General features: G+C 42.9%; 2 protein-coding genes and 1 pseudogene across 3 annotated transcripts; 1 reads left to right on the top strand and 2 right to left on the bottom strand.

Moving 5' to 3' along the window:
• Positions 1-20,701: 20,701 nt before the first annotated feature.
• LOC103128309 (saoe class I histocompatibility antigen, A alpha chain-like) lies at positions 20,702-23,836 on the bottom strand. The gene is made up of 6 exons (XM_016195240.2): positions 23,692-23,836; positions 22,734-23,003; positions 22,232-22,507; positions 21,569-21,844; positions 21,317-21,446; positions 20,702-20,927 (listed from the first exon to the last, which is right to left on the bottom strand). Coding segments are annotated over exons 1-6 (1,020 nt in total). The 5' UTR covers positions 23,759-23,836; the 3' UTR covers positions 20,702-20,926.
• A 6,613-nt stretch (positions 23,837-30,449) lies between these two features.
• LOC103126274 (large ribosomal subunit protein eL18-like) lies at positions 30,450-33,870 on the bottom strand (annotated as a pseudogene).
• Positions 33,871-47,538: 13,668 nt separating this feature from the next.
• Positions 47,539-53,671, top strand: LOC103126273 (HLA class I histocompatibility antigen, alpha chain G). 2 transcript variants are annotated; one of them, XM_060189439.1, is made up of 6 exons: positions 47,539-47,680; positions 51,222-51,566; positions 51,919-52,194; positions 52,479-52,754; positions 52,879-52,981; positions 53,408-53,671. In XM_060189439.1, exons 1-6 carry the CDS (start codon positions 47,569-47,571, stop codon positions 53,412-53,414), a joined length of 1,119 nt encoding a protein of 372 aa, XP_060045422.1. In that variant the 5' UTR covers positions 47,539-47,568; the 3' UTR covers positions 53,415-53,671. The 2 variants fall into 2 exon arrangements, with proteins under 2 accessions (XP_060045422.1, XP_016049800.2); XM_016194314.2 differs by lacking the exon at positions 52,879-52,981.
• Positions 53,672-71,152: the final 17,481 nt, after the last annotated feature.

The raw sequence follows: 71,152 nt of genomic DNA, 5'->3' as shown, positions 1-71,152 counted from the left end.
AGATGGTCACTGTACACATGTGAATTTAGACTTTGGTAATTAACTTTTCTCATGGGCCTGTCCTATTCTTAGCATCTTCTCCTCAAGCACTTTCTACTCAAATGGATCTTGGCTGAGGCTTCTCAGGACTTGCCATGATGTCCCAATAAGAGGAACTGAACATGTGGAACTCAGCTAGTTGGTAAACTCTCTAAGACTCTCTTCCACAACCACAGTGAATTACCTACATCTCTGCCGATAATTGCTTGTTTTTGTCGTGTCTAAAATCCCATACTACTATACCTCCATTCTTCTTCTAACATTTGCCCTTCTTCCGTAGCCAGTCAACAGCGTCAGGTTGCTGCTTGTTGCTGGCTTTGAAAGTGACTGGGATCCATGTCGATTCAGTCGGCTAGGAAGGATTGTCAGTTTCCCCAATGAATGGGTACTCACGGGATGCACCACAGGAAGGTCGATCCAATGCATCCCTATACCTCCATAATAAAGCTTTGATTGTTTAAATCTGCTCCCAGCTGCCCCACAGCCAAGACCTTTAGCCACACCTAAGCCAAATAAGCCATTTTTTCTCTTTCTATTTGTGTTTGATAGGTCAGAGAGAAATTGAGAGGGGAGGGGGAAGTAGAGAAGGAGAGGGAAAGATAGATACCTGCAGACCTGCTTCAACACTCTTAAAGTAGCCTCCTTGCAGGTTGAGCTCAAATTCACTTCCTCACCCATGGTAATGTGTGCAGTCGACCAGGTATGCCACTGCTTGGCTCCTGAAGCTGGTTGTTTTAAAGTGATTTCAAGGGCCTAAGAGGCAGCATAATGGTTGCTAAAGACTTTCATGAAGACAACTACTGGATGGTTTCACTCTTCTGCAGAATGTAGAGAAATGTAACATATGATCTTGCAAAAGAAAGGAAAGGAAAAGCAAAGAAATCAGTACAGTTCTGAGACCCTGGGGGAAGTATGGGTATTATCCTTGGGGGCACGGGGGGCCACACAAAACCTTGGTAACACCTGTTATCTTATAATCTTTTTAAAAAATATTTTATTTATTTATTAATGAGAAAACAGGAGAAGAGAAAAAGAACCAGATATTACTCTGGTACATGTGCTGCCAGGGATTGAACTCAGGACCTCATACTTGAGAGTCAAATGCTTTATCCACTGCACCACCTTCTGAGCCACTTATCTTATAATCTTGTAAATCACTATTAAAAAAAATATTTTAAGACTTTTATGTCTGAGGCAACAAAATCCCAGGCCAATCCTTGGCAGCACCAGGAGCCAGAGCTGATCAATGTTCTGGTTTCTCTCTTGTATTATTTTCTCTGTATCACTTTCATCCAAATAAAATAAAAGAAACAAGTGAAAATAACCTTTAAAATCTAGGTTCTTTAAAAAAATTTTTTTTTTTCTGAGAGTATAGATCAGTAAATGTTTGGCTCAAGAGTGTAGGCACTGGACCCCTGGAATGGGCTGACACGCGATGCCCTGCTCTCATGCAGGCCTCAGGGATGACTGACAAAGTTAGAGTTCAGATGCATACTCTGGGTAGTGTGCCAGTCACTTTCTTAAAATAAGAAACATAAACAAACACAATATGCCTCTTGGGTCCTGAGTAGCTTCTGAGCAGCTGCCTTCCATATCTATCTGTCTGTCTGTCTGCAGTCTGTCTGTCTGCAGTCTATCTATCTATCTATCTATCTATCTATCTATCTATCTATCTATCTATCTATCTATCTATCTACCTATCTATCTATCTATCTATCTATCTATCTATCTATCTATCTATCTATCTATCTATCTTTCTGTCCTCTGTTTACTCTCCCTCAGGAGACAGTGAAAGAGTTGCACAAGAGCTAGAGACAGAAGCTAGAACACCATGCAACAGTGCCAGCCAGGGGCAGGAGGGAACCCAGAGTCCCAGTTATGAAAATCCTATGTTGTACAGGTTGATTTATTTTGACTGCTACTTTCTGGCGCTTGAAATGAAGGGAAACTTCAAAAAGATGGATACTTCAAGGAAGAATGAGTAAGAGAAAAGCACTAGTGCCTGTGCATTGGGAGGAAAGGCTTACACACAAAGTGCATTGTGTTGTTATGTTGCCTTCCTATGGACACACAGCGGAATGTGCTTCAAGGGAAAGCACTGGAAACTCATGAGTCCCTATGGTGATCCCTGGCACTGTATATGTGCATATGTCAGGTTGAAGTTCTGATACCATCCTTTCTTCTCTAATATGAAAAGAAAAATAATCTTTCTCTTATACTTTATAGGACAGAGAGGTATTGAGAGGGGAGGGGCAATAGAGAGGGAGAAAGACAGACACCTGCAGACTTGTTTTAGCGCTCATGAAGGTGATAGACTTGCTTCAGCACCTCCTGCAGGTGATAGTGGGGACTTGAACCTGCATCCTTGCACACAGTAATATATGTGCTTTTCTGGGTTCGCCACTGCCTGGCCCCAAGAAAAATGATCTTTAAAAAATGAATAAAGGGAATCGGGCGGTGGTGCACATGGCAGAAAGTACACAGACCGGCATCAGGATCCTGGTTCAAGCTCCCGGCTCCCCACCTGCAGGGGGGTCGCTTCACAGGCGGTGAAGCAGGTCTGCAGGTGTCTGTCTTTCTCTCCCCTCTCTGTCTTCCCCTCCTCTCTCTATTTCTCTCTGTCCTATCCAACAACAACAGCAACAACAACAATAATAATAACAATGACAATAAAACAAGGGCAACAAAAGGGAAAAATAATAAAAAAATGAATAGAGAGAATGAAGATGGGCAACAGTATAGCTCAATTCCAAATACATGACCTGCAGTCCAGAGGCCCAGACTGTGATCCATATCAAAGCACACTCCTGAGCTGGTCTTTCCTCTTCTCTCTCTGAGTCACTCTCTCCCTACATAAATACATAAATCAACCATCTACTTCAAGAGAATCTGAGAAAATAACTTGAAGCAACTGTGCTATCTGAGTAAAGTCAAAGTAGTGGGATTTATATACGTAAGACTAACTTTTGCGAGTCGGATGGTAGCACAGCGGGTAAAGCACAAAGCTCAAGGACTGGTGTCCTGGTTCGAGACCCCGGCTCCCCACCTACAGGGGAGTTGCTCCACAGGCGGTGAAGCAGGTCTGCAGTTGTCTGTCTTTCTCTCCCCCTCTCTGTCTTCCCTATCTCTCTCCATTTCTCTCTGTCTTATACAACAACAAAGACAGCAATAACAAAAATTAATAACTACAACAAGGGCAACAAAAGGGAAAATAAATAAATATTAAAAAGACTAGCTTGAGGTTGAGATATGTGTACACAGATCTTTTTGGATGGATGTGTTGGGTTCCTTAGGATATATCCCCAGGAGAAGAATTGCAGGGTCATAGGGTAGGTCCATTTCTAGCCTTCTGAGAGTTCTCCAGACTGTTCTCCGTAGAGGTTGGACCAATTGACATTCCCACCAGCAGTGCAGGAGGGTTCCTTTGACCCCACACCCTCTCCAGCATTTGCTGCTGTTACCTTTTCTGATGTATGACATTCTCACAGGAGTGAAGTGGTATCTCATTGTTGTCTTGATTTGCATTTCTCTGACAATCAGAGACTTGGAGCATCTTTTCATGTGTTTCTTGGCCTTTTAGATCTCTTCTGTGGTGAATATTCTGTCCATGTCCTCCCCCCATTTTTGGATGGGGTTATTTGTTGTCTTGTTGTTGAGTCTGGCAAGCTCTTTATATATGTTGGTTATTAACCTCTTGTCTTATACATGGCATGTAAAGATCTTCTCCCATTCTGTGAGGGGTCTCTTGGTTTGGGTAGTGGTTTCTTTTGCTGTGAAGAAGTTTTTTTAATTTGATGTAGTCCCATAGGTTTATACTTGCCTTAGTCTTCTTTGTAATTGGATTCGATTCATTGAAAATGTCTTTAAAATTTATGTGGAAAAGAGTTCTGCCAATATTTTCTTCTAAGTATCTGATAGTTTCTGGTCTAACATCCAAGTCCTTAATCCACTTGGAATTTACTTTTGTATTTGGTGAAATACAGTGGTTCAGTTTCATTCTTCTGCATGTTTCAACCCATTGTTTCCAACACCATTTGTTGAAGAGACTCTGGTTTCCCCATTGAATAGTCTTAGCCCCTTTGTCAAAGATTAGATGTTCATAGGTGTGGGGGTTTACTTCTGGGCTCTCAATTCTATTCCACTGGTCAGTGTGTCTATTCATGTTCCAGTACTAAGCAGTTTTGATGACAATGGCCCTATAATACAATTTGAGATCTGGAAGTGTGATGCCTCCAGTTCTGTTCTTTTTTCTCAAGATTGTTTTGGCAATTCTAGGTCTTTTCTGGTTCCAGATAAACATTTGTAGCATTTGTTCTATTCTCCTAAAAAATGTGCTTGGGATCTTGATGGGGATAGCATTAAATTTGTAGATGGCTCTGGGTAGTATATTATTTTTGATGATGTTAATTCTTCCAACCCATGAATGTGGAATATCTTTCCACTTCTTTGTGTCATTTTCAATTTCTTTGAGTAGTGACTCATAATTTTCAGTATACAAGTCTTTTACTTCTTTGGTTAGGTTTACTCCTAGATATTTTATTATTTTTGTTGCTATAGTAAAAGGAATTGATTTCTGGATTTCAATTTCTTCTAGCTTAGTGTTTGCATAGAGGAATGCCACTGACTTTTGAATGTTAATTTTGTAGCCTGACACCTTACTGTATTGCCTGATGATTTCCAAAAGCTTCTTGCTGGATTCCTTAGGTTTTTCTGTGTATACCATCATGTCATCTGCAAATAGGGAGAGTTTGGCTTCTTCTCTTCCAATCTGTATCCCTTTAATTCCTTGCTCCTGCCTGATTGCTATGGCAAGAACTTCCAACACTATGTTGAATAGTAATGGTGATAGTGGGCAGCCCTGTCTAGTACCTGATCTGAGGGGAAATGCTTCCAGTTTTTCACCATTGAGTATGATGTTGGCTGTAGGTTTGCTATATATAGACTCTACTGTCTTCAGGAATTTTCCATCTATTCCCAGTTTTTGTAATGTTTTGATCATTAAAGGATGTTGTATTTTGTCAAAGGCTTTCTCTGCATCTATTGATATGACCATGTGGTTTTTGGTCTTGCTTTTGTTGATGTGGTGGATCACATTGATTGATTTACGTATATTAAACCAACCTCGCATGCCTGGGATAAACCCCACTTGGTCATGATGAACAATCTTTTGAATATACTGCTGTATCTGGTTGGCTAGAATTTTGTTCAATATTTTAGCCTCTATGTTCATCAGAGATATTGGTATGTAGTTTTTAATTTTGGTTGTGTCCCTGTCTGCTTTTGGTATCAGAATGATGTTAGCTTCATAGAAGCTGGCAGGGAGTATTCCAGTGTCTTCAATCTTCTGGAAGACTTTTAAAAGTAGAGGTATTAGTTCTTCTTTGAAGGTTTTGTAGAATTCATTTGTAAAACCATCTGGTCCAGGACTTTTATTTCTGGGGAAATTTTTGATAACTGTTTCAATTTCATTAGCTGTGATGGGCCTGTTCATGGTATCCACTTCCTCTTTACTTAGTTTTGGAAGTTGGTAGGTATCTAGGAAATCATCCATTTCTTCCAGGTTCTCTAGCTTGGTAGCATATAGTTATTCATAGAAGCCTCGCATGATATGTTGAATTTCTGTGGTGTCTGTTGTGATATCTCCTCTTTCATTCACTATCTGATTTATTTGGGTCTTCTCCCTTTTTTGTTTTGTGAGTCTGGCTAAAAGTTTGTCGATTTTGTTCACTCTTTTGAAGAACCAACATTTACTTTTGTTCATCTTTTGTATGGTTTTTCTATTCTCAATGTTATTTATTTCTGTTCTAACTTTAGTGATTTCTGTCCTTCTGGTTGCTTTAGGGTTCCCTTCTTCTTCTTCTTCTTCTTCTTTTTCTTCTTCTTCTTCTTCTTCTTCTTCTTCTTCTTCTTCTTCTTCTTCTTCTTCTTCTTCTTCTTTTCTTCTTCTTCTTTTTCTTCTTCTCCTCCTCCTCCTCCTCCTCCTTTTTCTTCTTCTTCGTCTTTAAGTTGTGTAATCAGGCTATTTATTTGTGCTTTTTCTTGTTTCCTAATGTGTGCTTGTATAGCTATGAACTTCCCTCTCAGTACTGCCTTAGCTGTGTCCCAAATATTTTGATAGCTTGTGTCTTCATTTTCATTGAAGTCTTGAAACATTGATTTCTTCTTTGATTTCCTCTTTGACCCAGAGGTTGTTAAGAAGTGTACTGTTGAGCTTCCACATTTTGGGACTGTTACTAATCTTTTGTTGATTGTTAAGTGTTAGTTTAATTCCACTGTGGTCTGAGAAGATGCTTGGGATGATTTCAATGCTCTTAAATTTGCTGATGCTGTCTTTGTGGCCTAACATATGGTCTATCCTTGAGAATGACCCATGTGGATTTGAGTAAAATGTGTATTCCAGTTTCTTGGGATGAATGACTCTGAAAATGTCCAATAGTTCTAGTTTATCTATCTCTTCATTTAGCTCCCTTATGTCTTTATTGATTTTCTGCCTGGTTGATCTGTCAAGTTGAGAGAGTGGGGTGTTGAAGTCCCCTACTATGACTGTGTTGCTATTAATATATTGCTGTAGCTCTTTCAGTAGACGTTTGATGTATTTAGATGGCTTCTAATTGGCTGCATAGTTGTTAATGATTGTTAAATCCTCTGAGCATTAAGTAGTGTCCATTCCTATCTTTTAAAATCTTATCTATTTTAAAGTCCATTGTGTCAGATATGAGAATAGCTGTTCCTGCCCTTTTTTGTGGGCCATTGGCTTGTATGATAGCTTTCCATCCTTTCACTTTAAGTCTGTGTTTGTCTTGTTGAGTTAGGTGGGTTTCCTGTAGACAGCATATTGTTGGGTTGTGTTTTCTGATCCATCTTCCGACTCTGTGTCTTTTAATAGGTGAATTCAGGCCATTGACATTTATTGATATCAAAGATTGAAGATATTTTAACGCTATTCTTGTAGAGTTTTAGAGTGTTCTGATATATGTCCTATTTATGATGGTCTGACTGTTTATAGAAGACCTTTCAGAACTTCTTTCAGGGCAGGCTTGGTGATAGTTGATTCCTTCAACTGTTGCTTGTCTGAGAAGGTTTTGATGCCTCCCTCTAGTCTGAATGACAGTCTAGCAGGATATAGTATTCTTGGTTGAAAGCCTTTCTCATTGAGCACTCGATAGATATCTTGCCATTCTCTTCTGGCCTGTAGTGTTTGTGTGGAGAAGTCTGCTGCTAATCTTATGGGTTTTCCTCTGTAGGTGACTCTTTGTTTTTCTCTTGCAGCCTTCAGGATCCTTTCTTTATCCTTATTCCTTTCCATTCTAAAAATGATGTGTCTTGGTGTCTTTAAGTCTGGGTTAATTCTGTTAGGGACCCTCTGGGCTTCTTGAATCTTTATGTCTTTGATGTTGTCTAGACTAGAGAAGTTTTCAGCTATTACGGCCTGAAGAATGCTTTCTTCCTCTCCCTCTCTTTCTTCCTCTCGTAAGCCAATAATGTGTATATTGTTTCTTTTGAAGTCATCCCATAGGTCTCTGTTGTTGTTTTCAGCATCTCTTAATCTCTTTTTGAGATCTCTTACTTCTTTTTTAGTTGTCTCTAATTCATCCTCGATCTTGCTAATTCTGTCTTCAGCCTCATTGATTCTATTCTCTCTGCCCTCTACTGTTTTCTGAGTTCATCTATTTTGTTTCCCTGTTGTGATACTGTTTTAGCTTGTTCAGCTAGTTGTGTTCTTAGCTCAGCTATTTCAGCTTTCAGCTCTCTAATGACCTTGAGATAGTTTGTTTTTTCTTCCATATTCCCTTTTTTTGTTCCTGTATTTCTGACTACAATTCTTTCAAACTCTTTACTCACTCCTGTCATTATTTCCTTAGCTAGTGTTTGGATGTTGAACTCCTGATTTTGTGCTTCACCCTTTGGGGGGCTTTTAGCTCGACTGTTGCCCTGGTTCATTTCTCCAATATTTCTTCTTGTTGGTTTACCCATTTTATATATTATGAGTTCCCTCTCTTAGTACTTTTCAAATTACTGATCACTATTTCCTGGATTGACTTGTGTCTAAGTAAGGTAATTAAAGGGTTTACAGTGATGGAAGTTAACAGTTGTTTCAATAGTCTTTTAATCCCTGAGTTGGAGCTCAGTGATTTAAAGGCCTCTTTTTTTTTTTTTCTTCCCTGTAGGCTATGGGAGCCTGAGGGCTTCTAAACTATAAGTAGGCTTCTTAGCTTAATCACTGAACCCTGACCAAGAGATAAGGCAGGGTGTGGCAGAGATAGTCCAGTGGTTATGCAAAAAAAACATTCACAGCCCCACAACAATGCCACCAAGGTATAGGTCTTCTCCTGAGTTTCCTGGTTAGATCTGTCCCCAGGTGTCCCTCCCTGCTGCTGCTCCAGATTCTGAGGGCAGTAGCAATGGGGACTCAGAGTTGCACTTGGTGACTCCAGGGAGTCTTCTACTCCCTTCAGATGTCCCCTTGTTGGTGGAACAGACTGGAGGTGGTGTCTCAACTGGTAAACTGCTGGACTGTTACCAGCCACTTAATCTTTCCCTACGCTCCTCTCTGTCACCAGCCACGTGTGTTTGCACTCACTGGTGATTTGGTGGGTTCCTGTAGTTGTTCTAGTCCTATCTTGTTTCAGTCCCAGGTGGTCTCCTTTGGTATTCCTAATTATAACAGTTACTTCTTAGAGACTGTTACACTAAAACCAACTGTTACTTGTTAGAGACTTTTACACTGAAAGCAACAGTTCCTTGTTACAGCCTTTAAACTGAAACCAACTGCTCTTGTTCTGTGTACTATAAAAAGCCAAGAGAAACAATGTTTCGGGGTCTTCCGCAGAAGCAGACTCTCCTCTTGTGTGGAAGGGTGTCGGAGGCCCAAGTTTAAGCTTGCTAATAAAGGCTTTTACTATTGCATATGATGCTGGTCTTCCTTGTGTGAGATTGGGACTTGAACTTCTGGGCACAACATTTGGGGGCCTCATCTGGGATCCCCATCTCACTAAAGGAACGCCAGCCTCACTGAGCCTTCTGGACCGGTCTATCTGTAGCGAGAGACCCTTGGAGTCGAAGGCGGATGCACTGGGCGGCTCTGGGTCCAGGATCTTGGGAGATGTCTCAGGCCCTGCTGTAGAGGATTAGATCCCCCTTGCAAATTTGGAAGGGGAGAGTGGGTCACTCCCACTAAGCAGCGAAAGGCTGTTCTCCCATCTGTAGGGAAGTGGCGGCGTGAGAGGCCATCCTCCCATCTGTAGGGAAGCAGCAAGAGCTGACCTCCCATCTGTTGGATCAGTGTTGGTGGCTGGGCCTCTAGAGTTTTCTTTTAAAATGTTGTTGTCTCTGTATTCTCTTTGTGTGTGTTGCCTCTGTATTTTCCTTGTGTGTGTTGTCTTTGTATTCATTATCAGTATTGTCTTTCTTAAGTCCAAAGTCAGGAGTCAGGCTACTTCGACTCCTCTGACTATGATCCTAGATCATTTCAAAGAATTCAAACAGAGAGCTTACAATTTAAGTCTAGGAGTAAAACAAGACCAGATGATCACTTATTGTGAAGATAAGTGGCCAACCTTCTCTACCGGTTGGCCCCCAGAAGGAACATGGAACCTGCCTGCTATCTATGCTACCAGAGACATCATCTTTGGACACCCAGGACACCCAGACAAGATTTCTCATATCCTTACTTGGCAGGATCTGGTAGAGAACGCCCCCTCTTGGCTAAAACCTTTTCTTCCTCCACAGGGTTCGAGACCCACTGTTCTTGCTTTAAAGGGTTCTTGTCAGCCTACTGCCCCCTCCATGCCCCCTCCAACTTCCCCCTCTTACCCTATTTTCCAAGGTGATGGTCCCGAAGTAGACCTCCTAGAGTACCCTCCTCCCTACCAACCTCAACTTCCCCCAGCCCCACAGGAACCCCCAGCAGCAGGCCAGGACTTACGGAACCCTCCTCATACAAGAGCCTGTACATCCAGAGTACCCCTGATTCAGTGGCCCTGCCCCTCCGAGCCCTAGGACCCCCGAACGAGAATGGCGAACAGTTGATGCAGTATTGGCCATTTTTCACTAGTGACCTTTATAATTGGAAAATGCAGATCCCTAAGTTTTCAGAAAAACCAGCAGCACTCATTGACCTGTTAGGTTCTGTTATTTTTACCCATCAGCCAACCTGGGATGACTGCCAGCAGCTTTTACAGATTCTTTTTACTACGGAAGAAAGAGAAAAGATCCTCTCGGAAGCCCGAAAATTCATGCCTGGGGCGGATGGGAACCCCACCTTAAACCCAGCCCTGATAGATGCCGGTTTCCCTCTGATAAAACCCACCTGGGATTTTAACTCACTTGAAGGTAAGGAGAAGCCCCGGGTCTATCGCCAGACTCTAATGGGAGGTCTCCAGGTAGCTGCATGCCGACCCATCAATTTGGTTAGTAGTGTGCAACAGGAAAAGACAGAAACCCCAGCTGCCTTCTTAGAAAGAATTATGGAGGTATATCGAATGTTCACTCCCCTAGATCCAGAAGCGCCAGAGAATAAGTTAGCAGTAATTATGGCCTTTGTAAACCAGGCTGCCCCTGATATCAAAAAAATCTCCAGAAAATAGATAGATTAGAACTACAGGTAGTAGTAGAGAAAGTCTTTAACAACTGAGAGACCCTTGAAGAATGCCAATTATGCACAATGACAGCAGCTAGCAAGCGACAGACTCGCAATGTCACTAAGGTGTTGTTGGCACCTACCACAGAAGGCCCTCAGTGGAAAGGCTGAGAGGCCCATCCTCCCCTAGGGTTTGAAAAGAGCAGAAGTATACTTAAGATATCTACTCCCACAACCCGACAGGCGGTAAGAGAATTCTTGGGGTTGGTGGGATTTTGCCAGCTGAGGACCCCCAGTTTTGCTGAAATAGCAAAACCCCTTTATGAGGTGACCCAAGAAGGGAAGCCTTTTAAATGGACTGAGGCTCACGAGAGTGACTTTAAACAACTAAAGCATGCCCTGTTGTCGGCTCCGGCCTTGGGACTGCCTGATGTGACTAAACCCTTTCACCTTTTCATAGATGAAAAGCAAGGGATAGCAAAAGGGGTCCTAACACAAACAGTAGGGCCCTGGATGCAGCCAGTAGCTTATTTCTCAAAAAAGCTAGACTTGGTGGCAGCCAATGGCCACCGTGCCTCCGCATCATAGCTGCTATAGCTATGTTGACAAAGGATGCTCAGAAGTTGACTCTCGGTCAGAAATTGACCTTGACTACTCCTTATGCTGTAGATGGAATCCTTCGACTTCCTGACAGATGAATTAGCAATGCCCGATTAACTCATTATCAAAGCTTGTTGCTAAACCCACCTGTCATTCAGTTCTCATCTAGATCATCCTTAAACCCAGCTACCTTGCTCCCTGACCCTGAATTAGATGCTCCCTTACATGACTGCTCTGAGATTCTGAGCTGCACACCCAGCCTCCAGGAAGACCTGAAAGACCAGCCTTTAAAAGGAACTGAAGTGAACTGGTATACGGGTGGGAGCAGCTTCATCAGAGATGGTGTAAGGTATGCTGGGGCCACAGTAACTACTGTGTGGGCAGTAACGACTGTGTGGGCAGCCGCCCTGCCCGCAGGAACTTCATCCCCAAAAGCTGAATTAATTGCCCTCACAAAAGCCCTCAACCTAGGAAAAAGGAAAAGACTTAACATCTACACTGATAGCTGCTATGCCTTTGCCACAGCCCACATCCAAGGGGCTATATATTGAGAAAGGGGACTGCTCACAGTTGAAAGTAAAGCTATCAAAAGCTAACAAGAAATATTAGACCTATTAGAGGCTATCTGGATGCCAGAGGTGGCCATAATACACTGCCCTGGACACCAAAAGGGAGATAGTCCTGTGGCATGGGGCAACCACCTAGCAGATACCACAGCCAGACAAGTAGCATTAGAAAGAACTGACGAATTAGCTCTTTGTCTGCCGAACCCTGGAGAGCCCACCCTGCCTGATAAGCCGGAATATACACCAGATGATGAGCTCCAGATAAAGTTACCTCTTGCTGACAAGTGCGGTAACTGGTGGGTAACAGCTGATGGTAAACTCATCTTACCCCAAGCCATGGCCAAACACCTGCTACAGAATATACACAGAACCAACCACCTGGGGCAAAGAAAAATTGCAAAACTTTTGCAAGAAGCCAGCCTGAGAATCTACAACAAGAGCCAACTGATTAAGGAAATAGTTGCAGAATGCAAAGCCTGCAGACTTGCAAATGCTAGAAACCAGCCTAGAACTTCTGGGGTGCGTGAAAAAGTAACCAGACCAGGTGCCTACTGGGAGATAGACTTCACTGAGGTAACACTGGGAAAATACAGGTATAAATATATGTTAGTGTTAGTAGATACCTTTTCAGGATGGACTGAAGCATTCCCGACTAAGAGAGAGATGGCCCAGACAGTGGCAAAGAAACTACCTGAAGAGATTTTTCCCAGGTTGGGTATACTCCTTCAGTTAAACTCAGATAATGGTTCAGCCTTTGCTTCCCAGGTAACCCAGAACTTGGTAGGTGTCCTTGGGGCAAAATGGAAATTACATTGCACCTATAGCCCCCAAAGCTCAGGACAGGTAGAAAGGATGAATAGAACTCTAAAAGAGACCTTAACAAAATTAACTATGGAGACTGGTGTAGACTGGGTAACTCTCCTTCCCTTTTCCCTTTACAGAGTAAGAAATAACCCCTATGCTGTGAGGCTGACCCCATTTGAGATCATGTTCGGTCGTCCCCCTCCCATAATCCCAGCCTTGAGATCAGACTTGCTCACTGATATTAATGATGAGGACATGCTTGCCTCTTTACAGACAATAGCTCAAGTCCAAAGGCATGTGTGGCCAAGACTGAGAACAATATATGAAGCTGCACCTCCTCCAGACCCTCATCCCTTCCAGCCCGGAGACTCGGTCTTGGTGAGACACCACCAAAAAGAGACACTCGAGCCAGGTGGAAAGGACCTTATACTGTCATCCTAGCCACCCCCACGGCTCTTAAGGTGGACGGTGGACGGTATCGGCCGTGGATCCAGCACTCCCACGTCCGTGCAGCAGAGACAGAAGAGTTCAAGACCAGATGGTGACTTAAGTCTGTCCCTAAACACCCGCTCAAGCTCCAGTTGCTCCGTTCGTGACTCTGTCAACTCTTTCTCTCCTGGTGACTCTAATCTTCATTCCTGCTACTACTACTACTCACACCCCATTGAACCTCACCTAGATACCGGGACAGTAGTCAGAAACAGAGATTGGCCCAAGATTGGGCCCTAGAAGTTACAAAAGACAAGGGGGGAATGTAGAGATTAGAAAATGTTACTTCTTAGAGACTGTTATACTGAAACCAACTGTTACTTGTTAGAGACTTTTACATTGAAAGCAACAGTTCCTTGTTACAGCCGTTACTGCTCCTGTTCTGTGTACTATAAAAAGCCGAGAGCAACAATGTTGCGGGGTCCTCTGCAGCAGACTCTCCCCTCCTATGGAAGGGTGTTGGCGGCCCAAGTTTAAGCTTGCTAATAAAGGCTCTTGCAATTGCATGTGATGTTGGTCTTCCTTGCTAATAAAGGCTCTTGCAATTGCATGTGATGTTGGTCTTCCTTGTGTGAGATGGGGACTTGAACTTCTGGGCACAACATTAACCAATGAGCTAGTGAAGAGAATCTGAGAAAAATGCCTTGAGGCAACCATACCATCTGAGTAGAGCCTAAATGCCAGGATTTGTATAATTAAAGCTAGATGAGTTTGCAATAGAGTGCACCTACCAACCAAAATAACCATTTCACACAGATCTTCCTAAGGATAAACATCTGGTCCTTTTATCCAAGTTAAGGCAGAGATGAAATCAGCACTCTGGGAAGGAGGCAAGGACTTCTTAGACACTAAATCACCCTCTATCTTAATTTATGCTTCCCAGGGCCCTAAGCTCTGAGAAACAAAAATTGTCCATTTAAAGCAAAAAGTAGGCTGTTTTAATTATCGCTCAAGAGACTGGAAGACAGCATAATAGCTACACAAAATATTTTTATGCCTGGGCATCAAATCCCAGTTTTAATCCTGGACACAACCAGAAGCCAGACATGAACAGTGCTCTTATCTATCTATCTATCTATCTATCTATCTATCTATCTATCTATCTATCTATCTATCTATCATCTATCACCTCTCATTGTATGATGAACTCTCTCATTCAATAATTAATTAAAAAATCTAGGAGATTTCTAAAATAAATTAATAATACAATCATTCCAGTTACTCAGTTAAGGATGACATTGAAGGTTAGGGTAGACACTGTAATGGGTTTGCAAATAGTTTCCATGTCTGAGGCTCTGAGCTCCCAGGTTCAATGCCCTCACACTCTCAACCTCACCACCAACCTATTCAGAGCTGAGCATTGCTCTAGTTAAAAAATGTGTGTGTAAAAAAAGTTTAGGTCCTGGAAGAGGATAGGAGAGGACCTACTGGGGGTTGTATTGTGTGGAAAGCTGAAAAATGTTATGCATGTACAAACTATTATATTTACTGTTGACTATAAAACATTAATCCCCCAATAAAGAAATTCTAAAGTATGTGACATTGCCAAGAATTAACTTTATAAAGATATATAGGTTCCAGGTGTGGTCTTTGCAAAGCAGTCAAAATCCTCTCCTAGAAGCAGAAAGGCTCCTGAGAGAAGAGGAGGCCCCCTGGTCAGTGCACTTCTCATTATACTGCCCAGAATCTGAATTCTGAGATCCTGGCAAAGTGAGGTGTGCCAAAGTCCACTTTCTTTCTGCATTTCCAGGGAGACTACATTTTCCACACGGGGCCTGTGCTCTTTATTTTGAAAAGGCATATCTGCATGGAGTGAAAGTCACAACAGCAGGGGACACAGGAGAACTTGGATGAAGCCTAGGACCTCACACATGCAAGTTTTGCTCTCAGCTACAGAGATAGCTGTTTTTTTTAAAAAAATAATTTATTTCTTTATTGGGGAATTAATGTTGTCTGGATGCTTGAGTTTTTGAGTTTTGATGTTTTCAGTTCTGACTTGTGATGGTGCCGGGGATTGAACCTGGGACCTCTGAGCCTCGGGGAAATAAGTCACTTTGGGTAACTATCGTGCCATCTCTCCAGACCAAGACTAATAATTTTTTAAAAAAATATTTGTTTACTTAGTTTCCCTTTTGTTGCCCTTGCTTTTTTTTTTATTGTTGTTGTAGTTATTATTGTTGTTGTTATTGATGTCATCGCTGTTGGATAGGACAGAGAGAAATGGAGAGAGGAGGGGAAGACAGAGAGGGGGAGAGAAAGATAGACACCTGCAGACCTGCTTCACTGCCTGTGAAGCGACTTCCCTGCAGGTGGGGAGCCAGTGGCTTGAACCAGGATCCTTACGCTGGTCCTTATGCTTTGCACCATGTGCACTTAACCTGTTGGGCTATCGCCTGACTCCCAACAATTTATTCTTCTTTTTTAAAAAAATATTTTATTAACTTATTATTGGATAGAGACAAAGAAATTGAGCAGGGAGGGGAGATAGAAAGGGAGACAGGGAGATACCTGCAGACCTGCTTCACCTCCTGTGAAGCTTTCCCCCTGCAGATGGGGACCAGGGGCTTGAGCCTGGGTCCTTGCTCATTGTGATGTGAGCACTCAACTAGGTGTGCCACCACCTGCCACCTCAAGACTAATAATTTCTATGTTCCCCATGAGGATGGACAAGAGACAGTGTCTGGAGGGGGTGGGTGGATACTACACAGCCAGCCCAGGACAGTTCATCTCCAGCTTGCAAAGTGGGATCCACCAGGTCTGACACAGGGGTCTGCTCCCAGCTGTGCTCACCCAGGAAAGCCCAGGTGCCTCCACCCAGGGTCAGGCACCTCTTCCCTTTCACAGAGGCTCCAGCCTGAGGGTGATCACCCACCAGGGGCCCAGGAGGCTCAGACTCAGCCCCCCTTGGAAAGCAGGTGCAGGCAGAGATCAGACTCTGGAGGTGTGATCTGGGTGCTTTGGGGCCCCAGGAAACGGCACCACACAGGGTGACTCTGCACCTCTCAGCCTTGCAAGACCCAACCCAGACAGAGCCTTCTCCTTTCATTCTGTCCCCTCCTACCCAGCTTCAAGTCATGCACCACTCTTGGTGGGCACTGGTGTGAGCACAATTCTTTTCTGCTGTTCCCACCAGGTGTAAGAACAGAGAGCTGTCTGCTCAGTATCAGTGCCCACTCCTTCTGTAACACTGTGATCAGATAGGAGTTTCCATGACAAGTGTGCAGAAGGAAATGTCTAAAGTTATTAAAATATATTTTATTACTTTTATTTTTAAAATTTACTTATTTTAAAAAAGGAGACATTAAAAAAAAACATAGGACAAGAGGGGTACAACTCCACACAATTCCCACCACCATATCTCCGTATCCCATCCCCTCCCCTGATAGCTTTCCTGTTCTTTAACCCTCTGGGAGTATGGACCCAAGGTCATTGTGGTATGCAGAAGGTAGAAGGTCTGGCTTCTATAATTGCTTCCCTGCTGAACATGGACATTGACAGGTTGATCCATACTCCCAGCCTGTCTCTTTCCCTAGTAGGATGCGTCTCTGGGGAAGCATTGGACACATTGGTGAGGTCGTCTGTCCAGGGAAGTCTGTTTGGCATCATGCTGGCATCTGGAACCTGGTGGCTGAAAAGAGAGTTAACATACAGAGCCAAACAAATTGTTGAACAATCATGGACCTAAAGGCTGGAATAGTGCAGATGAAGTGTTGGGGGGTACTCACTGCAGACTATTGTGTACTTTTGCTTTCAGGTATATATTTTGCCCTAGTTTATGGATACATGTGAACATATGCTCTATCTCACGGGACCAGTCTATACCTAGATTTTGGGACTTTGTTAGAAAGTGAACCACCTGGAATGGAATTAGAGAATACTATGAAAGGAAAGGTCTCACCCAAGTAATGAAGCTGTCATTCCACACCTGAAGTCTCTGGACACAGTCTGAAGTGAAGCATGCTGCAGTGATTCGGCTGGGATCGGCACATGCAATATTATTTGGTATGAATTAAGAGAGGAAAGTGTGCCCTACCCTAAGGTTCCAGGACTGGGGGGAATATAGGCCCTATAGTGGAATTGTGAGGTTCCTGCTGTCTTAGAGTTCAAGAAGACAATAGATAGCTATTGTTATAATCACATTGTTTGGTAATTGGGTTAACTTTGAAAAATCTTTGTTAGGATTTGCTGTATAATACTCAACATCACCATAATTTATGTCCTTTGACGTTATTTGTATATAGCTTCTGCACTCCCTGGTCTAGGTTTTTGAGAGAGTCATCATATCAAAGACTCAGCCTATGTATTAAAAGACTCAGTCTGTGCTTTAAAAAGTTTGAGACATACAATCAATTTTTCCCCTCTTATATTAATTAGAGATTTATAAATTAATACAAATTAATAGGAGTGTACATAAACACCATTCCCACCACCAAAGTTCTGTGTCCCATCCCACCCCCTCCACCTCCCCACCCTTCCACCCCCACCCCACCCTGGGAAGCAGAATATCCACCCTCACCCTCACCCCAGGGTTTTTACGTTGGTGCCCTACTCCAATTTTATTACTTTTCATTGCCACCAGGGGTATTGCTGGAGTTTGATGCTGGCATTATGAATCCACTGCTCCTGGTAGTCAATTTTTTTTTTCTTTTTTCTTTCTTTATTTATTCCCTTTTGTTGCCCTTGTTGCAATTTTCTTTTTTTCTCTTTTTTCCTTCTATTTTTTATTTGATAAGGCAAAGAGAAATTGAGAAGGAGGGGTAAGGAGAAAGAGCGACACCCTCAGAACTGCTTCACCACCTGGGTCCTTAAACATAATAATATGTGTGCTTAACAGCCCCTTGTCATTTAAATTCTAAACATTCAAATTAGTGGGTCTAAGAGTTAAAGGCATGGTGTCTTGGCAATGACATAGATGCAATTTTCTCTGTCTTTGGTTAAGGTCAGTGAAGGGAGGCATGATTTTTATTGGTCAGAGAATGTTAAAGGAGAGAAGAAGGAGTGGCCAGCAGGGCCCAGGAGATAGGTTAGTGGTAGAGCACTGGCACGGCAAGAATGAGGCCCCAGGATCAAACCACTGAGGAAAGAGAGCTTAAACATTGTCAGTGTTTTAACCACAGGTATAAACTATACAGTATACTCATAGAAAACAAAATCATGGGAGGCGGGCTGTAGTGCAGCGGGGTAAGTGTAGGTGGCGCAAAGCACAAGGACTGGTGTAAGGAACCCGGTTGGAGCCCTGGCTCCCCACCTGCAGGGGAGTCGCTTCACAGGCGGTGAAGCAGGTCTGCAGGTGTCTGTCTTTCTCTCCCCTCTCTGTCTTCCCCTCCTCTCTCCATTTCTCTCTGTCCTATCCAACAACAATGACAACAACAATAACTACAACAATAAAACAAGGGCAACAAAAGGGAATAAATAAAATAAATATTAAAAAAACAAAATCATAATCACATTGTGCATGTTCTGTGCATATTGCTAAACTCGCATAGTCATTTATTTTACATAGTTAAAAGAATTTCCAATTTTATTTACTGGCTTAAAAGTGTCACAATAGGGGCTGAGTAATGCTGCACCTGGATTAGCACACATGTTACAATATGCAAGGACCCAGGTTCCAGCCCCTGTCCTCACTTGCAGAGGGAAAGCTTTGTGAAAAGTGAAGTAGTGTTACAGGTATCTCTCTTCTTCTCTATCATGCTCTTCCTTCTCAATTTCTAGCTCTCTATTAAATAAATAAAGATAATAAAAAATGATTCAAATATAGGATATAACAAATTTTCTTAAGATCTTTTTAAAATATATATTTTTTATTTTGAATAGACAGAGAGAAGTTAAGAGAATAGGAGGAATGAGAGAGAGAGAGAGAAATGTAATGCTACTTCACCACTTAGAAAGCTTCTCCCAGGGGGCCGGGTGGTAGCTCAGCAGGTTAAGCACATGTGGTGTGAAGCGCAAGGACTGTGTAAGGATCCCAGTTCAAGCCCTCAGCTCCCCACCTGCAGGGGAGCACTTCAAATGCAGTGAAGCAGGTCTGCAGGTGTCTGTCTTTCTCTCCTCCTCTCTGTCTTCCCCATCTTTTTCCATTTCTCTCTGTCCTATCCAACAACAATGACATCAATAACAACAACAATAAAAAAGGGCAACAAAAGGGAAAATAAATAAATGAAGAGAAAGCTTCTCCCCTGCAGGTAGAAACCAGGCACTTGAACCCAGGTCCTTGTACACTGTAATGTGTGTTCTCAACCAGGTGCCCCACCACCCAGACCCACCAAATTTATTTTTAGCCAATTCTCTGATTCCAAGTGAGAGACATACTGTCTGTTTATTTCTTACCAGGTCCTTGCTGCTCCAGGTTGATTTATTTACTTCAGATAGAGAAACAAAGAGAGGCAGAGAGAAAGAAGCAAACCTTCTATCCATTAGCCCATGAGAACAGATTCAAACCTGGGTCACATATGGTAAAGTCGCACACACCCAAGGGTCTTATTTTGCTGACTGTAGGTGGTTTGTTAAGATGAATTTATTTTATTTATTTATTCCCTTTTGTTGCCCTTGTTGTTTTATTGTTGTAGTTATTACTGTTGTTGTCATTGTTGGATAGGACAGAGAGAAATGGAGAGAGGAGGGGAAGACAGAGAGGAGGAGAGAAAGACAGACACCTGCAGACCTGCTTCACCGCTTGTGTGGGGAGCCGGGGTTTGAACCGGGATCCTTATGCCTGTCCTTGTGCTTTGCGCCACCTGCGCTTAACCCGCTGCGCTACAGCCTGACTCCCAAGATGAATTTTTTAAAGTTATAAATAAGGAGTAAAAGAAGAAAATTCTGGTTTCTAGTTTTTTTGTTTTGTCATCAGAGGATGGTTTCATAAGGAGAAGGTAACCGCCCAGCTGGCACAAGGCTCCTGAACTCACTCTTCTCCAAATGAGAAACCATTAGGGATAATTATAACAGTTTGATATTTTATAATAGTAAAAAATCATGGCTATTTCCTTCATTATAAAAATTATATTACCTAGAGATAAGGTGGTCTTTGTTTGATTGTTTGTTTTTGCCTCCAGGGTTATTGCTGTGGCTTGGTGCCAGCACCATGAATCCACTGCTCCTAGCATCCATCTTTTTCCATTTTTGTTGTTGCTGTTATTGTTTTTGGATAGGAAAGAGAGAAATTGAGAGAGGAGAAGAAGACACAGAGGGGTGAGAAAGATAGACACCTGCAGACCTGCTTCACCACCTGTGAAGTGACTCCCCTGCAGGTGGGGAGCCAGGGGCTTGAACCAGGATCCTTGTGCCAGTCCTTATGCTTTGTACCATGTGCACTTAACCCACTGCGCTACCACACAACCCCACAAGGTAGTTTTCTAAGAGAAGAATACTAATGCATTTATGGTCAAGAATCATGATGTTGGCAAGTGATTTTCAAGTTTTTTGGAAAGCAGTGTAGAAATAGAAAGGACTACACACATAAAAAAAATAATGGCAAAATGTAGAAGTGATTAAATCTAGAATTACCACAACACTATTCTTTCTGAATTTCAAGTATCTTTGAATCTTTCCAGAGTTCCAAAGATTTCAAAAAGTAACTTGGAGGAATATTTTGAAATGACACATAAAATACAAAAAAAAAAAAGTTCATAACACAATAAAGATTTTATTTAGGTTATCTTGAGAAAATGTTCCATTTGGGGGGGGGGAGACAAAAAAGTGTGATCACAGAAGTCTTTACTCTGGCAAGAAAAGAGTAAGATTCTGTAAATGAGAAGACAGTTGTTCTTGCTCTGGAGGGGAAGGAAGTTGCTCTGTCCCAGTGGCAACTCAAAATGTCTGTTTTCTCCTGAAAAAGTCTCTCATTCCGCCTGTGGGAAGAAAACAACCTGTGACAAGGCATTGCAGAGGTTCAGAGAAGTTTCCACAATGGTGACTACAGACCCAGGACAGGATCCTAAAACACGAGGATCGGGCACGTGTGGGGAGTAGACTAATCACCTTCTTGGAGTTCTGTCCTCAGCAGGGAGCCTCCCCTCTCACCTGTGACTTCTAGAAATCAGCTCTCCATCACTAGATACAGTGAAGTAGTAAGTATTTCATCCACTTTCACATGTGCTTTAAGAAGGAGTAGTAACAAATTGGACTCTGGGCTGAGCAGGCACAATGTGTGTGGATGGTGAAATTCTTGTTATTAGGACACATTTCTACCTTGAACTTGAAACCCCCAGAGAGACAAGAAAACTCAGATCCTCCTTACTACTTTTTCCTGCTTGATCTCTTCTTCCTCCAGATCACAGCTCCAGCCACTAGAGCTCCAGTGACCACAGCTCCAAGGAGAAGCAGGCTGACAATGATGTCTGTGCTGAGAGCAGGAGACTCAGGTGGCTCTGGAAAGGGAAGAGAAGGAGAGGACCTGATACCCAGATCTCCACCTGGATTCTGCTGAAGGGCCCCAGAAGGAGTCTCACCACCCTGAGAAGTGACTCTGTGCCCATGTCCCCCTCCTTACCCCATCTCAGGTTGAGGGGCTTAGGCAGCCCCATGTGCTGCACATGGCAGGTATATTTCTGCTCCTCTCCAGAAGGTACCACCACAGCTGCCCATTTCTGGAAGGTTCCATCCCCTCCAGGCCTGGTCTCCACAAACTCCATTTCCTGGGTCAGGTCCTGCCAATCATGCTGCCAGATCAGGGTGATCTCAGCAGGGTAGAAGCCCAGGGCCCAGCACTTCAAGGTGGCCTCATGATCAGAGATGTGCTTTCGAGTCACATGTGTCTTTGGAGGGTCTGGGAGGAAGGGGCAGAAACAATGGGGTTGGAGAGATATCATAATGGTTATACAAATAGACTTTCATTCCTGAGGCACCAAACATCCCAGGTTCAATTCTCAGCACCACCATAAACCAGAGCTGAGCAGTGCTCTGGGAGAAAAAGAAACACACACACACACACACACACACACACACACACACACACACACACACACGGCACCTCATTAGTAATTTCAGGCTTTTCTCTCCCTTCATCCTCTGAGACATTTAATCCTTTCATTGTCCTTGAGAGGGTCTACCCAGAAAGACTGAGTCCCCTGAGCCATGGGAAGGCCTTATTATGAAGTCATTAATTTGGGAGATTAGTAGGATCTGCCCCTCCACCCCTGAGGGCCCCTCATACCTGCATGCTGCAGTGTCTCCTTCCCATACTGCAGGTACTTGTGCAGCCAATCCACACATCCGATCTCCAGTTCATTCCTGATAAGCTCGATCTGATAGGTTGCCTCCCACTCTAGTTTATTGATCTGAGCCACCTTGTCTACTGCTATCCAGGAGTGCAGGTCCTCGTTCAGGTACATGTAATCCTCACCATCATAAGCATGGTCATCATTCCCGCGGAGGAAGCGTGCATCAGGGCCAGTTTCGCAGCCACAATTCCACTGGTAGGTGTGAAACCCTGCCAATGCCCCTGTGGTCAGCTCCACCCAGCCAACATAGCCAGATCTCCGGCCCCTGCAGTGATAAAGTCTAAGCTAAAAGGGATCTTTGCAAACCCAGTAGGGTCTTCTGGGTTCTTGATACCAGATGGTTTCTGCAGCTCCGGATGGGGCTGGAAGACTCTGGGATTCTCTCCCCATGATGGATGTGGAGGTAACCCCCTGGGCTGGGGCAGCATCACTCACCTGTGTCACTCTGGTTGTGGTGTTTGCGCAAGTTGTTGAGGGACACCGTTGCAACCTGTGCTAGGTGCTTGTACAACCGTGACTCCCCCTCCAGAAACCCTGCTTCCATCTTATGCACCCAAGGCTCCCGATGCTCCACTTTTGGTTCCTCCACGTCATTGTCAAACAACAGCAGCTGTGTGTCATCCACGTAGCAGACGGCGATGAAGTGGGGCTTGCTGCCGTGGGGTCCTGACCAGATGGTTTTTAAAACCCTCAGAGAGTGGGGTCCTGGCAACAGAGAAGGATTGAGTTCCCACCTAAACTTTTTCCTACTACAATCAAGGGTGATGTGACCTGGAGAAGGCGAGGGGCAGGTGAGATGGAAACGGTGCGGTGGGAGAAGGGGTGCAGGAGGGCTGCTGAGTTGAGGTGGAGGTGGGGCAGAGGGAGGGATGAAGTCTGAGAAGCACAAATGAACTTATTCCTGAGATCCTAAACTATCCCTTGCCCCTGCCACCAGTACCCCCAAATCTCTTTGTTGCTCCTGTGGCAAATGTTATGGAAAAAAAGTGTGTTACAGTTCTGAATGTATAGTTCAAATGTAGCCAACGAACGAGAACAGGGTTGCGTGGAGGGCAGGGAGTTACATTTATTTCTTGTCAACAGGTTCCAGGTCAATTCCTACTAGGCCTGAGCAACCTTCTGCCTCAGCAACCAGCTTTTATCCTTTTCAACCTGGGTGCGGCGCAAGCTGACTGGTTGGTTACAGAATCCACCAAAGTGCCCAGACAGAATCCACCAAGGTGCGCCGATTGGCTACAAACAAGAATCTGCCAAGCTTGCTACTCAGGGTGCTGGAACGCAGAAGTGTGAGTCCACCACAGTGGACTTGCAGTGGTTTTCTCTCCTTCCCTTCATTCGTTGCTTGTGAATTTTTCATTTCCCAGAGACCCCTTCTTCCTGACCCCACACTCACCTGTCCAGGTCTTGGTCAGGTCCAGGAGCCCTGAGAGCAATAGTAGGAGGAGGAGTTGGGACATCATAACCGGGGTCCTACAGTCTGAGGAGAATCTGAGTCTGAGCTGTCCCAGCAAACTCTAAAATCCAGAACCTCAGTGTGCTGATTGGCTTCTAGAGAGACTTGACAGCTGGTGCCAGTCCTGGGAGTAAGAAGTAGTGCTGTGTCATGAGTATCCAGGCAGGAGGAACTGGCAGGGGTGTGTGAGGGAGCAGTAAGAAGCCAGGCAGTGGGGGCTCCTCAACATTAAGCTTCCCTGTCAAGTTCCCTAAGAGCCCTGGCAGGGACCTGGGGCTTTCCCTCTGACCACCCTTCTCCTGCCCAAGCTCTCTGTCATAACTTTCCCTGAGTCCTGGTCCAGGAGCTGTCAGAGGATAGCAGGGAGACAGACATGTAGGCTGGGCTCAGCCCCTTCCCCTCCTCTATAGTAGCATCTATATTAGTATTTGATTGAATAATTGGTGCAAAGATGAATGACTAGGAGCAGTTACTGTGTTCTGGGAGTTGCTATTCAGCTATGGTGGGGGGTGACTTCTGGTCGCTTGGTTCCTGGACTCTGAAGCCAGTCACCTTGTCGTGTGTCTCAGAAGTAGTTGGAGCTATTGTTCTAATAGTGACATCACTGCTTTTGGAAGATGAGAAGTAGGATCTCCTGTGTTCAAATTGAAGTGAGGAATAGATGACTGGAACAATTTAAAAAAAAAGAAAAGAATAAAGCCTGCAACCTTCCCTAAAAAAAAAAAGCAAAACAAAACAAAAACAAACAAACAAACAAAAAAAAAAAACAACAAGCAGGACCCCCCAAAAAAACAAAACAAAGAAAAAGCATCCAACCAGAGCCAGAAGAAGTAGACATAGAGCCAGAGAAGAAATTAACAAACTAACAGAACATTTATATGCTCACAGGAAGGATGTTGGTCTGATGAGGCTTCCGCTGGGTGGTTCAGTGGGCAGACTCACCAGCCTGCCAAATTCCTTGGGGGTTACCTGTAGCCCAGATTTAGTTAAGCAAAGTCACAAGGATCCCCTCTGTATTCTGACAAAAGTTCAGTTTTGGCATCTGCCAGCCTGGCTTTTTCTTTCTATAGGGGTCTGACTCACTGACTATCCCTGATTCCCAAATAAGCCACCTATGGGCTGGGGGATGGGCCTGGGGGCTGCAATGGGAGACTCACTGCTCAGCTTGTCTTTGTCCTTTCCAGCACCCTTTTTTCAATTCATAAATGGGTTATAATTTTCCACCATGGTTTCTTTTTTTTTTAAAGATTTTATTTATTTATTTATGAGAAAGATAGGGGAGAGAGAGAAAGAACCAGACATCACTCTGGTACATGTGCTGCCAGGGATCGAACTCAGGACCTCATGCTTGAGATTCTAGTGCCTTAGCCACTGCGCCACCTCCTGGACCACCATGGTTTCTTTTTGTCCCTTCCTCTGTAGCTTCTCTCACTGGCCTAGAAATTCTGCTTCTATACAGAGATGCCAGAATATGAAGATATTTCTTGAGGAGAGTCAACCTAGGTGTTGTCTCCATGCAGCTATCTTGACTGCCCCCAGGAGTGGTTATTATGAAATGTCATCCAGTGAACTTTACATGGTCTGGTTCTCCTTTCCTTTCCTTTCCTTTCCTTTCCTTTCCTTTCCTTTCCTTTCCTTTCCTTCCCTTCCCTTCCCTTCCCTTCCCTTCCCTTCCCTGCCCTTCCTTTTCTTTTCCTTCCCTTCCCTTCCCTTCCCTTCCCTTCCCTTCCCTTCCCTTCCCTTCCCTTCCCTTCCCTTCCCTTCCCTTCCTTTCCCTTCCCTTCCCTTCCCTTCTCTTCCCTTCCCTTCCCTTCTCTTCCCTTCCCTTCCCTCCCCTCCCCTTCCCTCCCCTTCCCTTCCCTTCCCTTTCCTCTCCTTTTCTTTCCTTTCTTTCCTTCCTCTCTTTTTTTAAAAAAATATTTATTTGTTTATTCCCTTTTGTTGCCCTTGTTGTTTTATTGTTGTAGTTATTGCTGTCATCATTGTTGGATAGGACAGAGAGAAATGGAGAGAAGAGGGGAAGACCGAGAAGGGGAGAGAAAGATAGACACCTGCAGACCTGCTTCACCACTTGTGAAGCGACTCTCTTGCAGGTGGGGATCCGGGGGCTTGAACCAGGATCCTTAGACCGGTCCTTGCACTTTGCGCCACCTGCACTTAACCTGCCGTGCTACCACCCAATTCCCCTCCTTTCCTTTCCTTTCCTTTCCTTTCCTTTCCTTTCCTTTCCTTTCCTTTCCTTTCCTTTCCTTTCCTTTCCTTTCCTTTCCTTTATTTTTTAAGATTTCATTTATTTATTAATGAGAAAGATAGGAGGAGAGAAAGAACCAGGCATCACTCTGGTACATCTGCTTCTGGGGATTGAACTTGGGACCTCATGCCTGAGAGTCCAATGCTTTACCCACTTCACTTCTATGATTATTCATAGAAGCAGCAAGGGACAACTACATAGGCAGTATTGCTCCAGTAGCAGTTGCTCACCCTAGTGGACTCACCTGTGTTGTGGGTTAATGTTCACTTTCCCTGCTAACACCCCAGTCCTGACCCCCTTCAGAAGCCAGCCTCCCCTATAAGCATTAACCTAGGAAAATATCTTGAGCTAGGATCTAATAGTTGCACCACCCACTCCAGCCCCTGCCAGCAGAAAAGAGGTAGAGCCCTACCAGCTCAGCACACAGTGACTCAGCGCTGGAAATTTTGAATAGCATTACAGTCAGTAACCTTCAGAACCCACATCCTGCAATCTTTTTTAGACACTGACAGACCTACACGTCTCACAATAGATCCTACTGGGTGCTTTCTGCAGGCTAGTCTAATTTTTATAGAACTATCAGTTTAAAGTGGGCACCATGGCAACACTGGGCAGCAGTCAAACTGGCTCTAAGGCTTCATGAGAAATATGCTGGTTACTGGTGGTGAGTGGGTGGATACAGGATTTTGGTGGTGGGTGTGAAAACATAAGAAAACATAACCACAGATGGTTTCCTTCCCAGAGAAACCAAGTGGTCTGGAAGAGGATGTTAGTGGACTCTCAGACATGAGGTTCTGAGTTAAATCCCCAGCAGCATATGTACCAGAGTGATGTCTGGTTCTTTCTCTCTTCCTATTTTTCTCATTTATAAATAAATAAATTTTTAACAGGCAAAATAATCATAATATTATTAATAATAATAAGCCAGAGCATGTATGGCTTACTGGTGTTGTCTTCTTGCATCCATCTTGACTCCATCAACCCTCAGATGGTCTGGTTCTTTTTTAAAAATATTTTATTAAATAAACAAATAAATAAATAAATAAAAGAAACATGTGACAGTATTGCACTGGCTTCTCTGTCCCTCTCATATGAAACATTAACAAGGCATAGTTGCAAAGTTCCATGTGCTATTTGTAATCAGTGGAGCCAAGTGAATTGGGTGGCAAGAGAGTTTGGCTTTCATAACATTGGGGTCCCTGGGAGACCCCAGGTCTGGATACTTGCAGGTGTGCTTGCCAGTGTTGTCTGGGTTTGGTAAGGAACCAACCTGTTAGATGTGTGGTGCCACTTACCCTGGCCCCAAAGCACCCAAATCACATCCCCAGAGACTGATCTCTGCCTGCACTTGCTTTCCAAGGGGGCTGAGCCTGAGCCTCCTGGACCCCTGGGGGGTGGTCACCCTCAGGCTGGAACCTCTGTGAGGGAGGGGGAGGTGCCTGACCCTGGGTGGAGGCACCTGGGCTTTCCTAGTTGAGCACAGTTGGGAGTGGACACCTGTGTCAGACCTGATGGATCCCACTTGGCATCCTGGAGATGAACTGTCCTGGGCTGGCTGGGCAGTCGTCCCTTGCCCCCGCTCCCCCCTAGATACAATCTCTTGTCCATCCTCATGAAGAACATAGAAATTATTAGTCTTGGGCTGGGGAGATGGCACAATGGTTACACAAAGTGACTTCTATGCCTAAAACTCAGAGGTTCCAAATTCAAACCCTGGCATTACAGAGAAAGATTTAGTCTTGTTTCAAAGTTATTTTATTGAATTTGGGGAAATATAGTCTAGTGCATGGAGTACAGGACTCACATACCTGAAGCTCCTAGTTTGATCCCAAACATCGTAGTGTGTGGCTCTGGCTTCTCTCATGTGAAAGTCTCTAGATCTATATAAAATAAATAAATTCTTTCTTTAGGGGAAGTTATAGAGTAGCTCATCTGGCAGAGCACACACTTTACCACATGTGAGAACCTGGGTTCAAACTCCAGGTACCACTCAGGAGAACTGTACACAGGGTGGGGAAATTTCCCAAGTCCTGAAGTCTATCATCTATCCTTCTCTCTGTCTCTCATTATCTGGGGGTGGGGAGTGAGGAAGAGTCCACTGGCAGCAGTGGAATTGGGCAGACTTGAAACCCCATTGAAAACATTGACAGGTAAATAAATAAACCAATAAATAAAGACAACATGTGATCCAGGAAGTGATATAGGGCTTGGAAGAGTGAGACCCCCTCAGAGGACCTCATGTTGGATGTGTTGATCTCTAGCATTGCATGTGCTGGCATGATGTTCAGGTTCTCTCACTCTCTTCCAGAGCTTGAATGCAGGTTCTTGTGCACAGTGGTGTGTACACTCAACCAGGTGTGCCACTGCCCAACCCCAAACTATTTTCCTTCACATATCAGAGAGACGGACCAGGTCATCAGCCTGGCACATACAATGCCAGGGATCACACACTGGGACCAACGGCCTGATTGTCAAATGCTTTCTCTAGTATGTGACATCCAGGCTACTGTTCTGTGTATTTTCCTTTTCTTTTTATCTACTTTGAAATGTTATATCAGAATCCAAAATGCTTGTTCTAAGAGAGGGTAACAATGAGTAAATGGCTGACTCAGGAGTGCAGATGCTGGGTCCCTGGGATACCTGGCACTCTGTGCACTGACCTCAGGCAGCACCAGGAATACATGACAAGTGTGAAGCCTTGAGGCCTTGTAAAGGGGGAATTGGTGAACACAAGCCATGATACCCAGATACCTGGAGTGCAGGAAAACAGAATTTATTTGCGCCAACCCAGCATTAGCTCACACTATAAGTCTTAGCCTCAAATTTTGACGGAGTTTTTCTTTTATACCATAACAGCACACACAGAAATGTGGAATAATTATTAATAGTTTTTGAGAGAGGACATGTAAGCCATGGTGGTGGTGGGGTGGTGGTAGTAAATAGTTAACTTGCTTAAAAGCCCTCAAGACTCTGAAAACATGAGGAGGTGGAGAGGGATTAAGCCCAGAATTTACAGGTGTCCTTCAGACCTGGTACAAATATTTGAAATTATTATTTTTTAATTTATTTTATTTTATTTATTCCCTTTTGTTGCCCTTGTTGTTTTATTGTTGTAGTTATTATTGTTGTTGTCGTTGTTGGATAGGACAGAGAGAAATGGAGAGAGGAGGGGAAGACAGAGAGGGGGAGAGAAAGATAGACACCTGCAGACCTGCTTCACCGCCTGTGAAGCGACTCCCCTGCAGGTGGGGAGCCGGGGTTCGAACCGAGATCCTTATGCCGGTCCTTGTGCTTTGCGCCACCTGCGCTTAACCCGCTGCGCTACAGCCTGACTCCCTGAAATTATTTTTATACACTACTTCAGCATGTCTGAGTGCTAGTCCAATGGAGTCTCCCAAAATAAAAAACATAGCCCCCTCCCTCCTTTGGAACCCTAGTGATTCCCATGTAGCTGCTTGCACTGATATCTCTCTCTCTCTCTCTCTCCTCTATTTTAGAGATGTTTATTTCTCCCTTGGGAGACAAGAAAAGAGTTATAAAAAAGACAGCGACTACTACAACAACTGTGGTGACAGAATGGAACCCAGAGTTATACGTATGCAAGCCATATGTTCTGCCAGCTAGGTTATTTTACTTTCTACTCTCTGACACTTGAAATGAATGAGACCTTTAAAATGAAGTGCAAGTTGATTGACTGGATACTTCCTAGGAAACAAACAAGAAAGCACCAGCTGCTACTTTATATACGTGATGAATTTGGAGTCTTGTATGCATGATGTATTGTGATGTTATGTCATCCTCTTGTGGGCACGCAGCAGAATGCACACATCCAAATGTCAGCTTTAGATAATTCGAAATAGATAAGTAAATTCATGAGACCAAGCAGCTGGCAGCTGCCTCTGTATTCGAGGATAAGACTTGGCACGTGTGTGGTCCCAGGCTTCATCCAGGGACTCCCATGCCTCACTGCTGCAGTGACCTCTCTGCATCTCCTTTGCTCCATGCAGAAGCACTTTTCCAAAAGAAGGAATACAAGCCCAGTGTAGAAACTGAAGTCTTCCCCAGAAATGTAGAAAGAAGGTGGAACTTTTCCATGAGCTCAGGACTGAGATTTCTGGGGCAATGCAGAGACCAGAGGGTCTCATCTCTTAGGAGCCTTTCTGCCTCTTCTGGGAGGACTGTGAGTGCCATGCAAAGGCCACACTTGGAACCTATATAACCTTAGAAAGTTAAGTATTAATTTAATGTATGTTTTTTAACCCTAACAAGACTCCAGTGTGGTTTATAGGTAGGGTTGGGATGTGGGAGGTGTGAATTTCGGAGCTCAACCTCACGGTGGATGTGATTTGCACACCCAAAGTATCTCCCCAAACCTGTAAGGTCTCTGTTTAAATGCACAACTGGAATGATTTTTTTAATCTTAAAAGCGCTTAGATTGTTCATTTGTTTTCTTAGTTTATTTGGTGCTGCCTGGGATTGAAGCTAGAACATTGGTGCCTCAGGCATGAAGTCTCTTACAGAGTCACAGACTTGAAATCGCTTGAAAACAGACTGCTTCTTTCCCCCATAAATTGGTCATTGTTAAATGGTGAATAAAGTAAAAAGGATAAACATACATTATGAATAAAAAATATATTTTATTGCCAGAAACAAAATTAAAAATAAAACTTTTTTTTTTTTTTTTTTTTTTTACCAGAGTACTGCTCAATTCTGGCTTTTGGTGGTGTGGGGGATTGAACCTTGAACCTGGCACTAGGGAGTGTCAAACATGAGAGTATTTTTGCATAAACATTATGCTATCTACCCCCGCCCCTCAAAAAGATTTTTTATGTGTAACTGAGCATATTGAAAGTCTCAATTTTTTTCAGATAAAGATATATATAAAGAGAAAGAGAGAGAGAAACTCACAGCATTGGGGCTTCCTTTAGTGTGGTGGGGGTCAGGCTTGAACTTGGATCATGTGCATGGCTAAGCAGTACACTATCCAAGTGAATTATTTTGCTGTCCCTCCTACCCTACCCCATTTATTATTGTTGTTGTTGTTGTTATTTTTATTATTTTAAACAGAGCATTACTCAGCTTTGGCCTATGCTGTTGCTTAGATTCAGACCTCAGAACCTCAGATGTGAAAGTCTGTTGCATAACCACTCTGCTATATCCCCAGCCATGTTTATTTTATTTTATTTTACTTTTTTTTAGAATTTAAATTATTTTTATTAACAAGGCAGAATCTGGGGTTAGTTTTTGTAGCCAGGGCTGGCCCTTCGGCCTCTGACTCTCTCAAACTTCCAGCCCTTGGAGCAGACATAAGGCTTGGTGTGGCTGTGTGGGGTGCCTGGGGCCTTGCTGAAATGCCTGTATACCTCTCTGCCCTTAGGAGGTCCAGAGAGCACAACGGTGCCACAGCCCTTGGGGGAGTCCAGGGCCAGCTGGTCAAACTTAAGGATCTTGCCCCTAGCCTTGAGGATGCGCCTCCGGACATGGGTGGTCACACACATGGCACATACCTTCAGCTTGGGTACCTCCTGGACACGCACATTGTCAGTTATAGTCCCAACCACAGCTGTCTTGCCTTCCCAGCCAGGAAGCTGCATCTTCTGGATCATCCAGGGGAGTGACAGGGGCGGCCGGTTGGTCAGGCTCATGAACAACCTCTTCAGCACAACTTAGTTGAAGGAACCTAGTTCTGGTCAGGAACCTGTAGAGCTTGACCAGCAGCCTAAGGTAGATGTCCTGGCTCTTGGGTTCCTTGATCCTTGTTGTGGCCAATGTCAACTCCCTGTCTTATTTTATTTTATTTTTTAATTTTAACTAGAGCACTGCTCAGCTCTGGTTTATAGTGGAGCAGGGGATTGAACCTGGGAATTTGGTGCCTCAAGTATGAAAGTCTCTTTGCATAGTCATTATGCTATCACTGATTTTTTTTTTTTTTTTTTGCCTTCAGGATCATTGCTGGGGCTCAGTGACAGCACAACGAATCCAATGGTCCTGACATCCATCTTTTCCCATTTTTGTTGTTGTTGTTGTTTTTGAATAGGAAAGAGAGAAATTGAAAGAGGAGGGAAAGACAGAGGAGGAGAGAAAGAGAGACACCTGCAGACCTGTTTCACCACTTGTGAAGCAACCCCTCTGCAGGTGGTGAGCCAGGGGGCTTGGACCGGGATTGTTGGATGGGTCCTTCTGCTTTATATTATGTGCATTTAACCCTGTGTGCTACAGCCTGGCCCCCACCCCTGATTATAATTATTATAATTATCATTTTAAATTTATTTATAAAATGGCAATATTGACAAGACCATAGGATAACAAGGGTACAATTCCACACAATCCCCACCACTGGAACTGCTCTGTATTCTGATTATATTTTGAATGTAGTTCTAGAATAAAACCCAGGGCCTCACACACATGGGACCCATGTTCCACCACTGAGCTCCTTCCCCAGACCAACTTTTACTTGATTTATTTATTTAATAAGAGGGAGAGCAAGTGAGCCAAATAAGCCAGAACCTCCCTTCATCATCCGTGGAGTTTCACTTGTTCTGTCTCTGTTGCTCTCCTATGTGGTACCAGGGATCAAACTCAGGGCCTCACACAAACCAGGCCAATATACTTGCTGCTGGATCCTCTCCCTGGCCCCAGAGTGTAGATTTTTGTGTTTTGTTCATGCTGTGCTCTCAAATCTAGAGCAGTCACTGACACAGAGGCTCCATAAAGATCTGTTGAGTGAGTAATTGAATGTTAACATACCTGGCAAGATGGCACAGGCACCATCATGTGAGCTGCTTGACACGGAACCAGCTTCGCAGAAAGTTTATTTAGCACAGCTCGACTCTCCAGGCCAAACTGAAACCATCTTACCTTCTGCCATGTATAGGGCTTGGGATTAAGCTCTGTGTGGTCTTAATATTTACTTATGGCCAGGCTCAAAGCCTGACCAATAACAAAAGTAATGACAAAACCTGCACTGCAGACTGGGAGTATGGACCGACCAGTCAACGCCAGCGGGGAAGCAATTACAGAAGCCAGACCTTCTACCTTCTGCAACCCTCAACGACCCTGGGTCCATGCTCCCAGAGGGATAGAGAATGGGAAAGCTATCATGGGAGGGGGCGGGTTATGGAGATTGGGTGGTGGGAATTGTGTGGAGTTATACCCCTCCTACCTTATGTTTTTGTTCATTAATCCTTTCTTAAATAAAAAATTAAAAAAAAACCTGCACTGCACTCTGTAAGATTGATCGTAATGGAACAAGCAATATCAGTAATGCAGAATTTTTCAGGAGGCTCCAATAGGAAAAATTGTTTTCCCCTTTATCTACACCATTTCCTTTAGTATTTTCACTAAAATATAGGGAAAGTTTGGTGCTTCCCACAGTGGAGAGGACACCTTACATAGCATAATTAATAAATGGAAAGTTATGGTATCTGCCTAGGTACAATGAGCCTTGTAATCTACCACCCACCACTATGCTCCCACTTCCTTATGCAGGAATAGTACACAAGAACCTAGGTCACATAGTGAACATACAAGAAAGATGGATTCCAGTTAGAGAGCCTAACTTTATGGAGAGGCTGGGCAGGTCAGCACCACCTTGGTGCCTTCTCAGTAAGGAACAAAACAAAACTTCTTGATCAAACAATGGAACAGATTTTATGAAAAAATGGGCTGTTCAATTTGTTTAAGGCCCCTAGAAAAGCTTAAACTTTCTATGAACCATGGCTTCTGATGCATAGGGATAAGAGGATAGCATAAACATGCAGGTAGAACATTAATCTTAATCAATAGGACATATAGGTATATAGCTTCATACCACTTCCAACACCAAGTTCTGTACCTCCACCACTCCTGCCCTCAAGGATAACCACCATAGTTCTCCCAAGGTTTAGAGTAACTTGGCTACTTTTAATATTTTTTGCAAGTTCGTATTCTTCAGCTCTCTATATTCTACATAACAGTGAAACCATTCTTTTTTTATTTTTTATTTATAAAAAGGAAACATTGACAAAACCATAAGATAAGAAGGGTACAGCTTTGCACAATTCCCACCACCAGAACTCTGTATCCCATCACCTCCCCTGATAGCTTTCCTATTCTTTATCCCTCTGGGAGCTCTAGAACGCATTGGTGGAGTTGTCTGTCCAAGGAAGTCTGGTTGGGATCCTGCTAGCATCTGGAACCTGGTGGCTAACTAAAAAGAGAGTTAACATAGAAAGCCAAACAAGTTGTTGTCCAATCATGGACTTAAAGGCTGGAATAGTGCAGATGAAGTGTTGGGGGGGGGTCCTCCATTTTGTAGATAGCTAGTAGGCATATTTTAGTTATATTTCAAAGGGCCTGTAGCTATACTAGTGTTTTTGTTTGTTTGTTTGTTTTGTTTTGTTTTTGCTTGAGCCTGAAATCTGATATGTAGGTGGATCCTAATTATTGTCTGGGGAGATGATGTCATGGCTGGGAAAAGGACCAGAAAGATGGATCAGGGAAGAGAGTAGCTCCCTAATGTGGGAAAGGGGTATAAATATTACTGTAAACCCCATCAATTTGATGTGATCTGGGCCCATAATTAGCTTAGGAACCTGTGTGACCTCTACATTCCTCTAGATCTGAGCTCACATTCTGTGGTCATGAGTAGGAACATTCCATGCTGCCCCAGTATTGACCCATTTTCCTCAGATGTAGCATAGAGTATGTTGTCCATCCTCCTTTTGGAGGATGGAACATTCTCTACTATTGTTGATCCAAGTTGAGGGCAAAGCTTTCCTATTCTTTAACCCTCTGGGAGTATGGACCCAAGGTCATTGTGGGATGCAGAAGGTGGAAGGTCTGGCTTCTATAATTGCTTCCCTGCTGGGGATCATGGTGTCAATATGGGTGTTGACAGGTCAATCCATACTCCCAGCCTGCCTCTCTCTTTCCCTAGTGGGGAAGGGCTCTGGGGAAGCGAAGCTCCAGGACATATTGGTGGGGTTGTCTGTCCAGGGAAGTCTGGTCAGCATCATGCTAGCATCTGGAATCTAGTGGTTGACGAGAGTTAAGATACAAAGCCAAACAAATTGTTGACCAGTCATGGACCTAAAGGATGGAATAGTGCAGATGAAGAGTTGAGAGGGTCCTCCATTTTGTAGATAGCTAGTAGGCCTATTTTAGTTAAATTCCAAAAGGCCTGTGGCTATACTAGTTTTTTTTTCTTTCCCTTTTCCTTTTTGCCCCTGAGCCTGAAATCTGATATGCCAGTGAATCCAAGTTATTGTCTGGGGAGATGATGTCATGGCTGGCAATGAAACCATTCTATAAATATCTTCATGCAAGTCTTTCAGACATTATGCTATTTTCCAGTTCCTTAGAATTACTTTAAAACACACTGCTTCCCTTTTTTTTTTTTTTTTGCCTTAAATGACCAACTTTTATTTTTCAAGACTCTGGAGGTTAGAAAACAGAAATCACCTCTATGGTTTTTGTCAGTATTTCCTTTTTATAAATTAAAAAAATAAAGAAAAAAGAAAACAGAAATCATGATGCTGGATGATCTGGTGTCTAAGAAATCCTTGCCTCTTTCCCAAAGGGTTATCTGCACCTCTGCCTTAACCTGCGTATTTAATTCTTTTTTTTTTTTTTTTTTAACCAGAGCACTGCTCAGCTGTGGCTTATGGTGGTACAGGGGACTGAACCTGGGACCTTGGAGCCTTAGGCTATCTGCCCCCTCCCCGGGTATTTAATTCTTTGGAAACTCTGTGTGAACTCTTTGTGTTATTAGTAGGTATGTTCTTTATCAACCTCAAGCTAGTATACAAATCCTGTATTTTGACTCTGCTCAGATGGCATGGCTCCTTCAAGTTATTCTGTTAGATTCTCTTGAAGTAGATCATGTATCTGTATGGGGAGAGTGACTCAGAGAAAGAAGAGATAGGCCAACTCGGGTGTGTGACTTCACTATGGTTCACAGTCTGGGTCTCTGGAATGCAGGTAGTGTGTTTTGGAACTGAGAAGTGTGCCCTACTTATCTGCATTCTATTTATTTTTTAAAAAAATATTTTTCTTTTTATATTAGAGAAGGAGAGAGAGAATGAGAGAGCCAGAACATGAGTCTGACACATGATGCTGGACATACACTAAGGACACAAGACCAGAGCGTTTCCTGCTCTTTCAGCTAAATAACATTCAGGTTCCCATTCTGTGCTTATTCTTTCTTTATCATTTTGAAACATTACACTGAATTGCACAATACTGTTTTTCTGAGACAGAAAAACAGATCAGTAAGAGATTGAGGAGTGCAGACAGTGAAAATCTTCATTGTCTTCAGCAGAAACCTGGAGACTGCTACCCTGGCTGTTTAACTCTAGATTAAAAAAAAAGTTTAAAATAATTTATTCATTTATTCCCTTTTGTTGCCCTTGTTGTTTTATTGTTGTAGTTATTATTGTTGTTGTTATTGGATAGGACAGAGGGAAGTGGAGAGAGGAGGGGAAGACAGAGATGGGGGAGAGAAAGATACCTGCAGACCTGTTTCACTGCTTGTGAAGTGACCCGCCCCCGCAGGTGGGGAGCTAGGGGCTTGAACAGGGATCCTTACGACGGGCCTTGCACTTTGTGCCACCTGTGCTTAACACACTGGGCTATTGCCCAACTCCCTCTAACTCTAGATTTTTCCAAGGAATAGGAGATTATCCCAGATCCTGGAATGCAGGCTGGTTTCTGTGTTTGCATCCTTCCTGCCCATCCCAATTGTCTCTGTTTTCAGGATGGTAACAGATGCACTGCCATTTCAGTGACACATGGGAGGTACTGCAAAGTTCCCAAGTTTTCCTTCTCTTTAGATCCCCAAAGCACATGCTACCCACCACCCTACCTCTGGCCAGGAAGTCACCCTGAGGTGTTGGGTCCTGAGCTTCTATTGTGCTGAGATCACCCTGACATGGCAGTGTGATAGGGAGGACCTAACCCAGGACATGGAGTGTGTGGAGACCAGACCTTCCAGAGGTGGACAGCTGTGATGGTGTCTTCTGGAGAAGAGCAGAGACAAGTGTGTCATGTGCAGCATGAGTGGCTGCCAGAGCCCCTGACCCTAAGTTGGGGTGAGAAGGGGACATGAGTTCAGAGTCTCAGCAGAGTCAGGAGTCTTTCTGGAGAACTTCAGTAGGAAGACTGCAGGTGAGGCCCTTGCTTCCCTTCCCCTTCTCAGAGTCATCATCTTCCCAGCCTATCATCCTTATCAGAGCATGATTGTTGCTGGTCTGATTCTCCTTGTAGCTGTGGTCACTGGAGCTGTGATATGTAGGAACAAGAGTCCAGATAGGGAAAGGCATGGGGTCTGAATTTTGGGAGGGCGTTTTTTGGGTCCCTATGGGAAGTTTCAAGCAGGTAGAAATTCCTGATCTCAGGGCTGGATGGTAGCACAGTGGGTTAAGCACACAGGGCGCCAAGTGCAAGGACTGGTTTAAGGATCCCGGTTTGAGCCCCCAGCTCCCCACCTACAGGGAGGTAGCTTCACAAGTGGTGAAGCAGGTCTGCAGGTGTCTTTCTTTTCTCCTCTCTGTCTTCCCCTCCTCTCTCTATTTCTCTCTGTCCTATCCAACAACATCAACAGCTATAACAATAATAATAATATCAACCATAACAAGGGCAACAAAATGGGAAAAATAGCCTCCAGGAGCAGTGCATTTGTAGTGCTGGCACCAAGCTCCAGCGATAACCCTGGGGGGTGGGGGGGAGAAATTCCTGATCTCTTACATTTAATTTTTTTTAATTATCTTTATTTGTTGGATAGAGATAGCCAGAAATAGAAAGCGGGAAATAGAGAGACAGAGAGACACCTGCAACACTGCTTCACCACTCACAAAGCTTTCCCCCTACAGTTTGGGGCTGGGTCCTTGAACCCAGGTCCTTGCACACTGCAACATATGTGCTCAACCAGGTGCACTACCACCTGGCCCCCTGATCTCATAATACTGAGATGTACTACTTACTTATGAGTGTTCACCTAGTCTTGCATCTGGTTTACTAGCTCTCTTTTGAAAGTCATATGCAAAATGGAGGGGGGAAATTCAATGTGATGATAGGAACCTGCTTCCCAGCAGTTGCAGGTCACAAGGCATGTGGCAGTCCCTGTGAAGGACAGACCTCCAGATGGAGCTTGGTCTAGTTGTCACCGAGTCTCTTTCCTTATGATTCTCTGTCCTGCCACGGGCCATCAGTCACAGTTTTCTTTTTCTTTCTTTTTTTTTTTTTTTGATGTGAGCTAACATTCATAATTCTGGCTCTTTTAAAAAATTTTTTTTTATTTAAGAAAGGATTAATTAACAAAACCATAGGGTAGGAGGGGTACAACTCCACACAATTCCCACCAACCAATCCCCATAACCCACCCCCTCCCATGATAGCTTTCCCATTCTCTAGCCCTCTGGGAGCATGGACCCAGGGTCGTTGAGGGTTGCAGAAGGTAGAAGGTCTGGCTTCTGTAATTGCTTTCCAGCTGAACATGGGCGTTGACTGGTCGGTCCATACTCCCAGTCTGCCTCTCTCTTTCCCTAGTAGGGTGGGTCTCTGGGGAAGCTGAGCTCCAGGACGTATTGGTGGGGTCTTCAATCCAGGGAAATCTGGCCGGCATCCTGATGACACCTGGAACCTGGTGCATCAGTCACAGTTTTCATGACTTCCCTATGGTCCAGGACTAGGGGTCCCTGTAGAATCTCCTACCACAGCCACCTTTCTGACAACTCGTGTTTTCTCCCACCAGGTGAAAAAAAAGAAGGATCGAGTAGATATGGAAAGTGGGGGGCTGATCCCTGAGATGCTTGAGGTAGTGTAGAGGGTAACCCACTCAGAGAACTCACCCACTCGTGAATGCATCATACATTTAACCTCATCAAATTATATGCATCAAATATGTGCAAGTCTTTGTCAATGCTAATTCTTTTTTTTTTTATTGGACAGAGAGAGAAATTGAGAGAGGAGGGAAAGAGAGAGAGAAAGATAGACATCTGCAGACCTGCTTCACTGCTTACGAAGCATCCCCCCTGCAGGTGGGGAGCCTGGGGCTCGAACCTGGATACTTGGGCAGGTCCTTGTGCTTCCTACTATGTGCAGGCCACCATGAAAGGTATTTTGGGGGTGGGGGTAGATAGCATAATGGTTATGCAAAGAGACTCTTCTGCCTGAGGCTCCAAAGTCTCAGGTTCAATCCCCCACACCACCATAAACCAGAGTTGAGCAGTGCTCTGATAAGAGAAAGAAAGAAAGAAAGAAAGAAAGAAAGAAAGAAAGAAAGAAAGGAGAGAGAAAGGGAGAAAGAAAGGTATTTTACTTGACTACACTGAACACTTGCATTTTTTAAATTTTTTTTTATTTTTTAATTTTTTTTATTTAAGAAAGGATTAATTAACAAAACCATAGGGTAGGAGGGGTACAACTCCACACAATTCCCACTGCCCAATCTCCATATCCCACCCCTCCCCCGATAGCTTTCCCATTCTCTGTCCCTCTGGGAGCATGGACCCAGGGTCATTGAGGGTTGCAGAAGGTGGAAGGTCTGGCTTCTGTAATTGTTTCCCCGCTGAACATGGGCGTTGACTGGTCGGTCCATACTCCCAGTCTGCCTCTCTCTTTCCCTAGTAGGGTGGGTCTCTGGGGAAGCTGAGCTCCAGGACATATTGGTGGGGTCTTCAATCCAGGGAAGTCTGGCCGGCATCCTGATGACACCTGGAACCTGGTGACTGAAAAGAGAATTAACATACAAAGCCAAACAAATTGTTGAGCAATCATGGACCCAAAGCTTGGAAAAGTGGAGAGGAAGTATTAGGGAGGTACTCACTGCAAACTCTAGTGTACTTCTGCTTTCTTACTTTGGTGCCATACTCCAAACTCAGTCAATTTCTGCTTTGCGTTTCTACTTCTTTTTTTTTTTTTACATGCATAACATTCCCCAGATTCCCATTTAACAATACAACCCCCACTATTTCATTCATCATTTTTCATGGACCTGTATTCTCCCCACCCACCCACCCACCCACCCCAGAGTCTTTTACTTTGGTGTAATACTCCAATTCCATTTCAGGTTCGACTTGTGTTTTCTTTTCTAATCTTGTTTTTCAACTTCGGCCTGAGAGTGAGATCATCCCGTATTCATCCATCTGTTTCTGACTTATTTCACTCAACATGATTTTTTCAAGGTCCATCCAAGATCGGCTGAAAACGGTGAAGTCACCATTTTTTACAGCTGAGTAGTATTCCATTGTGTGTATATACCACAACTTGCTCAGCCACTCATCTGTTGTTGGACACCTGGGTTGCTTCCAGGTTTTGGCTATTACAAATTGTGCTGCCAAGAACATGTGTGTACACAGATCTTTTTGGATGGATGTGTTGGGTTCCTTAGGATATATCCCCAGGAGGGGAATTGCAGGGTCATAGGGTAGGTCCATTTCTAGCCTTCTGAGAGTTCTCCAGACTGTTCTCCACAGAGGTTGGACCAATTGACATTCCCACCAGCAGTGCAGGAGGGTTCCTTTGACCCCACACCCTCTCCAGCATTTGCTGCTGTTACCTTTTCTGATGTGTGACATTCTCACAGGAGTGAAGTGATATCTCATTGTTGTCTTGATTTGCATTTCTCTGACAATCAAAGACTTGGAGCATTTTTTCATGTGTTTCTCGGCCTTTTGGATCTCTTCTGTGGTGAATATTCTGTCCAAGTCCTTCCCCCATTTTTGGATGGGGTTATTTGTTGTCTTATTGTTGAGTCTGGCAAGCTCTTTATATATGTTGGTTATTAAACTCTTATCTGATGTATGGCATGTAAAGATCTTCTCCCATTCTGTGAGGGGTCTCTTGATTTGGGTAGTGGTTTCTTTTGCTGTGAAGAAGCTTTTTAATTTGATGTAGTCCCATAGGTTTATACTTGCCTTAGTCTTCCTTGTAATTGGATTCGTTTCATTGAAAATGTCTTTAAAATTTATGCGGAAAAAAGTTCTGCCAATATTTTCCTCTAAGTATCTGATGGTTTCTGGTCTAACATCCAAGTCCTTGATCCACTTGGAATTTACTTTTGTATTTGGTGAAATACAGTGATTCAGTTTCATTCTTCTGCATGTTTCAACCCATTGTTTCCAACACCATTTGTTGAAGAGACTCTGCTTCCCCCATATAATAGTCTGGGCCCCTTTGTCAAAGATTAGATGTCCATAGGTGTGGGGCCTCATTTCTGGGCTCTCAATTCTATTCCACTGGTCAGTGTGTCTGTTCATGTTCCAGTACCAAGCAGTTTTGATGACAATGGCCCTATAATACAGTTTGAGATCTGGCAGTGTGATGCCTCCGGTTCTGTTCTTTTTTCTCAAGATTGTTTTGGCAATTCTAGGTCTTTTCTGGTTCCAGATAAACATTTGTAGCATTTGTTCTATTCTCCTAAAAAATGTGCTTGGGATCTTGATGGGGATAGCATTAAATTTGTAGATGGCTCTGGGTAATATATTCATTTTGATGATGTTAATTCTTCCAACCCATGAACATGGAATATCTTTCCACTTCTTTGTGTCTTTTTCAATTTCTTTGAGTAGTGACTCATAATTTTCAGTATACAAGTCTTTCACTTCTTTGGTTAGGTTTATTCCTAGATATTTTATTGTTTTTGTTGCTATAGAAAAAGGAACTGATTTCTGGATTTCAATTTCTTCTAACTTAGTGTTTGCATAGAGGAATGCCACTGACTTTTGAATGTTAATTTTATAGCCTGACACATTACTGTATTGCCTGATGATTTCCAAAAGCTTCTTGCTGGATTCCTTAGGTTTTTCCATGTATTCTATCATGTCATCTGCAAATAAGGAGAGTTTGACTTCTTCTCTTCCAATCTGTATGCCTTTAATTCCTTGCTCCTGCCTGATTGCTATGGCAAGAACTTCCAACACTATGTTGAATAGTAATGGTGATAGTGGGCAGCCATGTCTAGTACCTGATCTGAGGGGAAATGCTTCCAGTTTTTTACCATTGAGTATGATGTTGGCTGTAGGTTTGCTATATATAGACTCCACTATCTTCAGGAATTTTCCATCTATTCCCATTTTTTGTAGTGTTTTGATCCTAAAGGGATGTTGTATTTTGTCAAAGGCTTTCTCTGCATCTATTGATATGACCATGTGGTTTTTGGTCTTGCTTTTGTTGATGTGGTGGATCACATTGATTGATTTACGTATATTAAACCAACCTTGTATGCCTGGGATAAACCCCACTTGGTCATGATGAACAATTTTTTTGATATACTGCTGTATCCGGTTGGCTAGAATTTTGTTCAATATTTTCGCATCTATGTTCATCAGAGATATTGGTCTGTAGTTTTCTTTTTTGGTTGTGTCCCTGTCTGCTTTTGGTATCAGGGTGATGTTGGCTTCATAGAAGCTGGCAGGGAGTACTCCAGTGTCTTCAATCTTCTGGAAGACTTTTAAAAGTAGAGGTATTAGTTCTTCTTTGAAAGTTTTGTAGAATTCATTTGTAAAACCATCTGGTCCAGGACTTTTATTTTTGGGAAGATTTTTGATAACTGTTTCAATTTCATTATCTCTGCTGGGCCTGTTCATGTTATCCACTTCCTCTTTACTTAGTTTTGGAAGTTGGTAGGTATCTAGGAAATCATTCATTTCTTCCAGGTTCTCTATCTTGGTGGCATATAGTTGTTCATAGAAGCCTCGCATGATATGTTGAATTTCTGCAGTGTCTGTTGTGATTTCTCCTCTTTCATTTACTATCCGATTTATTTGGGTCTTCTCCCTTTTTTGTTTTGTGAGTCTGGCTAAAGGTTTGTCGATTTTGTTTACTCTTTCGAAGAACCAACATTTACTTTCATTGATCTTTTGTATGGTTTTCCTATTCTCAATATTATTTATTTCTGCCCTAACTTTAGTAATTTCTGTCCTTCTGCTTGCTTTAGGATTCCTTTGTTGTTGTTCTTCTAGGTCTTTAAGATGTGCAATCAGGCTGTTTATTTGTGCCTTTTCTTGTTTCCTAATGTGTGCTTCTATAGCTATGAACTTCCCTCTTAGGACTGCTTTAGCTGTGTCCCAAATATTTTGATAGCTTGTGTCTTCATTTTCATTGAACTCTCGAAACATTTTGATTTCTTCCTTGATTTCCTCTTTGACCCAGAAGTTGTTAAGAGGTGTACTATTGAGCTTCCACATTTTGGCACTGTTACTAACCTTTTGTTGATTGTTAAGTGTTAGTTTAATTCCACTGTGGTCTGAGAAGATGCTTGGGATGATTTCAGTGCTCTTGAATAGGCTGATGCTGTCTTTGTGGCCTAACATATGGTCTATCCTTGAGAATGATCCATGTGGATTTGAGTAAAATGTGTATTCCAGTTTCTTGGGATGAATGACTCTGAAAATGTCCAATAGTTCTAGTTTATCTATCTCTTCATTTAGCTCCCTTATGTCTTTACTGATTTTCTTCCTGGATGATCTCTCAAGTTGAGATAGTGGGGTGGTGAAGTCTCCTACTATGATTGTGTTACTGTTAATATATTGCTGTAGCTCTTTCAGTAGAAGTTTGATGTATTTAGATGGCTTCTCATTGGGTGCATAGATATTAATAATTGTTAAGTCCTCTTGATTGACTGATCCTCTGAGCATTAAGTAGTGTCCATTCCTATCTTTTTTAATCTTATCTATTTTAAAGTCTATCATTTCAGATATGAGAATAGCTGTTCCTGCCCTTTTTTGTGGGCCATTGGCTTGAATGATAGTTTTCCATCCTTTCACTTTAAGTCTGTGTTTGTCTTGTTGCGTTAGGTGAGTTTCCTGTAGACAACATATTGTTGGGTTGTGTTTTCTGATCCATCTTCCTACTCTGTGTCTTTTAATAGGTGAATTCAGGCCATTGACATTTATTGATATCAAAGATTGAAGATATTTTAACGCCATTCTTGTAGAGTTTTAGAGTGTTTTGATATATGTCCTATTTGTGGTGGTCTGGTTGTTTATAGGAGACCTTTCAGAACTTCTTTCAGGGCAGGCTTGGTGATGGTTGCTTCCTTCAACTGTTGCTTGTCTGAGAAGGTTTTGATGCTTCCATCTAGTCTGAATGGCAATCTAGCAGGATATAGTATTCTTGGCTGAAAGCCTTTCTCATTGAGCACTCGATAGATATCTTGCCATTCTCTTCTGGCCTGTAGTGTTTGTATGGAGAAGTCTGCTGCTAATCTTATGGGTTTTCCTTTGTAGGTGACTCTTTGTTTTTCTCTTGCAGCCTTCAGGATCCTTTCTTTATCCTTATTCCTTTCCAATCTAAGTATGACATGTCTTGGTGTCTTTAGGTCTGGGTTAATTCTGTTTGGGACCCTCTGGGCTTCTTGAATCTTTATGTCTTTGATGTTGTCTAGACTAGAGAAATTTTCAGCTATTATGGCCTGGAGAACGCTTTCTTCCTCCCCTTCTCTTTCTTCCTCTGGTAAGCCAATAATGCGTATATTGTTTCTTTTGAAGTCATCCCATAGGACTCTGTTGTTGTTTTCAGCATCTCTTAATCTCTTTTTGAGATCTATTACTTCTTTTTTAGTTGTCTCTAATTCATCCTCAATCTTGCTAATTCTGTCTTCAGCCTCATTGATTCTATTCTCTCTGCCCTCTACTGCTTTCTGGAGTTCATCTATTTTGTTGCCCTGCTCTGATACTGTTTTAGCTTGTTCAGCTAGTTGCCTTCTTAGCTCAGTGATTTCAGCTTTCAGCTCTCTAATAACCATGAGATAATTAGAATTTTCTTCCATATTCTCATTTGTTGTTCCTGCATTTCTGATTACAATTTTTTCAAATTCTTTACTCACTCCTGTTATTATTTCACTAGCTAATGTTTGGATGTTGAACTCATTGTTTTGTGCTTCACCCTCTGGAGGACTTTTAGCTGGACTCTTGTCCTGGTTCGAGTCTCCAATATTTTTTCTTGTTGTTTTAACCATTTTATATAAGTTAACAGTTTTTTCAATCCTGAGTTGGAGTTCAGTGGTGTAAAAGCCTCTTTTATTTCTTCCCTGTAGGCTATGGGAGCCTGAGGGCTTTTAAACTATCAATAGGCTTCTTAGCTTAATCACTGACTCCTGACCAAGAGATAAAGCAGGGTGTGGCAGAGATAATCCAGTGGTTATGCAAAGAGACTTTCACAGCCCCTCAGCTATGCCACCGAGGTATAGGTCTTCTCCTGAGTTTCCCGGTTAGATCTCTGTCCCCTGGTGTCCCTCCCTGTTGCTGCTCCAGATTCTGAGGGTAGTAGCAATGGAGACTCAGAGTTGCACTTGGTGAGTCTCTGGGGAGTCCTTTCCTCCCTTCAGCTGTCCCCTTGTTGGTGGAGCAGACTGGAGGTGGTGTCTCCACTGATAAACTGTCGAACTGTTAGCAGTCACTTAATCTCTCCTTAGGCCCCTCTCTCCTCTCTGTCACCAGCCACGCGTGTTTGTACTCACGGGTGATTTACTGGGTTCCTGTGGTCATTCTAGTCCTGTCTTGTTTCTGTCCGGGTGGTCTCCTTTGGTATTCCTATTTGATCCGGGAGAGGAGAGGAGAGGAGAGAAAGCGATCTGCTGCTCATAGCTCCGCCTCCGGAAGTCGAATCCGAACTCTTGCATTTTGGAGAAATAATTTTCACATTCTTCTTTCTGATTAAAAATATATAGTGAAGGGGCCAGGCAGTGGTGTACCTGGTTAAGTGCACACACTACAGTGCACAGGAACCCAGGTTCAAGTCTCAAGTCCCCACCTGCATGGGGAAAATTTCACAAGAGGTGAAGCAGTGCTACAGATCTCTCTGTCTCTCTCCCCCTTCTCATTTTCACTTTGTCCTATCAAATTAAATAAAGTCTTAAAAAATCTTAAAAATATATATGAGAAATTATCTTTCCATATATTGAGGGTATATATGTGACACACAGTCTTGGAGTGAAGACTGTGTGTCTTAAAATACACACTGGTCCTGCAGTCGTCATTGATACATTGCTTGGGAAAATAAAGCCTAAGGACTTTGTGAGTCGGACTTTGTGAGTATGACTGCAATGCCATCTAAACACATTTCTACAAAAGGGCCTAAATCACTTTTATAGATTAGATTCCTGATGCTTTGGGATCTCAAGGATTATACTGTCAACTGTAGTTAATTTTTTAAAAAGTCATCTGGGCTCTGTATATACACCGCTTGCTAACCAATAGCATTACTGGAGCTCCATGATCTGGGCTCTGAACCAGGGAGATAGCTCAGTCTATTAGAACACCAACTTGTTGGCCTAAGGGCCCAGAGGCCAGCAGGTTGAATTCCTAACACCACCTTATGAAAGAGTTGAGCAGTGCTCTGGTAAATCAATCAATCAATCAATCAATCAATCTGCTTTAAAAACTGACCTATTCTTGTGGTCTGGGAGGTGGCACAGTGGATAAAGCACTGGACTCTCAAGCATAAGGTCCTGAGTTTGATCACCAGCAGCACATGTACCAGAAGATGTCTGGTTCTTTCTCTCTCTCCTCCTATCTTTCTCAGCAAAGAAATAAAATGTTTAAAAGAAAACTGACTTGTTCTCCATGGGGCCAGATGTTTTCAGGCACACCACCAGGTGAAAAGAGAAATTGTGTGTCTCTCCAGCTCCATTTCCAGGGTGAGCTTACTCACTGGTATCAAGTTTTCTGAGGCATGAGTTTTCTAGCAGCAGCCAGAAAAAGAGGTAAGAGGTAGAATATAAGGGGTCCAGCTGAGAGAGGGGGGTGATGGAAATAACACCAGAGTGCTTTGGTGCAAAGGACTCTGGGGAAGGAGAGGAAGGGAGGGAGTTGGGGGAATTTTGGGTACCTAGTGGTGATAAAGAACCTAAATTGCTGGTGGGAGTGTTTTGCAGACACCAGTCACAGAGAGATGGGAGATTGTATCTGTATGTCAGCAACTGTACTGTAATCCATTAACCAGGATAGAAAGAAAGAAAGGAGGGAAGAAAGAAAGAAAGAAGGAGAGAGAGAACAGGAGAAGGGAGGACCAGGGATGGTGGGAGGGAGAGGGAGGGAGAGAAAAAGAAAGACAACAGGAGTGAAAAGGAGTATGCAGCTCAGGGGTGGGGAGGGTGAGAGAGAGGAGGGGGGAGAGGGAGGGAGGGAGGGGAGAGAGAGAAAAGGGAGAAGGGGAATCAGGGATGGAATGGGAGAAGGATGAGGAGAAGGAAGAGGAGAGAGAGAGAGAGAGAGAGAGAGAGAGAGAGAGAGAGAGAGAGAGAGAAAGCCTGCAAGAGAGAGAACACGTGAAAGGAATTTGCAGCCAATCTGGGAGTTTCCTTAGGCAGACCAAAGAGTGTTATATTGGAGGCGGAGGGTCAGGGCAAGTCACAGGAACCTGGGAGGACTTGGTTTTCAGAGTTTCAGCTTAAAGTGTAGTGTGTGGGACAGGGACATTTAGAACCCGAGATTTCTCATCTCTGGAGTTTCCTTTTCCCTCTCCCAACCTGAGACCACTGGTCCTGTCTGGAAACTAGTGAAGACACCCAGTTCCTGCTCCGATTGGGTGTTAGGTTTCTAGAGAAGACAATCGGGGTCCTGGAGGTTCCAGGTTGCAAAATTCTAATGGCAGGTCTGGACTCCGGTTTTCCCCAGATTTGGAGGATCTGGATCTTGGCGCCCCGAACCCTCTTCCTGCTAGTCTCTGGTGCTCTAACGCTGATCGAGACGTGGCCTGGTGAGTGCGGGGTAGGGAGGACCAGCTTCTGTCCAGGAAGAGGGTTTGCTCCTTGTAAGTGGGGAGGCACCCGTTCTAACTCTCCAGCCTCCGGTGCAGCCTCATATGCTCAGATTCCCCACCCCCACCCCCAACCACCTATCCCCCCCTCCCTAGCCCCCACAGACTGCTCCCCACTCCAACTACCTCGGACCCGGGAATGGCACTGGGAAGAGGATCCAGAATTTTTCAGCTCCTTCATGCCCGCCCCCAGGCTGCCACTCCTTGAGGTATTTAAGCACCATAGTGTCCCGGCCCCGCTTCTTGAGCGAGGGCTACCTGGACAAGCAGCGGTTTGAATGGTGATGCCCAGAACCTCCATGTGCGGCGCGGCGCGCCTGCCCCTCCCGGGTGGAGGAGGACCCGGGGTACAGGGAGCAGCAAGTGCGGCGCAGCAGGCTCACAGCACAGATCTTCCAAGTGGACCTGGACACCCTGTGCCGCTACTACAACCAGAGCGAGAACGGTGACCTGTTTGAACTCAGGTCCAGGTCATGATTTACCTTCCCAGGGGCGGGACGGGGTCGTCTGGTATTTTCCGGGCCAGGCATCAGACAGGTTTTGCAGAAAGACCCTTTGACCCACTAGTCGACAGTAAATACAATAGTTTGTACATGCATAACATTTCTCATTTTTCCACATAACAATACAACCCCCACTAAGTCCTCTGCCATCCTGTTCCAGGACCTGAACTCCCCGCCCCCAACCTAAAGTCTTTTAAAAATTTTATTGGGGAATTAATGTTTTACATTCAACAGTAAATACAATAGTTTGTACATGCGTAACATTTCTCAGTTTTCCATATAACAATACAACCCCCACTAGGTCCTCTGTCATCCTTCTTGGACTGGTATTCTCCCCCCGACCCGAGTCTTTTACTTTGGTGCAATACACCAACTCCAGTCCAAGTTTTGCTTAGTATTTTCTCTTCTGATCTTGTTTTCAACTTCTGTCTGGGAATGAGATCATCCCATATTCATCCTTCTGTTTATGACTTATTTTACTTAACATGGTTTCTTCAAATTCCATCCAATATGGGCTGAAAATGGTGAAATCACCATTTTTTACTCTGATAATGTCTAGTAGTTCTAGTTTATGTGTCTCTTTATTTAGCTTCCTTGTTTCTTTATTGATTTTCTGCCTGGATGATCTGTCAAGTTGAGAGAGTGGGGTGTTTAAGTCCCCTACAATTACTGTGTTGCTGTTAATATATTGCTATAGCTCTTTCAGTAGATGTTTGATATATTTAAATGGCCTCTCCTTGGTGCATAGTTGTTGATAATCATTAAATCCTCTTGATTGACTCTTAGTCCTCTGAGCACTAAGTAATGTCTATCCCTATCTTTTAAATTTTTATTTATTTTAAGCCCTATTGTGTCAGATATGAGCATAGTTGTTCCTGCTCCTTTTTGGTGGTCTATTGGCTTGTATGGTAGTTATCCATCCTTTCACTTTGAGTCTGTTTGTCTTGTTGAGTTAGGTGGGCTTCCTGCAGACAACATATGGTTGGGTTGTATTTTCTGACCCATCTTTCTACTCTGTGCCTTTTAATAGGTGGATTCAGGTCATTGACATTCATTTATTTATTTGTTTATTTTCCTCTCAGGCTTCTTTATTTAAGAACAAAGAGATTAAGTGAATTGGGAGTTAAAATCTTGAACACCACCTTCCCTTCAGCCAGTTCCTCCCAACAGACTTCCCCTACCCTTTAAGTTCCCAATTCCTTTCTTGGTAAATTTAGAACTAAAATCCCCAAAGCCTTAGTATTAACCCCAGAGTTCTCATTCCCAGGGGTACCAAAATGGGGCCCTGGTGCTAGAGGAAATGATATTGGTCCCCCCCCCCCCAGAAAGGAGGTCCAGCAGCCTCAAATTCTTCTCTTTGTGAATAGTCATTGTTTGATCGCTTGCCCTTCTGGTTGCAGAACCACACTCGCACCACCTGGATTAGAAGAAGTGAGCAAAAGCCTGCTTTGCATATCTCCTGTAGATTTTCATTGTTATCCACCCACTTCTTCAGGAGGGGTCGCAGTTTACACGTGTTCTTGAAACTGAGCTGCAGAGCCTCAAAGCGGCAGATGGTTGTTTTGACTAAAAATTTTGCTGAAGAGAACACCTAGGGTGAGCCCCACACCATTGTTAGATAGGACAGAGAGAAATGAAGAGAGGAGGGGAAGACAGAGAGGGGAGGAGAAAGACACCTGCAGACCTGCTTCACCACCTGTGAAACGACTCCCCTACAGATGGGGAGCCAGGGGCTCTAACCAGGATCCTTACACTGGTCCTTGTGCTTTGTGCCATGTGCACTTAACCCGCTGCACTACCTCCTGACCTCCAATTATTCATTTTCTAATAAGAGAGAATAAAAGCAATAGTTTCACTCAGACATACTCAATATCAGGACTTGCAAGTTGCTTGAACTTGCTTATAAATCTGATACTCTAGATTCTGCCAGCTCCTGTCTGTAATTCCCAAGTATAAAAGGAAAATAGTTATCCCTCCACCTCTATTCCTAGGGAAAACACTCTCTGACATCAAGTTCTCTTGGAATGGGTTATTTTCTAGAAGATTCCAGGAAGAGCTAAGGAAAGAGTAGGAGGTAGACAGTCATTCCAGGAAGAGGTTTCCTGTAAGAGGAGAAATTAGTGGATTCAGCTTGGAGATCTCTCCCCGATATCATTTTAGCTCCTGGGTTAAGATTCAGGAAGATAGTGTGGTAGAAAGCTTGGGGCAGAAGGAGGTGGTCAGGGGGAAAGAACCACATTCCTGCCATATCTCTCAGGGAACAGGTCTGTGTTTGGGGCAGGGATTCCTCACTGCCTGGCTTCCCACTTCTCCCTCACACACCCCTGTCAGGTGCTCTTGCCTGGATACTCATGTCACAGCCCCAGTTCTCACTCCCACAGCTGGCAGCAGCCTTAAGTCTTTCCAGAAGCCACTTATACCTTGGGGTTCCAGACTGTAGAGTATACAGGGACCGCTCGAACTCTAATTCTCCTCAGAACAGAGGATCTAGGTCATTAATCTCCCAAGCCTCACCACTGCTGCTTTCAGGGGCTCTGACTCTGACTGAGACCTGGGCACATGAGTGCAGGGTAGGGAGGGAAGAGTGTATGTTCCTTCGGAGAAAAGAGAGGCAGTGCGGTGGTGGTGATGGTGGTGGTTGTGGTGGTGGACTTAGGAACTGAGAGAAAATAGAGTTTCCTCTGCCAGGTGCAGAGTCCTCACCACTTCTCCCTCTTCTCAACATACCTCCTGAACATTCTCTTATCTCACTGTATCTTTCCTTTTTCTTTTTAAATATTTTATTTACTTTATTTGAGAGAGAGAGAGAGAGAAATGAGAGGCCCGAGTACTGCTCACTCTGGCTTATGGTGGTGCTGGGGATTGAACCTGGGATCTCAGAGCTTCAAGCATGAAAGTCTTTTGCATAACCATTATTTTGTCTTCCCAGACATCATTATTTTGTCTTCCTTCTCACATGTTCCTATTGCTCTTTCCAGGTCGTATCAATCTTGACCCAGCAATTTGCAACAGGACAAAAATTGGGATGGGTCTCAGTTCTTCCCTGTTGCCAGGACACCACTCTCTGAGGTATTTTAAAACCACCCTTTCTGGGCCCCAAAGCAGAGAGACTCACTTTATCGCAGTTGGCTACATTGATGATACAAGGTTTGAGCTGTTCAACAATGAAGCCCCGATTCCAAGGGCAGAAGCACTGACATCATGGATGGAGAAGCTGGATCCATGGATCCTGGATGGAGAGACATGGTGGTTCAAGTACCTGGCACAAGTTTCAAGAGATCGCCTGAACACATTTCGTGCCTACCACAACCAGAGTAGGACAGGTGAGCAATGTGGAAAAAGTTCAGATGATGGGGGTTAGATAGCATAATGGTTATCCAAAGGGACTCTTGTGCCTGAGGCTCCAAAGTCCCAGGTTCAATCCCCCACACCACCATAAGTCAGAGCTGAGCAATGCTGGTTAAAAAAAAAGAAAAGAAAAATGGTTCAGATGATTAAAGAGAGTAGTTCCCAGTGCCAGGTAGAAGAATCTCCCCAACCCCATCCCAAAAAATTCCAAAACATTCCAAAAAATCCTTTTGGGTTTTGATGAATTTTATTTCAGTTTGGGTTTTACCTCTGTGGGTGGTCTGGAACAGCGCTAAGTGCTTGTAGCTAACTACAGGGTTGGGGTAGGGTCTCACAATTACCAGTGGATGTGTGGCTGTGATGTGGGGTTGGATGGACGATTCCTTCATGGATATGATGATCATGCCTATGATGGTGAGGATTATATCTCCTTGAACGAGGACCTGCACACATGGACAGCGGCAAACAAAGTGGCTGAGATCACTAAGCGTGACTGGGAGGCAGCAGGTTTGGCAGAGCATGTCAGGAATCATCTACAGTCTGGATGTGTGAGATCGCTTCTCAGATTTCTGAAGTATGGAAAAGAAAGTTTGGACCATGCAGGTATGAATGGCCATAAGGGCTAGGTGGGGAGCCTTCTTATCTTTCATCTTCCTGGGCCAAATGGGGGAAAGGAACATGGGATGGGCACCTGAATTTAAAAAAAACAACCTTCAAAGTTCAGGAAAATGGGTCTGTCTGGTAGATTCCTTACAAGAGAGTGACTAGCTCAGAGGACCTGCCTTTCTCTGTAGGGCATTTAATGATCCAGTGTTTCAGGGGACGAAGGAGGAGAGAAACCCGGAATTACTAATGAGCTGTTCCTTTAAACTATGTGCCTTCCCCAGACCCTCCAAAGACACATGTGACCCGTCACTCCATCTCTGACCAGGAGGCCACCTTGAAGTGCTGGGCCCAGGGCTTCTACCCTGCAGAGATCACCCTCACTTGGCATCGTGATGAGGAGGACCTGACCCAGGACACAGAACTTGTGGAGACCAGGCCTGGGGGAGATGGAACCTTCCAGAAGTGGGCAGCTGTGGTGGCGCCTTCTGGAGAGGAGCATAGATACACCTGCCATGTGCGACACATGGGGCTGCCTGAGCCCCTTATCCTAAGATGGGGTAAGTAGGGGGACATGGGCACAAAGTCATTTCTCAAGAGAATCACTAGTCTTTCTACAGAACTTCAACAGAGTCCAGGCAGAGACCTGGGAATCAAGTCCTCTTTCTTCTCTTCCCTTCCCAGAGCCACCTGAGTCCTCCACCCCCAGCACAGGCTTCTTTGTTGGTCTACTTCTTCTTGGAGTTGTGGTTATTGGAGCTCTGATTTGGAGGAAGAAGGGTTTCAGGTAGGAAAAGGAGTAGGGGGATCTGAGTTTTTTTGTTTGTCCCTCTGAGAGTTTTAATTCCCAGCTAGAAATTTGCCCCAATAGTGGGAAGCACCATCTACACACATGTGCCTACTCAGCCCAGGGTCCTTTTTGCTGACAGTCCTTATTAAAGCACATGTGAAAGAGGATGACAAACTTGACACCTCACTGTATGAGTGATCACTATCTGCATCACTATCTGGTGATGCAAAGCTGATTCCCAGAAGTTGTAGGTGAGAGGGGAAGGTCCCTGCTGAAGACAGATATCCAGAAGGGTAATTACCCCTGTTCTTACACATGTACTATCCTCATGTTTTATGATCCTGTCCTGGGTATGTAAAATCTCTGAAATCTCATGTTTCTGCCTCCTCCCTGGCTTCTCATGGAATGTTTTCCCCCCAACAGGTGCTAAAGGAGAGAGACTTCGAGGAGCATACAGTTATTTCCAGTTACTTCCTATGTATTTTATATGTGCCCTGCTCACACCATTGTCTGGATGTGTATTGTGACCTGAGAGAGGACTCCACCACAGGCACCCTCTTTATCCTGCTCTCTATCTCCTATTCTCTTGTGTCTAGGGACAATGGATTACCCTTCCCCTGAACATTGCACTAATCCCTTGGCCCCTGCGTATGGCATCTATGACTAATAAACCTATGAATTGCATTGAAACTGCACCTTCAGTCAAAACATCTCAAGTCTTCACTTGCTCACAGTGGGAGATTGGATAGTTGGGCTAATACATTCCAAACCAGCTTGTGCCTCCCTACTCAACAGGTTATTATTTACATATTCTTTGTTTAATACACTAGTTGCTGACTCCAGAACACAGTTGGTAATTGTGGGTGCTGTTTTACCCCCATACAAAACTTTTTTTTTTTTGCTCCAGGGTTACTGCTGGGGCTCGGTGCCTGCACCATGAGTCCACTGCTCCTGGAGGCTATTTTTTGCCCTTTTGTTGCTCTTGTTTTTTTAAATATTTTTTATCGTTGTTGTGGTTATTATTATCATTGTTATTGATGTTGTTGGATAGGGCAGAGAGAAATCAAATGAGAAGGGGAAGACAAAGAAGGGGAGAGAAAGATAGACACCTGCAGACCTGCTTCACCACTTGTGAAGCGACTCCCCTGAAGGTGGGGAAGCAGGGGCTCGAACAAGGATCCTTGCGCAGGTCTTTGCACTTTGCACCATGTGTGCTTAACCTGCTGCACTACCACCCGAACCCCCATACAAATCATTTTAGAAGAGAGTGATTCACTAGCTTCCTCTTCCATATGGCTTAATCTTTCCTGGAAGGGAGCACTTCTTGTGGGCTATCTGTAGCACTGTTTTTTGATGTTGCCCGTTACTGCTGCTGATTGTTGCCATCTGCTAAGAATCCACAGATCCCATTTTAAGATGGATAGGCCTCTCATTAGTATCTAGAGGAGACCCAGCTTTGGGTGGATGTGGAGGTGGCTGAATAATAATAAACAATAATAATAATAATAATAAACATCTGAATAATCATATTCAGATGTTTCAGTGTTGAAATGTAAAATCCATTGGCAGGAGAATGAGAGAAACCATGGCTCTTATTACAGTCAACCTGCTCTCACCTTTACTGTCAGTACCTTGACAGACTCTGTTTGTAAACAGTCAGCTTGTGCCTCACCCAGCTTGAAGCAGGTAAAAACTGGATATTGCCATACAAGGTGTTCAGGTCTGGTAGGAATCAATCTGTAACCTGTTAATGTGAAACAAATGTAATTTCCTGGCCTCTGTGCAGCCTCAGGTCTCATTCTTTGGTTACTTTTGAGCTATAATACTGGAGATCAATATTACGGAATTTGTTAAATAACATTTTTGAAGCATCTCCAAAATGGTTTACAGGATTGTTGTTCTCACTCATAGATAGATATTCAATTTCTATATTCTTATTTCTAATAAGTGACTGATTGGGAGATGCTTCACCGGGAAAGAGGTGCAGAATGAACTACAACCAGGAGATTCACTGTCTCCTATTGCCACCTCACTGCATCTGGTGATGAAGAGCTGATATGAAAATTTGCATCACCTGAGGCTGTCAGCTATACAGAATATACAAGTTTTCCTTTTACTTTTTTTTCTTTTCTTATTCTTATTGGATTTCAGTTTTCAAGGCAGAACTAAAGGGTTAGTTATAAGGTAACATCCTGAAGAGATAGAGTTATATCTTTCAGAGCACAGTGTATTCACTGAATTAGAGAACTAAGGTTCCTCAATAGGAAGCATATGTGGGCCCAGGAATCAAGGATTAGAAGTAATTGTAGTCCCAATTAGTTTTGTTTTACTTTATTTTATTTATTAGATAGGGACAGAGAGAAATTGAGAGGGGAGGGGGAAATAGAGAGGGAGAGAGACAGAGAGACACCTGCAGACCTGCTTTACCATGTATGAAGATTCCTCTGTGCAGATGGGGAGTCGGGGCTTGAACCTGGGTCTTTGCACACTGCAATGTGTGTACTCCATCAGGTGCACCACTGCCTGACCCTGTGGTCCCACTTATCATCTATATTTATCCACTGGAAATTTGCAATTTCTCTCCTGCAGACCTGTTTTGCAGAGTAGGAGTGGGGGGGGGGGTCAAGTGGTAGAACACCTGATTGAATGCACACATTATAATGTGCAAAGACTCACATTCCAGGCCCCTGTCCCCACCTGTAGGGGGAAAGCTTTGTGAGAGGTGAGCCAGTGCTATAGGTGTATCTTTTTCTCACGCCCCTCTTTACCTCTCCCTTCCCCTTTGAATTATCTCTGTTTCTATCCAATAAATAAACAGCAATAAAAATATTCTTTCCCATTATCTGTTCCATGTAGCTTGTCTGTGTTATCTCTGAGATAGTGGGTTTTTATTGTTTTATGCCATAATTACTATTTTTAGATAGCAGAGACAAAGAGACAGAAAAAGTGAGAGTTTATAGCACTGAAGTCTCTTTTAATGTGATAGGGGCTGAACTTGACCCTGGGTTGCACACATGGAAAAGCAGCACTCTATTTCAGCAAGCTATTTTGTTGGCCTTGAAATTAAATTTTAATACAATTATATTTCACAGTTTTTTCCCTAGAGTACTGCTCAGTTATGGCTATGGGCAGTACTAGTGACAGAATCTAAAATACCAAACAAGTAAGTCCCATGCTTTATTGCTACCCTATCTCTATAGTCCTCACAACTATATTTCATGCATCCATTTAGCAATTACTCATTTAATGCCTACTATGTACAAGGAAAAGTTTACATACTGTGAATAAATTCTGAGTAAAATAGCCCAAATTTCCTGTGCTTATGCACCTTGCATTTTAGAAACTTTTCCAGATTGACACAAAGGTTTTTGGAAAAATTTAAATGAAGAAATGATACTACCAGGGCCCCACTGTGGCACATCTGGCTAAGTGCACACATTACCATGTACAGCTAGGTTTGAGCCCCTCTACTGAAGAAAAATATGGCCACCAGGAGTGGTGGATTCATAGTGCTAGCACCAAGTCCTAGCAAGGAGGAAGAGGAGGGAGAGCAAGAAGGTGGAGGAGGAGAAGGTGTAGGATGATGATGACGACGATGACGAGGAGGACTAGGAGAAGAAGACCAAAAGAAATGACACTACCTATCACATTAGGATCACTGACTCCTGTGGGTGTTGGAGAGGGATGAGTGGCACTAGTATTCTGACTCAGGTGTGAAAAGGTAATGGAGACTAAGGAGAGAAGAAGAATGAGAGATGCAGACGAAGGGCTAGAAGAAGTGAGGGATGAGATACGACTTCACATCTGTGAGAATGTCATACATCAAAAAGAATAGTAACCTTTTGAAAGAGTTTTAGAAGTAGAGGTTTTAACTCTTCCTTGAAGGTTTTGTAAAACTCATTTTTATTATTTTATTTTATTTACTTTTTTGCCTCCAGGGTTATTGCTGGGGCTCAGTGGCTGCACTACAAATCCACTGCTCCTGGAGGCCAGTTTTTCTCTTTTGTTGCTCTTGTTGTTTATCATTATTGTTATAGTTATTATTATTGTTGTTGTCATTGCTGCCATTGTTGTTGGATAGGACAGAGAGAAATCCAGAGAGGAGAGGGAAGACAGAGAGGGAGGGAAGAAAGACAGACACCTACAGACCCACATCATTGCTTGTGAAGCAAACCCCTGCAGGTGGGGAGCCAGGGGCTTGAACTGGGGTCCTTGTGCTTTGCACCATGTGCGCTTAACCCACTGCACTACCGCCTGGCCCCCCATAAAATTCATTTTTTAATTTATTTTTTTAAATTTCTTTATTGGGAAATTAATGTTTTACATTCAACAGTAAATACAATAGTTTGTACATGCATAACATTTCCCAGTTTTCCATATAACAATACAACCCCCACCAGGTCCTCTGTCATTCTTCTTGGACCTGTATTCTCTCCACCCACCCACCCCAGAGTCTTTTACTTTGGTGCGATACGCCAATTCCATTTCAGGTTCTACTTGTGTTTTCTTTTCTGATCTTGTTTTTCAGCTTCTGCCTGAGAGTGAGATCATCCCATATTCATCCTTCTGTTTCTGACTTATTTCACTTAACATTAATTTTTCAAGGTCCATCTAAGATCGGCTGAAAACAGTGAAGTCACCATTTTTTATAGCTGAGTAGTATTCCATTGTGTATATATACCACAACTTGCTCAGCCACTCATCTGTTGTTGGACACCTGGGATGCTGCCAGGTTTTGGCTATTACAAATTGTGCTGCCAAGAACATATGTGTACACAGATCTTTTTGGATGGATGTGTTGGGTTCCTTAGGATATATCCCCAGGAGAGGAATTGCAGGGTCATAGGGTAGGTCCATTTCTAGCCTTCTGAGAGTTCTCCAGACTGTTCTCCACAGAGGTTGGACCAATTGACATTCCCACCAGGAATGTAGGAAGGAAGGTTCCTTTGACCCCACACCCTCTCCAGGATTTGCTGCTGTTACCTTTTCTGATGTATGACATTCTCACAGGAGTGAAGTGGTATTTCATTGTTGTCTTGATTTGCATTTCTCTGACAATCAGAGACTTGGAGCATTTTTTCATGTGTTTCTCTGCCTTTTGGATCTCTTCTGTGGTGAATATTCTATCCATGTCCTCCCCCCATTTTTGGATGGGGTTATTTGTTGTCTTGTTGTGTAAAATTCATTTTTAAAACCATCTGGTCCAGGACTTATATTCTTGGGAAGGTTTTTGATAACTGTTTCAATTTCTTTGGCTATGATTGACCTGTTCATATTTTCTAGTTCTTCTTTATTTAATTTTGGAACTTTGTAGGTCTCTAGGAATTTGTCCATTTCTTCTAGGTTCCCTAGTTTGGTGGCATATTGTTGTTCATAGAAGCCTTGCATGATATGTTGAATTTCTGTGGTGTCTGTTGTGATATCTCTTCTTTCATTTACAGTCTTATTTATTTGAGTCTTCTTCCTTTTTTGTTTTGTGAGTCTGGCTAAAATCTGTCAATTTTGTTTACTCTTTCAAAGAACCAACACTTACTTCCATTGATCTTTTGTATGGTTTTCTTATTTTCTTTTTTTTTTTAATTTTCCCTTTTGTTGCCCTTGTGGTTTTTCATTATTGTTGTAGTTATTGTTGTTGTTATTGATGTCCTTGTTGTTAGATAGGACAGAGAGAAATGGAGAGAGGTCGGGAAGACAGGGGGAGAGAAAGACACCTGCAGACCTGCTTCACCGCCTGTGAAGCGACTCCCCTGCAGGTGTGGAGCTAGGGGCTCGAACCGGGATCCTTAAGCCAGCCCTTGTGCTTTGCACCAACTGTGCTTAACCCACTGCGCCACCTCCCGACTTCCGGTTTTCTTATTTTTAATGTCATTTATTTCTGCCCTAACGTTAGTTATTTCAGTCCTTCTGGTTGTTTTAGGTTTCCTTTGTTCTTCTCTTCGAAGTCTTTAATATGTGCATTCAGGTTGTTTATCTGAGCTTTTTATTGTTTCCTAATGTGTACTTGTATGGCTATGAATATCCCTCTCAGTACTGCCTTAGCTATATCCCAAATATTTTTATAGTTTGTGTCTTCATTTTATTTCTATTTTTTTATTATTTATTTATTTATTCCCTTTTGTTGCTCTTGTTGTTTTATTGTAGTAGTTATTATTGTTGTTGTCATTATTGGATAGGACATAGAGAAATGGAGAGAGGAGGGGAAGACAGAGAGGAGGAGAGAAAGATAGACACCTGCAGACCTGCTTCACCGCCTGTGAAGCAATTCCCCTGCAGGTGGGGAGCCGGGGTTCGAACCGGGATCCTTATGCCAGTCCTTGTGCTTTGCGCCACCTGCGCTTAATCCGCTGCGCTACAGCCCGACTCCCAATGTCTTCATTTTCATTGAACTCTCAAAACATTTTGTTTTCTTCCTTTATTTCCTCTTTGACCCAGTAGTTATTAAGTAGTATACTGTTTAGTTTCCATATTTGGGACCTTTACTAATTTATTGTTTATTGTTAAGTGTTACTTTAATTCCACTGTGGTCTGAGAAGATGCTTGGGATGATTTCATGAACTGAATTTGTTGACACTGTCTTTGTGGCCTAACATACACATGGGTCATATCCTGAGAATGACCCATGTGAACTTGAGTAGAATGTGTATTCCAGTTTCTTGGGGTGAATGATTCTGAAAATGTCAATAGTTCTAGTTTATCTATCTCTTCATTTAGCTCCCTTGTTTCTTTGTTGATTGTCTGTATGGAGGATCTATCAAGTTGAGGGAGTGGGTTGTTTAAGTCCCCTACTATTACTGTGTTGCTGTTAATATATTGTAGCTCTTTCAGAAGATGCTTGATGTATTTAGATGGTCTCTCATTGGTTGCATAAATGTTAATAACTGTTAAGACTTCTTGATTGACTGATCCTCTGAGCACTAAGTAATGTCCATCCCTTTCTTTTTAAATTTTATTTATTTTAAGGTCTATCATGTCAGATATGAGAATAGCTATTCCCACCCTTTTTTGTGGTCCATTGGCTTATACAAAGTTTTCCATCCTTTCACATTGAGTCTATGTTTGTCTTGTTGAGTTAGGAGGGATTCCTGCAGACAACATATGGTTTGGTTGTATTTTCTGATCTAACTTCCTACTCTGTGCCATTTAATAGGTGGATTCAGGCCATTGACATTTATTGATATTATAGACTGAAGATATTTTAATGCCATTATTGTAGTTTTTTTTACAATAGTTTGTACATGCATAACATTCCCCAGATTCCCATTTAACAATAGAACCCCCACTATGTCATTCATCATCTTTCATGGACCTGTATTCTCTTTTACTTTGGTGTAATACTCCAATTCCATTTCAGGTTTGACTTGTGTTTTCTTTTCTAATCTTGTTTTTCAACTTCGGCCTGAGAGTGAGATCATCCCATATTCATCCTTCAGTTTCTGACTTATTTCACTCAACATGATTTTTTCAAGATCCATCCAAAATCGGCTGAAAATGGTGAAGTCACCATTTTTTACAGCTGAGTAGTATTCCATTGTGTATATAGACCACAACTTGGTCAGCCACTCATCTGTTGTTGGACACCTGGGTTGCTTCCAGGTTTTGGCTATTACAAATTGTGCTGCCAAGAACATGTGTGTACACAGATCTTTTTGGATGGATGTGTTGGGTTCCTTAGGATATATGCCCAGGAGGGGAATTGCAGGGTCATAGGGTAGGTCCATTTCTAGCCTTCTGAGAGTTCTCAAGACTGTTCTCCACAGAGGTTGGACCAGTTTACATTCCCACCAGCAGTGCAGGAGGGTTCCTTTGACCCCACACCCTCTCCAGCATTTGCTGCTGTTACCTTTTCTGATGTATGACATTCTCACAGGAGTGAAGTGGTATCTCATTGTTGTCTTGATTTGCATTTCTCTGACAATCAAAGACTTGGAGCATTTTTTCATGTGTTTCTTGGCCTTTTGGATCTCTTCTGTGGTGAATATTCTGTCCATGTCCTCCCCCCATTTTTGGATGGGGTTATTTGTTGACTTGTTGTTGAGATTTGCAAGTTCTTTATATATTCTGGTTATTAGCCTCTTATCTGATATATGGCATGTAAAGATCTTCTCCCATTCTGTGAGGGGTCTCTTGGTTTGGGTAGTGGTTTCTTTTGCTGTGAAGTAGCTTTTTAATTTTATGTAGTCCCATAGGTTTATACTTGCCTTAGTCTTCCTTGTAATTGGATTCGTTTCATTGAAAATGTCTTTAAAATTTATGCGGAAAAAAGTTCTGCCAGTATTTTCCTCTAAGTATCTGATAGTTTCTGGTCTAACATCCAAGTCCTTGATCCACTTGGAATTTACTTTTGTATTTGGTGAAATACAGTGGTTCAGTTTCATTCTTCTGCATGTTTCAACCCATTGTTTCCAACACCATTTGTTGAAGAGACTCTGCTTTCCCCATGTAATAGTCTGGGCCCCTTTGTCAAAGATTAGATGTCCATAGGTGTGGGGCCTCATTTCTGGGCTCTCAATTCTATTCCACTGGTCAGTGTGTATGTTCCAGTACCAAGCAGTTTTGATGACAATGGCCCTATAATACAGTTTGAGATCTGGGAGTGTTATGCCTCCAGTTCTGTTCTTTTTTCTCAAGATTGTTTTGGCAATTCTAGGTCTTTTCTGGTTCCAGATAAACATTTGTAGCCTTTTTTCTATTCTCCTAAAAAATGTGCTTGGGATCTTGATGGGGATAGCATTAAATTTGTAGATGGCTCTGGGTAATATATTCATTTTGATGATGTGAATTCTTCCAACCCATGAACATGGAATATCTTTCCACTTCTTTGTGTCTTTTTCAATTTCTTTGAGTAGTGACTCATAATTTTCAGTATACAAGTCTTTCACTTCTTTGGTTAGGTTTACTCCTAGATATTTTATTGGTTTTGTTGCTATAGAAAAAGGAACTGATTTCTGGATTTCAATTTCTTCTAACTTAGTGTTTGCATAGAGGAATGCCACTGACTTTTGAATGTTAATTTTGTAGCCTGACACATTACTGTATTGCCTGATGATTTCCAAAAGCTTCTTGCTGGATTCCTTAGGTTTTTCCATGTATACTATCATGTCATCTGCAAATAAGGACAGTTTGACTTCTTCTCTTCCAATCTGTATGCCTTTAATTCCTTGCTCCTGCCTGATTGCCATGGCAAGAACTTCCAACACTATGTTGAATAGTAATGGTGATAGTGGGCAGCCCTGTCTAGTACCTGATCTGAGGGGAAATGCTTCCAGTTTTTCACCATTGAGTATGATGTTGGCTGTAGGTTTGCTATATATAGACTCCACTGTCTTCAGGAATTTTCCATCTATTCTATTCCCATTTTTTGTAGTGTTTTGATCATAAAGGGATGTTGTATTTTGTCAAAGGCTTTCTCTGCATCAATTGATATGACCATGTGGTTTTTGGTCTTGCTTTTGTTGATGTGGTGGATCACATTGATTGATTTACGTATATTAAACCAACCTTGCATGCCTGGGATAAACCCCACTTGGTCATGATGAACAATCTTTTTGATATACTGCTGTATCCGGTTGGCTAGAATTTTGTTCAATATTTTCGCATCTATGTTCATCAGAGATATTGGTCTGTAGTTTTCTTTTTTGGTTGTGTCCCTGTCTGCTTTTGGTATCAGGGTGATTTTGGCTTCATAGAAGCTGGCAGGAGTATTCCAGTGTCTTCAATCTTCTGGAAGACTTTTAAAAGTAGAGGTATTAGTTCTTCTTTGAAAGTTTTGTAGAATTCATTTGTAAAACCATCTGGTCCAGGACTTTTATTTTGGGGAAGATTTTTGATAACTGTTTCAATTTCATTAGCTCTGATGGGCCTGTTCATGGCATCCACTTCCTCTTTACTTAGTTTTGGAAGTTGGTAGGTATCTAGGAAATCATTCATTTCTTCCAGGTTCTCTATCTTGGTGGCATATAGTTGTTCATAGAAGCCTCGCATTATATGTTGAATTTCTGCAGTGTCTGTTGTGATATCTCCTCTTTCATTTACTATCTGATTTATTTGGGTCTTCTCCCTTTTTTGTTTTGTGAGTCTGGCTAAAGGTTTGTCGATTTTGTTTACTCTTTCGAAGAACCAACATTTACTTTCATTGATCTTTTGTATGGTTTTCCTATTCTCAATGTTATTTATTTCTGTTCTAACTTTAGTGATTTCTGTCCTTCTGGTTGCTTTAGGATTCCTTTGTTGTTCTTCCTCTAGGTCTTTAAGATGTGCAATCAGGCTGTTTATTTGTGCCTTTTCTTGTTTCCTAATGTGTGCTTGTATAGCTATGAACTTCCCTCTTAGGACTGCTTTAGCTGTGTCCCAAATATTTTGATAGCTTGTGTCTTCATTTTCACTGAACTCTCAAAACATTTTGATTTCTTCCTTGATTTCCTCTTTGACCCAGAAGTTGTTAAGAAGTGTACTGTTGAGCTTCCACATTTTGGGACTGTTACTAATCTTTTGTTGATTGTTAAGTGTTAGTTTAATTCCACTGTGGTCTGAGAAGATGCTTGGGATGATTTCAGTGCTCTTGAATAGGCTGATGCTGTCTTTGTGGCCTAACATATGGTCTATCCTTGAGAATGATTCATGCGGATTTGAGTAAAATGTGTATTCCAGTTTCTTGGGATGAATGACTCTGAAAATGTCCAATAGTTCTAGTTTATCTATCTCTTCATTTAGCTCCCTTATGTCTTTACTGATTTTCTTCCTGGATGATCTGTCAAGTTGAGATAGTGGGGTGGTGAAGTCCCCTACTATGATTGTGTTACTGTTAATATATTGCTGTAGCTCTTTCAGTAGAAATTTGATGTATTTAGATGGCTTCTCATTGGGTGCATAGATATTAATAATTGTTAAGTCCTCTTGATTGACTGATCCTCTGAGCATTAAGTAGTGTCCATTCCTATCTTTTTTAATCTTATCTATTTTAAAGTCTATCATGTCAGATATGAGAATAGCTGTTCCTGCCCTTTTTTGTGGGCCATTGGCTTGTATGATAGCTTTCCATCCTTTCACTTTAAGTCTGTGTTTGTCTTGTTGAGTTAGGTGAGTTTCTTGTAAACAACATATTGTTGGGTTGTGTTTTCTGATCCATCTTCCTACTCTGTGTCTTTTAATAGGTGAATTCAGGCCATTGACATTTATTGATATCAAAGATTGAAGATATTTTAACGCCATTCTTGTGGAGTTTTAGAGTGTTTTGATATATGTCCTATTTGTGGTGGTCTGGTTGTTTATAGGAGACCTTTCAGAACTTCTTTCAGGGCAGGCTTGGTGATGGTTGCTTCCTTCAACTGTTGCTTGTCTGAGAAGGTTTTGATGCTTCCATCTAGTCTGAATGACAGTCTAGTATTCTTGGCTGAAAGCCTTTCTCATTGAGCACTTGATAGATATCTTGCCATTCTCTTCTGGCCTGTAGTGTTTGTATGGAGAAGTCTGCTGCTAATCTTATGGGTTTTCCTTTGAAGATGACTCTTTGTTTTTCTCTTGCAGCCTTGAGGATCCTTTCTTTATCCTTATTCCTTTCCATTCTAAGTATGACATGTCTTGGTGTCTTTAGGTCTGGGTTAATTCTGTTTGGGACCCTCTGGGCTTCTTGAATCTTTATCTCTTTGGTGTTGTCTAGACTAGAGAAATTTTCAGCTATTATGGCGTGGAGAATGCTTTCTTCCTCTCCTTCTCTTTCTTCCTCTGGTAAGTCAATAATGCGTATATTGTTTCTTTTGAAGTCATCCCATAGGACTCTGTTGTTGTTTTCAGCATCTCTTAATCTCTTTTTGAGATCTCTTACTTCTTTTTTAGTTGTCTCTAATTCATCCTCAATCTTGCTAATTCTGTTTTCAGCCTCATAGATTCTATTCTCTCTGCCCTCTACTGCTTTCTGGAGTTCATCTATTTTGTTGCCCTGCTCTGATACTGTTTTAGCTTGTTCAGCTAGTTGCCTTCTTAGCTCAGCTATTTCAGCTTTTAGCTCTCTAATAACCATGAGATTATTAGAATTTTCTTCCATATTCTCATTTGTTGTTCCTGCATTTCTGATTACAATTTTTTTCAAATTCTTTACTCACTCCTGTTATTATTTCCTTAGCTAATGTTTGGATGTTGAACTCGTTGTTTTGTGCTTCACCCTCTGGAGGACTTTTAGCTGGACTCTTGTCCTGGTTCGAGTCTCCAATATTTTTTCTTGTTGTTTTAACCATTTTATATATTATGTTATGAGTTCCCTTTATCAGTACTTTTCAAATTATTGATCACTATTGCCTGGATTGACTTGTGTCTAAGTAATTTAATTAATTTAATTAAAGGGTTTGCCGTGGTCGATTCCAAATTATATTCCTCCATGAGGATAATTTCTGGAACCATCCGTTCCACCCCGGTTCCATGGCTGCCAGTTCTTAGCAACATTGCCCTGCCAGATATTCATCGGGATGCAGCATCATCTAAGTTCATTTCCCACATCTACGCTCGACCTGACCTGCCAATATACGTGGATATCTTCACCCACCCTGTTCAACGCTTGACGTCTCGTCACCCAATCTGGTCCCCTACGCCTACACTGAACTTCTCTGTTCCAGTCTCTTGGAAACAGAGCTGGCAGTTAGCTGAGGTAAAGAACAAACACCTCATCACAGACCCCTGCAAGCGTCAGCCCGGCTTTGACCTAGCACACTATAATTGGGCTCTCCTCAATCGCTATCGAACAGGCCATGGCCGGTGCGCCACTATGTTCCACCGCTGGGGAGCCAGAGACGACCCGAACTGCCCCTGCGGCTCCAGACAGACTATGACCCACATAGTCAACGACTGCCACCTCTCCAGATTCAAAGGAGGTCTCGAAACTTTACATCAGGCTCAACCTGATGCTGTTGACTGGCTACGGAAGAAGGACAAACGCTAGAAGAAGAAGAACCATGGTGGAAGTTAACAGTTTTTTCAATCCCTGAGTTGGAGCTCAGTGGTGTAAAAGCCTCTTTTATTTCTTCCCTGTAGGCTATGGGAGCCTGAGGGCTTTTAAACTATCAATAGGCTTCTTAGCTTAATCACTGACTCCTGACCAAGAGATAAAGCAGGGTGTGGCAGAGATAATCCAGTGGTTATGCAAAGAAATTTTCACAGCCCCTCAGCTATGCCACGGAGGTATGGGTCTTCTCCTGAGTTTCCCAGTTAGATCTCTGTCCCCTGGTGTCCCTCCCTGTTGCTGCTCCAGATTCTGAGGGCAGTAGCAATGGAGACACAGAGTTGCACTTTGTGAGTCTCTGGGGAGTCCTTTCCTCCCTTCAGCTGTCCAGTTGTTGTGGAGCAGACTGGACGTGGTGTCTCCACTGATAAACTGTCGAACTGTTAGCAGCCACTTAATCTCTCCTTAGGCCCCTCTCTCCTCTCTGTCACCAGCCACGCGTGTTTGTACTCACGGGTGATTTACTGGGTTCCTGTGGTCATTCTAGTCCTGTCTTGTTTCGGTCCGGGTGGTCTCTTTTGGTATTCCTAGTTGATCCGGGAGAGGAGAGGAGAGGAGAGAAAGCGATCTGCTGCTCATAGCTCCGCCTCCGGAAATCTCATTATTGTAGTTTTTAGTGTTCTGATACATGGCATATTGTGGTGATCTGATTGTTTATAGGAGAACTTTCAGAACTTCTTTCAGGGTAAGCTTGGTGATAATTGATTCCTTCAACTGTTGCATGTTCAGAGAATGTTTTTATGCCTCCATCTAGTTTGAATGATAGTCTATCAGGATGCAGTAGTCTTGGTTGGAAGCCTTTCCCATTGAACACTTGATAGATATCTTGCCATTCTCTTCTGGTCTTTAGTGTTTGTGTGGAGAAATCTGCTGCTAATTTTATGGGCTTTCCTCTGTAGGTGACTTTGTTTTGTTTTTCTCTTGTAGTATTCAAGATCTTTTCTTTATCCTTATTCCTTTCTATTCTAAATATGATGTGTCTTGGTGTCTTTTAGTCTGGGTTAATTCTGTTTGGGACCCTCTGGACTTCTTGAATCTTTATGTCTTTCATCTTGTCTAGAGTAGGGAAGTTGTCACTTATTATGTCCTATAGATTGCTTTCTTCCCCTCCCTCTCTTCTTCTTCTAGCGTTTGCCCTTCTTCCGTAGCTAGTCAACAGTGTCTGGTTGAGCCTGATGTAAAGTTTCGAGACCTCCTTTGAATCTGGAGAGGTGGCAGTCGTTGACTATGTGGGTCATAGTCTGTCTGGAGCCGCAGGGGCAGTTCGGGTCATCTCTGGCTCCCCAGCCATGGAACATAGCGGCACACCGGCCATGGCCTTTTCGATAGCGATTGAGGGGGGCCCAATCATAACGTGCTAGGTCAGAGCCGGGTTGACGCTTGCAGGGGTCCGTGATGAGGTGTTTGTTCTTTACCTCAGCTGACTGCCAACTCTGTTTCCAAGAGTCTGGAACAGAGAAGTTCAGTGTAGGCGTAGGGGACCAGATTGGGTGACGAGACGTCAAGCGTTGAACAGGGTGGGCGAAGATATCCGCGTATATTGGCAGGTCTGGTCGAGCGTAGATGTGGGAAATGAACTTAGATGATGCCGCATCCCGACGAATATCTGGCGGGGCGATGTTGCTAAGAACTGGCAGCCATGGAACCGGGGTGGAACAGATGGTTCCAGAAATTATCCTCATGGAGGAATATAATTTGGAATCAACCAAGTGGACATGGGGGCTACAGAACCATACTGGGGCACAGTATTCTGCAGTGGAATAGCATAATGCCAGAGATGATGATTGTAGTGTGGAAGCACTCGCGCCCCATGAGGAGCTGGCCAGTCTTGCAATGATGTTATTCCTCGCGCCCACCTTTGCTGCAGTTTTTATGAGATGTTTGTGAAATGACAGAGTGTGATCGAGAGTAACGCCAAGATAGACTGGCTGGGCTTCATGCCGGATTCTCGTATCGTCAAGCTGCACATTAAGCTCACGCGAGGCCAAGGCATGGTGTAGATGGAAAACAGATGATACCGTTTTTGCAGTGCTAGGGATTAGTCGCCATTTTTTACAGTAATCAGATATCAGAGACATATCTTTATTGAGTGTTTCCTCCAGGATGTCGAACTTGGATGCCTGAGTTGCACAGCAACTCCTTCTCTTTCTTCCTCTGGTAAGCCAATAATGCACTTATTATTTCTTTTGAAGTCATCCAATATATCTCTTTTGTTGTTTTCAATATTTCTTAATCTGTTTTTGAGATCTTTTATTTCTTTCTTAGTTTTCTCTAATTCATCCTTGATCTTGCTAATTCTGTTTTCTGCCTCACTTATTCTATTCTCTCTTCCTACTGTTGTTTTCTGTAGCTCAGCTATTTTGTTTCCCTGTTTTCTGTAGTTCAACTATTTTCTTTCCCTGTTGTGATACTGTATTAGCTTGTTCAGTTAGTTGTGCTTTTAGCTCAGCTACTTCAGTTTTCCTTTCTAATTACCTTGAGATAGTGCATTCTTTCAGATTCTCATTTGTTGTTTCCCCATTTCTGATGATATTTCTTTCAAACTCTTTCCTCACTCCTGTGACTAATGCCTCAATAAGTGTTTGGATGTTGTCCTCATTTTTATGTGCTTCTAACTTTGGGGGGCTTTTAGCTCAGCTTTTGTCTTAGTTCCAAAAAATTGAAGACACAAGAATACTCCCTTCTAGCTTCCATGATGCCATTATCACTCTGATACCAAAAGCAGATAGGAATACAACAACAACAACAAAAAAGAAAACCACAGGGATCTGGGCACTGGTGCAGCAGGTTAAGTGCACATGGTGGAAAGTGCACAGACTGGCACCAGGATGCTGGTTCAAGTCCCTGGATCCCCATCTGCAGGGGGTTTGATTTACAGGTGATGAAGCAGGTCTGCAGGTGTCTATCTTTCTCTCACCCTCTCTGTCTTCCCATCCTCTCTCCATTTCTCTCTGTCCTATCCAACAACAAAGACAGCAACAACAACAACAATAATAACAAAGACAACAATAAACAACAAGGGCAATGAAAAGGGAAAAAACTTAAAAGGAAAAAAAAGAAAACCACAGACCGACACCTCTGATGAACATAGACGCTAAATATTGAACCATTACCAAGCTGGGTTTATCAAAGGGGTGTAAGGTTGATTTAATATATGTAAATCAATCAACATAATCCACCACATAAATAAAAGCACGATCAAAAATCACATGGTTATAGGTATAGATGCAGAGAAAATCTTTGACAAAATCCAACATCCTTTTTTGATCAAAATGCTACAAAAAAATGGGAATAGATGGAAATTCCTCAAGATAGTGGAGTCTATCTATAGCAAAGCTACAGCCAACATCATACTCAATGGTTAAAAACTGGAAGCATTTTCCCTGAGATTAGGTACTAGACAGGGCTGCTCCCTATCACCATTACTATTCAACATCATGTTGGAAGTTCTTGCCATAGCAATCAGACAGGGGCAAGGAATTAAAGAGATACAGATTGGAGGAGAAGAAGTCAAACTCTCTGTATTTGCAGGTGATATGATAGTATACATAGAAAAACCTAAAGAAGGGACCTGGCGGTAGCACAGCAAGTTAAGCACACATGGCACAAAGCACAAGGACTGGCTTAAGGATCCCAGTTGGAGCCCCTGGCTCCCCACCTGCAGGGGGTTGCTTCACAATCTGTGAAGCAGGTCTGTAGGTATCTATCTTTCTCTCCCCCTCTCTATTTTCCCATCCATTCTTGATTTCTCTCTGCCTTATCCAACAGCAATGACAACAATAACAGCAATGATAATAATAACAACAATAAAAAACAAGGGCAACAAAGGAGAAAAAAATGGCCTCCAGGAACAGTGGATTGGTAGTGCAGGCATTGAGCCCCAGCAATAACCCTGGAGATAAAAGTCTAAAGAATATAGCAGGAAGTTTTTGGTAATTATCAGGCAATATAGTAAGGTGTCAGGCTATAAAATTAACATACAAAATTCAGTGGCATTCTTTTATGCAAACAATAAGTTGGAAGAAGAAGAAATCCAGAAATCAATTCCCTTTACTAGAGCAACAAAAACAATAAAATATCTAGGAATAAACTTAACCAAAGAAGTGAAAGACTTGGGGAGTCAGGTAGTAGCACAGCAGGTTAAGCGCATGTGGCGCAAAGTGCAAGGACCAGTGTAAGTATCCCAGTTCAAGCCCCCTACTCCCCACCTGCAGGGGAGTCACTTCACAGGCAGTGAAACAGGTCTGCAGGTGTCTGTCTTTCTTCCCCCCCCCTTCTTCCCATCCTCTCTCCATTTCTCTCTGTCCTATCCAGCAACGATGACATCAATAACTACAACAGTAAAACAACAAGGGCAATAAAAGGAAATAAATAAATTAAATAAATAAAAAGTTTCAAAAAATAAAGTGAAAGACTTGTATACTGAAAATTATGTCATTATTCAAGGAAATAGAAAAAGACACAAAGAAGTGGGAAGATATTCCATTTTCATAGGCTGGAAGAATTAACATCATTAAAATGAATATACTACCCAAAGCCATATGCAAATTTAATGCAATCCCCATCAACAACCCAAACAAAATTTTAGGGGAGTAGGACAAAAGCTACAAGTATTTATCTGGAACTAGAAAAAACCTAGAATTATCAAAACAATCTTGAGAAGAAAGGACAGAACTGGAGGCATCACAATCCCAGATCTCAAATTGTATTATAGGGCCATTGTAATCAAAACTACTTGATACTGGAACATAAATAGACACACTGACCAGTGGAATAGAATTGAGAGCCCAGAAGTAAGCCCCCACACCTATGGACATCTTTGTCTTTGACAAAGGTACCCTGACTATTAAATGGGGAAAGGGGAGTCTCTTCAACAAATGGTATTCGAAGAAAAAATGGGTTGAACAAAGAAGTGGAAAGATATTCCATGTTCATGGGTTGGAAGAATTAACATCATTAAAATGAATATATTACCCAGAGCTATATACAAATTTAATGCTATCCCCATCATAATCCCAAACACATTTTTTTTAGCAAAATAGAACAAATGCTACAAATATTTACCTGGAACCAGAAAAGACCTAGAATTATCAAAACAATCTTGAGAAGAAAGAACAGAACTGGAAGCATCACACTCCCAGATCTCAAATTGTATTATCAGGCCATTGTCATCAAAACTG

Source organism: Erinaceus europaeus, chromosome 4 (genome assembly GCF_950295315.1).
Source record: "Erinaceus europaeus chromosome 4, mEriEur2.1, whole genome shotgun sequence".
NCBI lineage: Eukaryota > Metazoa > Chordata > Mammalia > Eulipotyphla > Erinaceidae > Erinaceus > Erinaceus europaeus.
The sequence above is the reverse complement of the archived record's forward strand: the minus strand, read 5'-3'. Positions and strand labels throughout refer to the sequence as shown.

Coding starts and splice junctions, on each gene's coding strand:
- LOC103126273 (XM_060189439.1), top strand. CDS start 47,569: ATGGCAGGTCTGGACTCCGGTTTTCCCCAGATTTGGAGGATCTGGATC. Junction 51,567..51,918: donor CCACAACCAGAGTAGGACAG/GTGAGCAATGTG, acceptor GGGTTGGGGTAG/GGTCTCACAATTACCAGTGG. Junction 52,755..52,878: donor GCCCCTTATCCTAAGATGGG/GTAAGTAGGGGG, acceptor TTCCCTTCCCAG/AGCCACCTGAGTCCTCCACC.
- LOC103128309 (XM_016195240.2), bottom strand. CDS start 23,758: ATGATGTCCCAACTCCTCCTCCTACTATTGCTCTCAGGGCTCCTGGAC. Junction 23,004..23,691: donor CCTGACCAAGACCTGGACAG/GTGAGTGTGGGG, acceptor CTCTGTTGCCAG/GACCCCACTCTCTGAGGGTT. Junction 21,845..22,231: donor GGAGACACTGCAGCATGCAG/GTATGAGGGGCC, acceptor CCTTCCTCCCAG/ACCCTCCAAAGACACATGTG.